This window comes from Pristiophorus japonicus, chromosome 16 (assembly GCF_044704955.1).
Source record: "Pristiophorus japonicus isolate sPriJap1 chromosome 16, sPriJap1.hap1, whole genome shotgun sequence".
In the NCBI taxonomy this organism is placed as follows: Eukaryota; Metazoa; Chordata; class Chondrichthyes; family Pristiophoridae; genus Pristiophorus; species Pristiophorus japonicus.
Window position 1 is genome coordinate 114,038,168 of NC_091992.1, and position 72,089 is coordinate 114,110,256.

General features: G+C 41.0%; 2 protein-coding genes across 2 annotated transcripts; one reads left to right on the plus strand and one right to left on the minus strand.

Moving 5' to 3' along the window:
- The first annotated feature begins 8,908 nt into the window (after nucleotides 1-8,908).
- cbx2 (chromobox homolog 2 (Drosophila Pc class)) lies at nucleotides 8,909-34,188 on the plus strand. The gene is made up of 5 exons (XM_070857705.1): nucleotides 8,909-9,001; nucleotides 9,149-9,192; nucleotides 17,184-17,249; nucleotides 17,627-17,696; nucleotides 30,319-34,188. Exons 1-5 carry the CDS (start codon nucleotides 8,930-8,932, stop codon nucleotides 31,810-31,812), a joined length of 1,746 nt encoding a protein of 581 aa, XP_070713806.1. The 5' UTR covers nucleotides 8,909-8,929; the 3' UTR covers nucleotides 31,813-34,188.
- A 34,067-nt stretch (nucleotides 34,189-68,255) lies between these two features.
- cbx8a (chromobox homolog 8a (Pc class homolog, Drosophila)) lies at nucleotides 68,256-70,540 on the minus strand. The gene is made up of 5 exons (XM_070857706.1): nucleotides 70,408-70,540; nucleotides 70,245-70,288; nucleotides 70,080-70,145; nucleotides 69,911-69,977; nucleotides 68,256-69,782 (listed from the first exon to the last, which is right to left on the minus strand). The coding sequence occupies exons 1-5, from the start codon at nucleotides 70,474-70,476 to the stop codon at nucleotides 68,883-68,885; spliced, it is 1,146 nt and encodes a 381-aa protein (XP_070713807.1). The 5' UTR covers nucleotides 70,477-70,540; the 3' UTR covers nucleotides 68,256-68,882.
- Nucleotides 70,541-72,089: the final 1,549 nt, after the last annotated feature.

The following is a 72,089-nucleotide window of genomic DNA, read 5'->3' on the forward strand; positions in this document are numbered from 1 at the left end:
GAGTCCCCCTCTGTCCAGACGACGTAGAACCTCTTCCAGGTTGTGCAGGTGTTCGGTGGCATTGTGACCGGTGATCAGGATGTCATCTTGGAACATGACGGTTCTCTACGTGTTTCTCTGAAATATGGCTGCCGCCGAGCAAATTCCGAAAGAGCACCTTTGCTATAAACAGTCCTTTGTGCGTGTTGATGCACGTCAGTTTTTTTGAAGGTTCGACCAGCTGCTGTATCATGTAAGCGGAGGTCAGGTCCAATTTGGTGAACGACTTCTCCCCCGCTAGCATTGCAAACAGGTCGTCAGCCTTGGGTAACGGGTACTGATCCTGTATCGAGACTCGGTTGATCGTTAATTTGTAGTCGCCACAGATCCTGACCGTGCCATCATTTTTCAACACCGGGATAATTGGACTGGCCCATTCGCTGAACTCGACTGGTGATATGATTCCTTCCCGTTGAAGTCTGCCCATTCGATCTCGACTTACTCCCTCATCATGTACGGAACCGCCCGAGCCTTGTGATGGACGGGTCTTGCGTCCGGGCTTAGGTGGATCTGCACCTTGGCTCCCGTGAATTTGCCGATGCCTGGTTCGAACAACGAGGGAAACTTGCTCAGCACTTGAGCACACGAAGCGTCATCCACTGATGATAAGGCTTTAATATCATTCCAGTTCCATTTAATTTTCTTAAGCCAACTCCTACCGAACAGCGTTGGGCCATTGCCTGGAACGATCCACAATGATAAATCATGCACAGCTCCATCGTACCATACCTTTACTGCCGCGCTGCCAGTGACTGGTATGAGCTCTTTGGTGTAGGTACACAGCTTCGCATTGATTGGGCTCAGTTTGGGTCTTTTTGCCTTAGTGTCCCACAGCTTTTCGAAAGCCCTCTGGCTCATTGACTGACTTGCACCCATGTCCAATTCCATGGACACTGGAACCCCATTTAATTTAACTTCCAGCATTATCGGAGGACTTTTGGTAAAAGAATGTACCCCATACACTTCTTCGTCCTGTACCTCGGGTTGAGTTGCCTGTGCCGCTTGATCCATGCTGGATCGATCATCCTCAGCCACGTGGTATGTCACAGCACGCTTGCTTAGTTGTGGACACATTCGCTGAAGGTGCCCCATTGTTGCACAGCCTTTGCACATGTATTGCTTGAATCGGCATTGATGGGCCCGATGATAGCCCCTGCAACACCAACAAGGCAAGATTTGATTCACCCCCGGTGGTGGACTTTGAGCAATTACAGGTCGTACAAACACGGATGAGTAGGCCCTGCCATGTGCAGTTCTGCCTGCCAACGATATTATTTTATGGACAGTACTTGCCGGTGAGTTTCGATGCTGGGAAGATATCTGTTTCGAGTTTTCGTCCGTGGACATGCAAGCCTGGAGCTTTCGAAGGATGACCTCGTGGCCACTGTCAAGCACGAAAAATTCCCACAGCATTTCCTCCAATGTAGCTCTGAAGTTGCACGGCCCAGTGAGACGTTTCAGGTCGGCGACAAATTCTGCCACGTCCTGGCCCTCGGAGCGATTGTGCGTATAGAAACGATATCTCGCCATGATAATGCTTTCCTTCGGTTTAAAATGGTTCCGAACCAGCACACACAATTCATCGTAAGTCTTACCTGTTGGTTGAGTTGGTGAGAGTAGATTCTTGATAAGGCCATAAGTTTTTGATCCACAAACGGTGAGGAGAACCGCCCTGTGCTTAATTGCGTTATCGGTTCCTTCCAATCCGTTGGCTACGAAGTACTGGTCGAGGTGATCAGTGAAATCCTCCCAGTCTTCCCCTTCCATGAATCTCTCCAAAATTCCAACAGACATGGTTGCGTGAAAGTTCGTATTTTTAACTCGTCGCCAATTGTTAAGTATCGGAAAAACTCCACGAGGCTAAGTACGGTGAGTTAGTTCAGGCATGACCTTATTCCAGTTTATTTATTCTCAAAGTGAGGATTCAACATGGCTGCCAACATTATATACCTGGCTTGCACGTGTCTGCCAGTGACCATTAGGACTCGGACAGTCGCGCCCTCCGGTGGCAGGTAAAACCCAGTTAACATACATAAAATCCTCCGCATCCTCAGCCATTGTGCTGAAAATCCATGGCACGTCTTCCAACACCTCATATAACTGCTTGTCTGAGGCCAGCAGCTTTCTTTTCATGACTGCTCCATGAAGGCCTCATCTCTATCCTCCTCAGCAGGGCTGGGAGAGGTCCTTTTACTGTCCCTGCCACCAGTAACTGCTGCTGCTCACTGCTGCTGGGTGTTTCACCAAGTGCAGACCCATCTGGCTCAGTATCAAACCCACATGGAGTGCCAATGTCTGAGCTGGTGCCTGGGAGGGATGGAGCAAGTGACGGTGCATCCACAGGAGGATGCTCCACCTCTTGTTATGCAGGAACCTAAAAGAGAAAAGGGACAAGAGTTAAGCTGGTAGATGGAAGTGAAATATTTGTAGCTGATGATCAAAAATAGAGTTTAAGTTATGTAGCTAGCACCATATTTGCTTAGGTGGATAAAGGGTTACAAGTAATGCCTCACCTCTGGTATGCCTCACCTTCCGTGATGTTCCTGGATCACCCTCGGCCACAAATCTCTACGGCGTCCTGCTCTGCTTGGGTGAGGGCAATATGTTGGCAACTCCTCCTCCATCTTGTTCCTCTCCATGGCACTATTGAGTGGCTGTTGAAAAGCTAAGTGGAGATGTGTAGGGCTTGTTCAGATAGTGCATGTGTTGAGAGGTGGAGAAGAAGCAAGAGGGAATGAGGATGGGGAGGTTATGAATGTAAAGGGGAAGTGTGTGGCATGTGAAGTGAGGAAGGAGTGCTGGGAGCAATTGGTGGTTCTGCAAGTGGTAGGATGTGAAAAGAGAATAATGTTAGTGTGTGGTGTGAAGAGAGCTAAGGAAAAGGTGAGTAGGTTTGGAATGATAAAGAGAGACATTGCGATGTGCCATTGTGATTGTATGCTGAAGGATGTGATGGAGGAGAGAGAATTGTTGACAGTGATTGGAGAGGGGTGACAGGAGTGTTGTCAGGTGCTGTGGAGAAAGATGGAGAAGTGAAGAACTGTACTCACCTTTTTTGCTCTTGTGAGGTAATTGAACCTCTTTCTGTATTGAACCCAGATCCTGGGGGGATGCTGGTGGCAATGACCCTTTCAGCCATCTCTATCCAGGCCAGTTTCATTGTGGTATTGGGAACACTCTTGTGGCTTCTGGGGGATAATTGCTTGCTCGTTGCCTTCACTTTTTCCGCTAGGACCTCCAAGGAAGCAGCAGAAAAAAGAAGGGCAATTTTTCTACTCACCTCTGCAAGAAAAATGTGTTCAAACAGTTGTCCAGTTAAAAATTCAAGCAGGAAATGCAACCTTGCTTTAAAAGATGCATCCCCGCTTTAAGTAGGCCTCAGGAGTCGCACTGGAAATTGTGCGTGTCTTGTGGGTAGGCTACTCACATTAAATTGAGACTAGAAAGTAAACATTTCCTGGGCATCATGTCGAAAACATTATGGGGGACTGCTGCCCGACTGATTCATGCCCCAAGTTAAAATCAGGGTTTAAATGTTAAATAATGTAAGATGCAGTCTGACATATGGGTATATGAGGCCAATTTGAAGAAAGTTGTGCAATGTGATACTCTATAAGAACAAATTCTGGTTTACTCACTACGATAAACAAAGGAAAAACTAATAGCTAAACTAGTAAATCAGACCATGAAAATTTAAATTAGATTTTGTTTAATTATATAAAGAACGCTATGATTATTATCAATTGAGGCCAATTCACTAAATATATTCAAAAAGGAGTTAGATGAGGTCCTTACTACTAGGGGGATCAAGGGGTATGGCGAGAAAGCAGGAATGGGGTACTGAAGTTGAATGTTCAGCCATGAACTCATTGAATGGCGGTGCAGGCTAGAAGGGCCGAATGGCCTACTCCTGCACCTATTTTCTATATTTCTATGTTTCTATGTTTCTATTAGCAGATCTAGTTGGATGAGACATTAATGTTCTACAAAGACCACATTACTCAAACACCCATATTCTACTTATGGCAATAATGATTATTGCACCATATTTTGCATGGGAATTAAACAAGCATTTGGCTGTCTGTGGTTTTAATTAGCTAACAACACTTCGTATCAGACAGGTTGCAACATTCATTATTATTATACCACAATGTATCATCAAACATTCCTGATAATCTCAAAATTCCCATAAATATACTCCGGTATAACATTTTAGATCAAAAATCTGAAATAGAATTTTTTAAAAGCCTATCATTTCAGATAAACCAAGGTTCAATGGTGTGATATTGTTAATAATAAAAAGCCTGATATTCATCTTTTAATAAAAATTTGGAAAAATGCCTATATTTCAACATAATTAACAATGTAGGCAGAAACTTGAATAACAGTTTCTGCAATTCCTGTGAAATAAATTTTGCTAGTGGCAATGAAAAACTAACAGCCAATCATGATGCTTCTATAATCCCAAAACATTTCTCAAGCAGCTAATGATCCACTTAACTGATATAAATCATCGAAGCACTGACCACACTCGACCAGCTCCACTGGGCGGGCCACATTGTTCACATGCCTGACACAAGACTCCCAAAGCAAGCGCTCTACTCGGAACTCCTACACGGCAAGCGAGCCCACGATGGGCAGAGGAAACATTTCAAGGACACCCTCAAAGCCCCCTTGATAAAATGCAACATCCCCACCGACACCTGGGAGTCCCTGGCCAAAGACAGCCCTAAGTGGAGGAGGTGCATCCGGGAGGCTGCTGAGCACCCCGATTCTCGTCGCCGAGAGCACGCAGAAAACAGGTGCAGGCAGCGGAAGGAGTGTGCGGCAAACTAATCCCACCTACCCTTTCCTTCAACATCTGTCTGTCCCACCTGTGACAGAGACTGTAATTCCTGTATTGGATTGTTCGGTCACCTAAGAACTCACTTTTAGAGTGGAAGCAAGTCTTCCTCGATTTTGAGGGACTAAATATGATGATGATGATAAGATATAAATATCAAAAAGAATGTCAATCCAGCTATGGAGTATACAATTTAGGGTGAAAATGTCAAATGAGAAGATTTAACAAGGCCTGGCAAGTGCTGATAGTAGCACAAACACATTTTATTCGGTGGTAGACAACCTTCAAATATGCTAAGGAGACACCAAGCATGGCAATATGTCACTGACAGAGTGGACTCTGTCTCACCTACTCAAAGGATCTGTCTAGTGGTCTGAAGGAGACTGCACACATTTAAAAAAGGACATAAAGGTAATAAATGAATATTACTGGAAACGCAGTCACCAGTAATTTCCAGACGGGTTCTTCCAATCTCACATTCTGTTTACACTGGGGTTTCCACCAATCTTCCACCAAAGTTATGGTGGGAAATCGGGACAGTCCCGCAGAAATTCTAACTCAGAATGTATATATATATTACTGGCATAGAAAAATGTTAGCAAGTATGTAACAAGTAAGATATTATACAGAGTGAAATGAGCAGAGGCATGCAGATATGGTGCATGCGATGATGGAAAAGAGAAGGAAGGAATTTCCATGGGTCAAACCACCATGTCTCAATTCCTACTGCTCCGATGTTTAAAAGTGAAACTCATACATAAAAGGGGTATCACAGCATGCAAGAGGATAGGTTCCATGATATTAAACAACTTGCTTCCTATTACTGATTTATTCAAGAGGAAGAGTTTATAAGGTATTGAGACAGTGCAGGAGTGTGCAGAACTATTGCTTTATACCATATTAACATATGATAAATCAATATCACAATCACATAATAATACGTATAATGACAATTCAGTTCCCAAATGGATACACTTAAAATGTATCATCTACATTCTTCACAGAGCAAGATAAATCCAACAGACCATCAGTCGCACCCAAGCAGCACCACATACCACATATCATTACCACCCTCACTTAAAGCAAGCACCAACACAGATATGTACACTATAGAAGAAGTACATAGTAATACGAATGAGGAAGTATAGAGTGAGACATTTACCAATAGTCAACAAGAGATAGCAGAGGTAATGGTTGTTCAGGGCCAACTGCTACACAGCAAGGTCTAGTATGCTGAGTTTTATGAGAAGCAGATCCAGGCAGTTTGTTTTCAAACACAAGTTATTACAGCAGCAGTACTTACCTCTGTGCACTTTACATTGAAAGGTGTCTAGTTAGTGGGAGGAGTCCAGCGACCAGGTACGCCCTGCAATCTCCCATATGAGTCATGTCATGCAACGCCGGTTGTTTCCATTGCAATCTGCTATCAAGCATGTCGCATAAATACTGACATCTGTAGTGAAGACCTCACTTACATAGACCAGATGCACAGAAGAAATCTTTCTCATCATCATGAATGTTCTCACGGGTGTTTTAGAGTCTTAGAGGGTCTAAACTCCAAGATGGAGTTATGCCATCTTCAACTTGCTTGGGGATCAGTTATGGGTAACCGAAACAGAGAAATTCCTAAACCTCAAATACCCATAGTTATATGCGCACACAGATTAGTGAGCATCATGAGGAGATCCCCTCCAGCAGTGGCTGAAGTAGAACACTGTGTTGAACAAAGCAGTTGAGGTCAGTTGGAACTTAAATCAGTAGCAATTCTGTGCCATCACACAGAACTGCATAAATGGCAATAGCTGTGGCCTCTGAAAGTATGAATCCGCAGCAACCAAAGCCAGTCCATTATGGTTACAAAAATAGCAAACTGAATTTGCATAGCATCTCTACATAAAAAAAATCCCAATGTGCATCACAAATAGATGTAACAAAAGCATGCTGAGCCAAGAAGGAAGAGATTAGGAGGGGAGGTCCAAAAGCTTGGTTGAAGAAATGGGTTTGAGAAGGTTTTTAAAGGCAGATAGAGAGAAGGAGACGGAAATATTTAGCGAGTGAGTTTTAAAGAGTATGGGCGAGGTGGCTAAAGGCTCTTGAGTTAGAGGAATTGGGTATTCAGGAGGCCATGTAATCCATTTATAGAGGATGGAAATTTTGAATTTAATGTGATGGCAGTCAGGAAGCCAGTGTAGGTAAGAGAGAAAAGGGTGGTAAGAAAACAGGATTTATTGCTAGAGAGAATATGTGCAGCAGAAGTTTGGACAAATTGAAATTTATGAAGGGTGAAGGATAAGAGACCAGCAAGATGAACATTGGAGTGATCAAGTCTGGAGCTGACAAAGATATGTATATGAGTTTCAGTGACTGAGAGCATCAGGAGGGGTGGAGGCAGGTCATTTTGGTTAGGTGAACGGAAGCAATCTTACTTTAATGTATCATCCAAAAGGTGGCATCACTAACAATGCTACAGTTTCTCAATATTGCACCGAAGTCAGTCTAGATTGTATGCTCCTGTAGTGTGCTTGAATGCACAAGAGTCAAACACATTACAGATGCACACAACCAGCAATGCACAACTGAATAATATTAGCTCACTTTTAATTTATCTTGCCTCCTGTCATTATTTAATTGTACAGAAAATGAAGAGTAATTGTCAAAAAGCCAAACAAATTTACAAAATAACTGATTCTTGATATGTCTCCTGTGGATTCCTGGAAAGTACCTGTAGCATTCAGGTTGAAGGCAGTCATGACATTCACTATCCCTGGTAGTGAATTTCGGTGACTGTCAGTGCAAATCTGTGTGGGCTAGGTGACCATCGTCATCATAGGCAGTCTAACTTTTGTGCCGAGAGAAATAAAATATAGAATTTTCTATTATGGATGTTTGAGTGGCCCAACAGTCTGAGCGGCCCCCGGCCTGCGAGCACCATCGGAACAGGCCGGGGAGCGGAAGGAGCAGCGTGACGGCATACCACTCCAGGGAGCAGCACGTGCTGGCGCAGGAGAGCAACGGCAGTGAAGAGGGATGTCACCAAGGTCTAGGTCGGTGATTGGAGCGTGGGCAGATACATCAGGAGTGGCGAGGTTGGAGCGAAAGAGTGGCGAGAGATTGTAGTGGGACTAGGTGACACACCTCAGCCAGCCTCCCTTGGTAGGGAAATTGAGGGACATTTTTGAGAATGTTAAAATGGTCGGATCCTTTTTATGTGAACAAAATAAACTTAGGAGTTACTTAAGCAATGAATATAGCCAATAAAAGGAGTCAGCCACCTGCTGGAAAGTGACAGTGCAATATTAGAATGTCTTTGTTCCCATGCTGGTTAACAGTATAACATTTTCCACAATTATGTCGGGTGAACTTCCACTTTAGTAAATAAGCATGTGCAACAACAATGTTTCATTTAACCTTGGTAGCTGAGAAAATTCTTACAGTAGTTAGTAAAATATTAAAAACTGCTTATTTTTAGGGGAAAAAAGCACAGACTCATACTTTATTATCAAAATTCAAGATATAAAAAACGATGGAGACAAATTGCAAACTTATTCAAAGAACATAAGAAAAGAGTGATTTTAACTGAAGCAAATCTATTGTTCTTTGGAAGTCAGAGAGATTTAACGGGCTGTCATTGTCAAGGGATGTTTTGCGTAAGTTAAAGAAGTTGGGTAAGTTTTTGGAAAAGCAACCAGAATAAAAAAAACTTGGCTGCATTTTATATCGAATGGCACTAAAGAACAGCTCTTTAAAGCAATCCTAACTATTTGTGGAAAGTTGTGCTACACAGTGTATTTTAGCGTGTTTATCCTTTGTCTGCTCGCTTTTTGATTGATTGCAGAGCTTGCAGCGCCGAGAGGGTTAATCCGATGACTCTGTGCTGAACGTTCTCCCTTCACTTGGCAACCGCTGACCCGTGCCTAGCAACGGTCAGACTCGGCGCCAGCCGATTGGCCGGTGGGCGATGGGGGTGACGTCACGGCTGGGAGGCCGGAGTGACGGAGCAGGAGGGGGGGAGGAGGGGAGTGGACAAAGTGGAGAAACGGCGCGAGGATGGAGGAGCTGAGCGCTGTGGGAGAGCAAGTTTTCGCAGCGGAATGCATTCTGAGGAAAAGACTGAGAAAGGTCGGGGAGGGGGTTGGTGGTGGGATTTTTTTGTGTTTTTTTTTAAATAACGAAAAAAAGGAGTTTGGAAAACCGCCTCACGATATTGCACAGGGTTTTCATTCGGGGTGATGTGCGTGAATTGATTTATTGTTGTTTATTTTCTAGGGGAAGCTGGAGTACTTGGTGAAGTGGAGAGGATGGTCTTCCAAGTGAGTGGCATCAGGTTTAACAATACAACAACAGGGGCAGCGTGCTCTCAACTCCAGCAACGGGCTGGGCTGAGAGCTTCATCCTTTGTTTGCCCTTTTTCCTCTCTTATTTCCCTGCATTTTATTTCTTCTTATCACTTCCATTAAAAAAAACACATGCTGTGTTCTGTTTCCCTGTACTTATATTTTACAAGCCCCCATAACTATACCTTTTTTGTTTTGCTGCCTTTCCACCCTTTGATCTTTAGTTGTTGATTTGTGCCATCTATTGTATAATATATCTGTAACCATTGAAATTAGTCAATTTTCCTCCGGTGATTTCTACCCGTGCTATATCTTGCTCAGGGATTTGAAACTTCATTCTCTTAACTTTTTTTTAAATTTCTGTTTTTATGCTCAAATTCTGACTTAGTTTCACTTTTGTTAAATGGTAATATATTTGTTTTTACAGATGCTTTTTAAAATTTTATAAGATTCCCCCTTTTTTTTTGCTTACCTCTCCAGCCGTGTTTGCTTTAATCACTTCAACGCAATACTTTTGTATCTTTCCAAAGGTGTTTGAGACGATGTGATAGTTGTAAATTAAGAAAATAGTTGCACTAAAATATAAAATTTTGGGATAGTAAACTTACCCTTTCTGAATGTTCATTATATTTTGAATAAGGTAGATTTTTTTAATGTTTGCTGGTTTATCATAAAGAATTAATCACACTGGTTGTGTTTTGTTGCATCTTAATGGCTTCAGGTTGCTTAATATTTATTTTCGTTTAGTTCCTGGAATTATTTTATACTTGTAGTCTTCTAACATGCATTGTGATTGCACGCACTCTTTGGGTGTGATAACTACTTTTGTTTTTTTTTAAATATGGCAGATAGTATGCTAATAAGAAGCTGCTTTTGTTTTGATGTGATCAGGTGGCTTCACAATAACAAGCTGTTCCCTGTTCCACAGTTTAATTCCTTTCCATCTGCCCCCTACAAAAGTACATCAGTTTTTCTGTATGGGACCAAGTGACAAGGTTATGATACCGTCTTCACTCAGTTTTTGTATAGCTGTTGGACTTACGTTTTTGTTAGTTGTAGGAGAAAGAATACAATATATTTGGCCTGAGCTTTTGCAAACTAACAAAATTGGTGTGTTATCCTTTTGCTTGATGTTTGTGGCAGTGAGGATGGGAGTTAGAAGTAAAATCAAGTTAGGAGACAAAAGTGGAGTTGGAAGAGGTATTATTGGCACGGGAGCCAAGATTGTGCTGCAACTGAACTTATGAGACTGCTTTTTACCGTCTAACCCAAAAGAACAATAATGGCTTAGTTTCAGAACTAGTGCAAACCATCGTATTTATGTTGCAGTGTTGTGAGGGGCACCACTTTCAGTTTTAAGATGCAACAGACATGGAATCTTGGCTGAAACATTCCACTTGCTAACTAACCTGGGGCTACTTTCTAGCAGCCACTTATCAACCTGTAAGTAACATTATCCCTCGTCTCCAATTCCTTACAGTTTATTTCTCTGCTTTCTTGCTCTGCATAATCCTTTGTGGCCTTTTGGATTCCTTTCCCGCTCAAATGATCAGCTCTGAATCTAAACCATTAAAGGCACTGTATTCCCGTTGGGCTTAGTTTCTTCTGCTTAAAGAATAAGTAATAGTTTTTTTTTTATGAGGGAAAATTTTCTTAAAACCCTACATTTGTGTAATGGTTCTCTAAGGTATTTGCTATGGGGCTATTACTTTCTTCTGAAGATGAGTGATTTTACAGTATAACTATTTAAAAGTCACAAAACTCAAATTAACTGCTACTTTTGCAATACATTCTATTACTTTTTAGTAATCTTGAGGTAGTAACTTGTTGAACAAAGAGCCTAATAGACCTTAATGTGTTCAGCATTGTACAAAAATGTAACATAATCTATTCTCTTTCTCCCCTTCCCCAACCTAATTAGGAACATTTTAGGATTCTTTTACTGTGAAAGTGACTTAAACAGGCAAATCACAATAGTATCATATAACTGCAATTTTTAAAAAAACTTTCATTAATGATGTACTACAACAAACAAAGCCACCCTCTACCTTGGCATTTCAATGTATAAATGCTTGTGTGTGTTGCAGAGGAAGGGAAGAAATGAGCTCCTTAAACTCTGCCAAATATTAACACCCTTAATAGCATAAATGAGATGCATGAACTAACTTTTTTTTAAAGTATGTTTTTATACTTGCTCAATTATAAGCATTTCATTTTTACTTCAAAACTGCTCCTGTGACTGGGAAATCTCGGGCACTTGCATATGTCAATTAAACCACAGCAAGGGCTTCACCCATTCGGGCTGTGCATGTGGTCGCCATTGTGTTTAATTCCACTGTTTTACAATTGTAGGGAAATGAAGTGTAGATCATCACATTTGGACTTGATTGTCAGAATTTCCTCTCAAATTGGTTCACAATATTTTGAATGAGACATTTGCATTTACAGGAAAGTCAACATCAGATCCGTCATAGGAAAGGGTCTACTTCAAAAATTCCATTTTTATCATCATCTAATCTTCTAGGGAAGCATTAAGATGTTTATGAGAAGAATAATGTTGTATAGCGCTTCTGAAAGGACTGCCAGGTATTAATTCTTTAGATGGAAACTGTACACCAATTAGAGATGGCACATGGATGCTTTATCCGCATGATTACTGTGGGGAGAGTTGTGCATTGCCAAGTGACGTGCTGCACCATTTTGCTACCAGCAGTAGGCTATTGACCATTGGGTTCTTTGCCCTGGCTGTGCAATATGAAGTTGCTTCAGGAATGGAGTTATATTTACAAGGATTGTGATTGACCATGAGGTGATTCATAACCTCAAATCATATGATTTTATAACACAGAAGGAGGCCAATTGTACCGTTGGAGCTCTGATAGCCTTATTGCCCTAACCTTTTCCTGCATCCTTTAAAAAATTTTCTTTTCCTTGGTTAGGTTTCCTGTCCTACAAGGGTCAAATTATGATCTTCTAGCAGCTGATCAGTTCCATCTTGCTCAGCTAACCTGTTTCACTATCTTCAAGACCAAGTGATATTCTATAAGCTCCAGTGCAAGCTTACTACTGGGAATACTGCTTCCACTGTTTGAAAAACCTTCACAAACTTGTGCACCATTTTCTCCTCTATACCTGCAGACAGCACAGGAAGTCTGCCATCAGTGGGAATGAAGCCTAGAAATCCCAGATATTGGAAAAAGTTAATAGAGGAAAGCCCAGAATATAAGGCCCTTATGGAATCAACTCAAAATCAGTACGAGAAAGTGCCACAGCCTACATAAATTCCACTTCTCTTAGGTGTGTGAAAAATAGCAGAACAATAGCCAGAACAAGAGACTTGTGCACACCTTTTTGGTTTGAATGCAATACTGAATGTTGAGGTTTTTTTAAGTTGAAACATTAAACCGTGGCTTTGTCTGCCTATAAAGGTTGATGCAAAAGATCCTATGGCACTATTCGAAGAAGAACAGTAGAATTCTCCCAGGATCCTGGCCAGCATTTATCCATCTGCGTAACATTTATTCCTCTGGCAGTATTTATCCCTCAACCAATACTTTCAAATCAGATTGACTGGTCATTTCTCATTTGCTATTTATGGGACCTTGTGTGTGCAAAATGAGAGTTGTGTTTGTCAACAGTAACTACATTGCAGAAATAATTCATTGGCTGTGAAATGCTTTGGGACGTCCTGAGGGCATGAAAGGTGCTACACACAACTTTTTACAATGATAAACTTCCATGTGGCACAATATATTTGTATGCTCATGATTCTCCTCACAGCAAGTTCCAACGTTGCCTGTGCCATCATAGGAAAATTGATAGGCAGATCACCCCAGCCTGTTCTCTTATACCTATCCGGGAACAATTTGTGCTGAGACCTGGGAAAGTAAATGGTGCACAGTGCGATATAATAAAAAAAATGTAAACATGAGAGTGGAAACATAATACAACATAAATCTCGAGTACACCTACCTTTTTTAAAAACAAAGTTAACATTTTTTTCTTTGTATTCTTTCATCTTTATTCCTTATTCTATTTGCTTTTATTACTTTGCTCTAGTTTAACATACTCTTTTTTTTTCTAGCTTCCGTATTTTCTAATCCATTTATCTGACATGCCGGTTTCTGCTTACTAACTCTGTTATTTCCTAGTACTCAACCTTCATTTCAGCTTGAATCTGCTATTTGTTTTTCCTTACCCAGACTGGTGCAGTGCTGAAGGTTACTTTGCTGCATGCTCCTGAAGCCGCCTCCTTCACCCTTCATTCCATTCCAGCAAAACAGGAAAGCAAAATGAATATTTCCCCCACACACTAAACAGTCACCTCATCAGGCCTGTCTGGCTTACCGCATCTCTAATAGTTGCTGGTATAGCTCTGCAGGAGAACGCTGAGACTTCAGTTGGGCAATTGTAATGGATGCAATACCTAGGACCCCAAGGTCCTAGTGCCTGCAGTTTGTTGAAAGAACTGACAACAGAGCGATTTTGCATTCTATTTTTACTTAAAGACATTTTAAAGTGATTGTGAATAAGACTGCATTCTGGGTAAACCTGTATTTATAATTCATAGATTTAAAGAGATTTATTGTTGCAATATGAATAGTAAATCATATTAAGGCATTTTTATTTTCCTGTCACATCTCTTCTGTGTTTCTGTCATTATTTGTTCTTTCATATTTATAGTATTCTACATTTTTGTTCTGATCTCACATTCTTTTTACAAGCAGTCTTTAAAGTCAATCTCAGGTTATCAGTCTGAGAAATTAATGTACAGTGTGGAATATTTGATAATTGGTTTTTAAAAAGTCGACCTATTTAAAATCTGTTATTTGTATTAAATTATTTTTGATCCAAATTTGGGATAAAACAGATATCCAGAAAATCCCAATGTTAAATTTTCATTAATTCTGTGAGCCTGACTACTGATGTACACAATCTTCTTATTTTTGACCCTAAGCTAAGCTTCTGACTCCAGATTCTCTCCATTGCAAAGATTGCCTACCTCCACCTCCGTAATATCACCGTTCTTCACACCCGTCTGATGCTGAAACCTTCCTTTGTGCCTGTGGTCCCTCCAGACTTTACTATTCCAATATCTTCCTAGCCGTCCTCCCATGAACATCAGATCACCCAAAACTCTGGTGCATGTATCCTATCCCACACTTAATCCATTGCCTGTCCTTGCTGATCTACATTGGCTCCCAGTACCCCAATTGCTCAAATTTATCATTATCATCCTTGTCCTTAAATCCTTCTACAGCCTTCCTCCGCCCTATCTCTAAACCCCGTCAAGTACTACAGCCCCCTCGGGACTCTACATTGTTCTGACTCCAGCTTCTTGTTTATCCCCCTCCTTTCATCCACCATTGGTGATCATGTCTATAGCCCACATGCCTCACGTTCTGGAATTCTCTCCCTAAACCCCTTAGCCTCTCTACCTCACTCTCTCCTGTAAGACTTTTCTTAAAACCCAGCTCATTGAGCAAGCTTTTGGTTACCCTTCCCAATCGCTCCTTGTTTGGTTCAGCAGCCATTTTTCCCTCTCCTTGAAGTGCCTTGCAGCATTTTAGTATGTTAAAGGCACTATTTAGGTGCAAATTGTTGTTGTTCTAGTTTCCGTACAGATTCTTTTCATTGCTGTCTTAATATTTTCACTTTCAGTGCAGGTACTAGTGGTTTACACAGACTGAAATGGATGGTGAACAGTATAAATGCAGGGAATATCCTACTCCATCGCACAATTGTACCACAAAATTGGTGCTTGTGCAATTCGTGTACAAAAGCTTATACAAAAGTTGCCTAACATATTCATATGACATGTGTCTGTCTGCTGCTTCAACCAATGTATTAAACTTTTAAATGGGCTAATTCCTGAATTGAAACTACTGGATAGAGGAATGTCGTATAAACCTGTTAAACATTTGCACACTAATATTAGAAACAGTTCTTAGCTTTATGCTGCATTTAGAACTACAAACCATTAAAAATGCATTCACGACTGCTCTGCGTGAAAATTAAGCTTTAGTTAATTTTTAGTTATGGCCCGGAATTTGCAGTTGTAGGATTTGCTGTCATTACTCTAAAACTAACAGCAACTTCTGGAGTCTGCACATGCACATTTAAACACAGAAATCCTGAAGTTGCTGTCAGTATGCCCTGCTCCTCCACAGGGTGCACTGTTGCAGTCCTCGTAGATGAAAATCAATTAGAAATCACTATATTAACGTAAACTTCTACTTTTTATGCTCTCTTCTCGCTGTAAAAACCCCTTGAAAAAGTTGATCCTTGTTGATTGAAGTAAAACTAGTTTTTTTAACGGCGTACTAAGTCATAATTACTGCTGAACAACCTCTCTGGCCCTGAAAAACTAATTCTATATTTGTGCAGTGTCATTTTCTCCATTCCTTGATTTAAAAAAAAAATGCATTTTTGATTTTTTTTTTTCAAGTTTGTTTAAGAAATTTCAGCTTCTATCATCTTTATTTCGCTTTCTGTAAAATTATAAAAAGTGAATGATAAAACCTGCTTATTACTTCCTGGTTTGCTGTCTGAGAATTCCTCAATGTGATTGGAAGCTTAGCCTGCTTGATGACATCACTGTTGCTGGATGCCAGAGATCCTCTATAGATGGGGTCAGAATGAAATTAACACTGGAAAAAGTGAAATTGACATTGCAGTGCTCGCTAAAAGTCTGTGGGCAGCTTTCTTCGAGGTCAGCGCCAAGCGCTGCCACTTCGCCGCTTAACGCAAAATCCGGGCGAATATCTTCCTTGTGCACAAAAGTCTTGGGTTTGGCCTTGGTGTACTGGTTCAGTTTTAATTAACAAAACTGACTTCACAGTAAATTGTTAGTTTGTTGGACACTGTTGTATCAGTGTAAAAGCTACAGCTCTTATCTCTTTTTCAATGTAATTCTCCAGTTTCAGAATAGGCAGGATTTTCGGCATGTTTGCGACCGGGTTTTCGCCACGATTTGACCCTCCGTGGTGAAAACCCGGTCGCAAAACCCGGGCGGGATCCTCGGGTACTTGTTTGCGGCGGCGCTATTAAGTACTGCCGGGGAGAGGTGCGCCGACGTGCAATGACTCCGATTGTGTTTGCGTCCGAGTTTTGGCACTCTCCCGACCCGTATGCTGCGCCCAGAATAGCGACAGGTCAAACCTGTTGGTGTAGCCCTGCCAGCAGCGGTAACTTTGAAAACCTGCAAAAAAGATAAGTTAAAAGTTTTCATTAATTTTTTTGCAGTGATTACATAGTTAAGGGTCTTGTAAATGTTTTTGGAATTTCTAAAAAAATGTTTTTCCCCCTCCCAAGGCCTCTCGCAGCGCTCCCGGCCCTGGACTAAAGTTGCCGAAACTTGCAGCAAATGCTTGTGTAACGCTTCCCTTATCGACACAAATGCCGAAAGTTCAGGCTAAAAACGGTAGCACAGCGAAAACAGTAAGTTTCACGTATCGCTACCGTTTTCGCCGAAAAACCCCAAAAGCCGAAAATAGACTCTAAATAGTGCCAATTCAATAATAAAATGTCAAACATTTATTTAAAAATAATCAGATATAATAAAACAGAAATTTAACAAGAAATATCTAAAATAAAAGAATTGTAGGATGGGGATTTGGCAAAGCTTTATATTTTTAATTTAGTTTGATCTAGTTCAAAAGTGCATTCAACAGTTTTACAATTAATTATGGAGGGTAATGTTACATTTCAACATTAGGAAGATTTATTTGATTAAAATAGCGGCTTGTCTACAGTCATAATTTTGACCGTTTTGCCAATTTTTAGCATAGGCTTAAACGAAAGTGTACTGCACTTAATACATAGGTAAATGGCAGAAATATCAGTAAATCAATAATTACATTTACAGGATTAAAATTAAACACGATGTTCAGTAGCGTAACAGAAGTACGACATCTAGATTATGCTTCGCCTTGTTAATGACGCATTGTGCTGTGTTCTTCTGATAGACATAATAGCTGGGAGCCAGAGGAAAATATTCTTGATCCACGACTCCTGCTAGCTTTTCAAAGGAGGTAAGAATGTTTGAATACCACTTTCTTCTTTTCCTTCTCCCCCCCCCCCCCCCCCCCCCCTTCATCCTATTTCCTGCTCTACATCCAAAACAAGAGGGTGAGCAGGTCACCTGTACCTTCTGCCAATCCTGGTGCTCATGCAAATACTTTGAAGCACAAAAGCTCAGCTGCCCCTCCCATGCTTCTATTTATTTAAATTTTCCTCCACTTCGTTTACTTGCTCCACGACAGTGCGGCTGAGATTGGGAACTCTCACCTTTTTGCTTTACGCTCCATGCTTGGGCGGCATGCTGGGAGTTATTAATAACCATGTAAATATTTGGTTCCATTGGGAGTAACTATGGAAACTTTTTTATTTTTACTTTTGTTTGTTGCAGCCAACAAGAGAAAGAACTGCAGAATCGGAAACGAGGCAAGAGGCCCAGGGGTAGACCACGAAAACATGTGGTACGATTGATTTTTTTGTTGTTGTTTTGTGTCAGGCTAATGGTGAAAAGTGTGCTTTGTGTTGATTTCAGTAGAACTGGTGCTTAAATTAGCTCAAGACACATTAGTATTGCAAGAAAAACATTGCTAGAGCACCACAGAAAAGCCGTGTTGTAAACTCGGATAACAAGCAGTTTTAACGTGAAGTTAATTTTGAAGGATTTGCACTACAATCAGTTAGTCAGGTAAATGATAAATGCGTAACAGCATCCAAAACCAATTTCAGATCCTGTCCTGATTTTATAAAGAGCATTATTATAAATATTTAATGACAATTTCCCCAGAGTTTTACTTTCAGATAATAACTAGAACCTGCTCCTGTTGGTTACGTTTTAGTTCAGTTAGCAGTCAGCCACATCTGTTCGGGCTTCAATGGAATCATTTCATGTGGAAAATAATAATGGCTCATTTATTTAAAATGCAAGTTCTCTCGCTTAACAGACAATACAATTCAAATTGTGACTCTTTCTAATGGACAAGTTAAAAACTCTTTTTGATGATCAGATATTACTTTACTATTGTGTAAAGTATCATAGATGTTTACAGCCCAGAAGGAGGCCATTCAGCTCAATTGTGTCTGTCGGCTGTAAAAGAGCTATCCTGCCTAATCCCACTTTCCAGCTCTTGGTCGGCAGTCTTGTAGGTTATGACACTTCAAGTGCATAACCACTTGTGTTTAAAGTGAACATTCCACTGTGATTGCTTGATCAACCATAACAAATCCTTTGATTGCTCATGTAGATTTTTTTCATCATTTTTGCAGTGAAATGGGCAGGCACATGGCGGACTAATTTCAATACAGAGAAGTGTGAAGTGATGTATTTTGGGAGGAACAATGAGGAGAGGCACTACAAGACAATTGGTACAATTTTAAATGGGGTGCAGGAACAGAGAACTGGGGGTTCACGTACACACAATTTTTAACGGTAGCAGGGCAAGTTGATAAAGCTGCTTTTTTTTTTAAAAAAAGCATCTGGGATTCTTGGCTTTATAAATCCAGGCAGAGTACAAAAGCAAGGAGGTTTTGTTAAACCTTTATAAATTACTGGTTAGGCCTCAGCTGGTGTATTGGTCCAATTCTGGGCACCACACTTTAGAAAGGATGTCAAGTCCTTTGGGAAGGTGCAGAGGAGATTTACAAGAATGATACCAGGGATAAGGAACTTCAGTTTTGTGGAGAAACTAGAGAAGCTGGAATTGTTCTCCTTTAGAGCAGAGAAGGTTGAGGTGAGTAGAGATGTTCAAAATTATGAGCAGTTTTAATAGAATAAATAAGGAGAAATTATTGCCACTGAGAGGAGGGTTGGTAACCAGAGGACACAGATTTAAGATAATTGGCAAAAGAACCAGAGGGCAGATGAGGAGATCTTTATTTTATGATCTGTCATGTACTGCCTGAAAGAGTGGTGGAAGCAGATTCAATAGTAACTTTCAAAAGGGAATTGGATATATACTTGGCGGGGGGGGGAGTTGCAGGGCTATATGGAAGGAGCAAAGGAGTGGGACTAATTGGATAGCTTTTTCAAAGATCTGAAATGAGCACGATGGGCTGAATGGCCTCCTGTGTTCTATTATCAGCTGCATCAGGTTAGACCAAAATTTTTATTTTTGATTTAACTTTCAGCACTCTTCTAAGTATTAAATCTAGAATAAACATAGGTCAATATTTTTATCTTTAATGATTGGAGAAAATGTGCCAAAATAAGCAACGTTACTGTATGATGTATATACTAACACACGAGGTTGGGATTTAAAAAAAAAAAAACATTTTTGTTTACACTTTAGTTGTGCATGAGCAGAATGGTAGATGTTTGTAAATACTCAGGAATCAATTGATGGGCCAGAATTTACTGTAAAATTAATGGTGATATATAACGGTGAACACCGTTAACATGTGCAAAGTGAACTGCAACTTCCGGCGAGCGCAGATGTGCCGTTAAACGTTAAAATCTGGAAGTTGCTGTCCGAGATGCATGAAAACGACATCTCGCTGTATTGCTCCCCATTCAAATGTATTGAACAGCATGAAGTTCCTGTAATGGCGTTGTAGATATGGACTAAACTCACCACAGAAAGTTAGGACTTGTCCATTTCAATCTAAAGTACCCTTTTGTAACAACATGATAAATGTTAATTACTGCCACATACGTTTTCACGTAGCTTAAGGTGCAGCTTTTAAAAGTGTGGAGTCTCATTCCTTCAGCTTTTAACTGTTGTTGGAGATTTTTCTTTCTCTTGAGCCACTCTTTCTTTCCCTCTCTATTTTTCTTTCTGTACCTGATTTGACATTGAATTCACTATTCTAACTTACACTTCCTGATTCAGATTCTGCGCTGTTGATTAATAATTCTTCAATCTGACTGGTTAAGGCAATACACAATTGCTTGTCCTGTTCACACAGGTCCCAGTGCACTGTAGAGAGCACCGCACCGCACCATTCAATGCAGCAACTTGACCTGCAAAAAATCATGGAAACTAAATGCCATTTGTTTGCTGGTTACAGTAAATTCTGATCCTTGTCTTAACTGCCCGAGCGTAAAGAATCATCTGGACCGAGCACTTAAAGTGTAATCGCAGGTCCGTAACAGAACCCATTCAATTTTCCTTCCATTTGTATTAATGGAAGAAAATCGACAGACTGTAATCCTCTCTGTCCAGTTTTCCTCTTTATCCTCTGTGCAGGGGATGCTTGATGCCTAGGTGCTAAAGATGAAGAGTTACTACCAAAACTCATTCAGTATAAGAGATGAAATCTGGGTCCCTCAGATTAAAGTCTCTTCCGTTTGAAGGAATGGTATTAATTGTGAGAAAATAAAATCTGTCGCACTTAATTTTGAAACTTTACACGTTTTAAAAAAAAAAAATCGAAGTTGGTGCTCTGTTACAGTCTCTGTCCATCCTTTTGGTTCATCTACAAGCAACTCTTCAGTTAAGTAAAATTCACTGTCTATCTGTCTGAACATCTTATATTAAACTTATCCAATATTTCTTTTAATGCTGTGGAATTTGTCAAAGAGTTGAATAAATATATCGCTGTTCCTTCATTGTCGCTGGGTCAAAATTCTGGAACTCCATTCCTAATAGCACTGTGGGAGTACCTTCACCACACGGACTGCAGCAGTTCAAGAAGGCAGCTCACCACCACATTCTCAAGGCAGTTAGGGATGGGCAATAAATGCTGGCCTTGCTAGCGATGCCCTCCATCCTGTGAATGAATAAAAACATTTTTTTTAATGATTCCGGTTCAGACTACCAAAGTATCTGGAGGCAGGCACAATAAGAGGGTGCATCTCTTGCTAGTGTTGAGAATGTCATGGAACTAACAGTATGAGGAGAATTATTTCACTACCCTCTCGCTCTCCAATCCCACCTTAATTCCACTGCTTAAAAAAAAGCAGTACATTTGGTTCAGGAGAAAAATCCAGACCCAATAACCTGATGGATTCCAAAAGGTTTGGACTCCAGGTGGAATCAGAATATATGGACAAGGGAACAATGTATATTTTCACATCACTTTAACCGACAGCAGAAACATATGGTTCACGTAATAAATGTCACTAAAGGTGTGGGGTAATGCCTATTACGCAATGTAATAGGTGTAATATTTTTAGATTTACTACAAATCCAGGCAGTGTGCACTATAAGCTCTCGCCTCCTTAAAATAAACCTAATTAAATCCCTCACTCACTGCTTTCTGGTTGAAGAGTTACCACTTTGTATACTAAGTGCAATGCGATTTGCTTCCAAGAGCATCTTTAGGTGGCAATTGTCTGTTTTAGGAAGATGTTGGTCAACTAATCTAGACTGACACTCCCATTTCAATACTAAGGAAGTGCTGCATTGTCAAAGGTGCCATCCTTCAGATGAGAAGTCCCTGTTCTGGTGGTACCAGAATGTTCTGCAGTGACCTGGTCAATATTTGTCCCTCAACCAATAACTTTAAAAAAAAAACAGACCGATATGACATTGGACTCATTATTGTTTTGGGACTGTGCGAGTGTAGAATGGCTGCTGATTTTGTCTACATAGCAAACACTGCACTTCACAAAGTAATTTATTGTGTAAATTGCTTTGCACTGTTTCAGTATGAAAGGTACTTGTATAAATGTAAGTATTATGATTTATTAATTACTGTGGTGTTTTAGAGGCTGCCAAGTGTCTCATCTGTTAGTTTTGCAGATAAAATATGATTTTTACAAAACGAGTACAGCTTAAAAAAAAAGGAATAAACAACTCCATAATGAAGCCAACTGCTGAATGAAGAGTGGAAAACGAGTTATATTGGTGCAGGAATGTTTGCAAAGTATGGAAAGTTTTTGTGGGAATATCTGGAAATGTTTCTTATAAATCTCCTGCGCATTTGGGGAAAATGTAATCCTGGTTGTGCATGTATTTAAAGGATTGTCATTTTCAAGAAAAATTGTTTGGCAAATCTTTTTTACGGGTAAGGGCATTGTCTTTCAAGTATTTTAACCACTGAAGAGAGAAAGTTGGACAGACTATTTCCTGGGAGTTCTCGTTGGATAGAGCTCCCACTTGTTCTGATAAAGTGTCGCCCCCACAGTGACATATCTGACGGAGGGGATCTCCAATTATGTAGTGAATTAGATATGCAAGTCTGCATCATAGCACAAGTTGAATGTGCCATTGGGTGTTGGAGATCCTTTGTACAAATATATCTTTTTTTTTTTAAATAGATTTGCCATTCCAGAAATATATACTGTGTGTTGTACTTTACTCTGCTTTGAGTTTTCTGTAAGTTAAGCTTTTTAAATTGAGTATTGGAAGTGATTAGTTTTATCAGTCTGGAGCAAGGGGACTCAAAGAACACAAAAATTTAAGAAATAGGAGCAGGAGTAGGCCATTTGGCTCCACCATTCAATAAGATTATAGTTGATCTGAACATGGACTCAGCTCCACTTTCCTGCCCGCACCCCATAACCCTTTACTCCCTTATCGCTCAAAAATATGTCTATCTCCGCCTTAAATATATTCAGTGACCCAGCCTCCACAGCTCTCTTGGGCAGAGATTCCATAGATTTACAATCCTCGGAGAAGAAATTCCTCCTCACCTCAGTTTTAAATGGGCAGCCTCATATTCTGAGATTATGTCCCCTAGTTTTAGTTTCCCCTATGAGTGGAAATATCCTCTCTGCATTTACCTTGTCGAGCCCCCTCATTATTTTATATGTTTCGATAAGATCACACCTCATTCTTCTGAACTCCATTGAGTATAGGCCCAACCTACCTTCATAAGTCAATTGGGCTAACCTAACTGGTAGCAATGCGGTGGAGGAGGATTTCCTGGAATGTAGTAGGGATGGTTTTCTAGATCAATATGTCGAGGAACCAACCAGAGAGCTGGCCATCCTAGACTTGGTGATGTGTAATGAGAAGGGACTAATTAGCAATCTTGTTGTGCGAGGCCCCTTGGGGAAAAGTGACCATAACATGGTAGAATTCTTTATTAGGATGGAGAGTGACAAAGTTAATTCAGAAACCAAGGTCCAGAACTTAAGGAAAGGTAACTTTGACGGTATGAGGCGCAAATTGGCTAGATTAGACTGGCAAATGATACTTAAAGGATTGACGGTGGATAGGCAATGGCAAACCTTTAAAGATCATATGGATGAACTTCAACAATTGTACATCCCTGTCTGGAATAAAAATAAAATGGGGAAGGTGGCTCAACCGTGGCTAACAAGGGAAATTAAGGACAGTGTTAAATCCAAGGAAGAGGCATATAAATTGGCCAGAAAAAGCAGCAAACCTGAGGACTGGGAGAAATTTAGAATTCAGCAGAGGAAGACAAAAGGGTTTAATTAAGAGGGGGGAAATAGAGGAAGTTTGCTGGGAACATAAAAACTGACCGCAAAAGCTTCTATAGATATGTGAAGAGAAAAAGATTAGTGAAGACAAACGTAGGTCCCTTGCAGTCGGATTCAGGTGAATTTATAATGGGGAACAAAGAAATGGCAGACCAATTGAACAAATACTTTGGTTCTGTCTTCACGAAGGAAGACCCAAATAACCTACCGGATGTACTAGAGGACCGAGGGTCTAGTGAGAAGGAGGAACTGAAGGATATCCTTTATTAAGTGGGAAATTGATGGGATTGAAGGCTGATAAATCCCCAGGGCCTGATAGTCTACATCCCAGAGTACTTAAAGAAGTGGCCCTAGAAATAGTGGATGTGTTGGTGATCATTTTCCAACAGTCTATCGACTCTGGATCAGTCCCTATGGACTGGAGGGTAGCTAACGTAACACCACTTTTTTAAAAATAGGAGGGAGAGAGAAAACAGGTAATTATAGACCGGTTAGCCTGACATCAGTAGTGGGGAAAATGTTGGAATCAATCATTAAGGATGAAATAGCAGCGCATTTGGAAAGCAGTGACAGGATTGATCCAAGTCAGCATGGATTTATGAAAGGGAAATCATGCTTGATAAAACTTCTGGAATTATTTGAGGCTGTTTCCAGTAGAGTGGACAAGGGAGAACCAGTGGATGTGGTGTATTTGGACTTTCAAAAGGCTTTTGACAAGGTCCCACACAAGGGATTGGTGTGCAAAATCAAAGCACATGGTATTGGAGATAATGTACTGACGTGCATAGAGAACTGGTTGGCAGACAGGAAGCAGAGAGTCGGGATAAACGGGCCTTTTCAGAATGGCAGGAAGTGACTAGTGGAGTGCCGCAGGGCTCAGTGCTGGGACCCCAGCTCTTTACAATATATATTAATGATCTAGAGGATGGAATTGAGTGTAATATCTCCAAGTTTGCAGATGACACTAAACTGGGTGGCAGTGTGAACTGTGAGGAGGACGCTAAGAGGCTGCAGGGTGACTTGGACAGGTTAGGCGCGTGGGCATATGCATGGCAGATGCAGTATAATGTGGATAAATGTGAGGTTATCCACTTTGGGGGTAAAAACACGAAGGCAGAATATTATCTGAATGGCGGCAGATTAGGAAAAGGGGAGGTGCAGCGAGACCTGGGTGTCATGGTTCATCAGTCATTGAAAGTTGGCATGCAGGTACAGCAGGCGGTGAAGAAGACAAATGGTATGTTGGCCTTCATAGCTAGGGGATTTGAGTACAGGAGCAGGGAAGTCTTACTGCAGTTGTACTGGGCCTTGGTGAGGCCTCACCTGGAATATTGTGTTCAGTAATCTGAGGAAGGACATTCTTGCTATTGAGGGAGTGCAGCGAAGGTTCACCAGAATGATTCCAGGGATGGCTGGACTGACATATGAGGAGAGACTGGATCAACTGGGACTTTATACACTGGAGTTTAGAAAGATGAAAGGGGATCTCATAGAAACATATAAGATTCTGACAGGACTGGACAGGTTTGATGCGGGAAGAGTGTTCCTGATGTTGGGGAAGTCCAGAACCAGGGGACAGTCTTAGGATAAGGGGCAGGCCATTTAGGACTGAGATGAGGAGAAACTTCTTCACTCAGAGTTGTTAACCTGTGGAATTCTCTACCGCAGAGAGTTATTGGTGCTAGTTCATTGGATATATTCAAGAGGGAGTTAGATATGGCCCTTACGGCTAAAGGAATCAAGGAGAGAAAGCAGGAAAGGGGTACTGAAGGAATGATCAGCCATGATCTTATTGAATGGTGGTGCAGGCTCGAAGGGCCGAATGGCCTACTCCTGCACCTATTTTCTATGTTAACCCCTTCATCTCCAGAATCAACTAGTGAACCTTCTCTGAACAGCCTCCAATGCAAGTATATCCTTCCTTATAGACAGAGACCAAAACTGGATGCTGTACACCAGGTGTGGCCTCACCAATACCCTGTACAGTTGTAGCAGGACTTCTCTGCTTTTATACTCTATCCCCTTCAATAAAAGCCAACATTCCATTTGCCTTCCTGATTACTTGCTGTACCTGCATAATAACTTTTTATGTTTCATGCACGAGCACCCCCAGGTCCCTCTGTATTGCAGGACTTTGCAATTTTTCTCCATTTAAATTATAATTTGCTTTTCTATTTTTTTTTTCTGCCAAAGTGGATAACCTCACATTTTCTCACATTATACTCCATCTGCCAAGTTTTTGCCCACTCACTTTGCCTGTCTATCGATTTGCAGATTTTTTGTGGCCTCCTCACAATTTGCTTTCCCACCCATCTTGGTATCATCTGCAAACTTGGCTATATTAGACTCTGTCCCTTCATCCAAGTCATTAATATAGATTGTAAATAGTTGAGAACCCAGCACCGATCCCTGCAGCACCCCACTAGTTACTGTTTGCCAACCGGAAAATTACCCATTTATCCCGACTCTCTGTTTTCTGTTAGTTAGCCAATCCTCTATCCATGCTAATATATTACCCCCAAACGCTGTGAATTTTTATCTTGTGCAGTAACCTCTAATGTGGCACGTTATCGAATGTCTTCTGGAAATCCAAATGCACCACATCCACTGGTTCCCCTTTATCCATCCTGCTCATTACATCCTCAAAGAACTCCAGCAAATTTGTCAAACATGATTTCCCTTTCATAAGACCATGCTGACTCTGCTTGATTGAATTATGCTTTTCCAAATGTCCTGCTGTTGCTTCCTTAATAATGGACTCCAGCATTTTCCCAACAACAAATCTATAGTTTCCTGCTTTTTGTCTGCCTCCTTTTTTAAATAGGGGCGTTACATTTGCGGTTTTCCAATCTGCTGGGGCCGCCACAGAATCCAGGGAATTTTAATAGATTACAACCAATGCATCTATTATCTCCTGCAGCCACCTCTTTTAAGACCATAGGATGTAAGCCATCAGGTCCAGGGGATTTGTCCACCTTTAGTCCCATTATTTTACCGAGTACTACTTCATTAGTGATTGTATTAAGTTCCTCCCTCCCTATATAGCCCTTTGATTATTTACTATTGGGATGTTTTTAGTGTCTTCTACTGTGAAGACTGATACAAAATATTTGTTCAATGTCTCTGCCATTTCTCTGTTCTCCATTATTAATTCCACAATCTCATCCTCTTGGGGACCACCATTTACTTTAGCCACTTTTTTTTCCTTTTTATGTACCTGTAGAAACTCTTACTATCTGTTTTTATATTTTGTGCTAGTTTACTTTCATAATCTATCTTCCCTTGCTATTATTTTTTTAAGTCATTCTTTGCTGGCTTTTAAAAGCTTCCCAATCCTCTGGCCTCCTACTAGTCTTGGCCACAGTGTATTCCCTTGTTTTCAATTTGATACTTTCCCTTATTTCCTTAGTTAGCCATGGATGGTTATCCCTTCTCTTAGTCTTTCCTTCTCATTGGGATATATTTTTGTTGTGAGTTATGAAATATCTCCTTAAATGTCTGCCACTGCTCATCAACAGTCCTATACTTTAATCTTTTGTCCCAGTCCACTTTAGCCAACTCTGCCCTCATACCTTTGTAGTCTCCTTTATTTAAGCTTAGGACACTGGTTTGAGAACCAACTTTCTCACCCTCCAACTGAATTTGAAACACTCATTCCTAGAGTATCCTTTACTCAGAGATTGTTTATTAATTCTGTCTCATTACACAGTATCAGATCTAAGATAGCCTGCTCCCTGGTTGGTTCTGCAACATACTGCTCAAGGAGATTATCCCGGATACACTATGAATTCTTCCTCAAGGCTCCCCTAGCCAATTTGCTTGGTCCGATCAATATGAAGGTTAAAATCGTCCATGATTATTGCCGTTCCTTTATTACAAGCCTCCATTATTTCTTGACTTATACTCTGTCCAACAGTGTAGCTACTGTTAGAAATGGAATTAAAAGTTTTAAGCAAGAAATACGAGAAAGGAGAAAGTGTTGCAGTGTTCACAGCTTTGGCAGATGGATCGTGATTGCAGTAATTATGCTTTCTATCTCTAGTGTAAAAATAACAGACTACTACATCTATGTTCTACTAACACCAAAGTAGTGTTAACCACCTCCAAAAATTCTACTCACACAAAAACAATAAAGGAAATGTCAAAATTATTGGGTTTCAGGAATGTGACAGCAAGAATTTAAAACCTGGCCATTCCATCAGAAAGCCTGTTTTATTGTATTATTACAGTGCTTGATTTAACACAGCTGGTACCTTACGGGAATCGGCGACATCTAGTGCATAATCTAGATGACTGATCGCATTAGCTGCTTGGTTTTACAAGAAAATTGAATCATTTGTGAACAAAACTACATGTTAAAACTCATCCCCTCGCTCTCTAAAGTATGATTTTTCTTTAAAAAAAGACAGACAAGTATTTTCTCAGTTTGATAGTTGTGCTATCATTGTAGGCATGATTCCATAATTCTTCATTGGGAATGTTTAGTTGTTGAATTTGAAAGAATAAAATGCTAGTTGACAAAAGCGATTATGGGAAGAGAGTTGTAAAATGAGTTTCTCTTTAAATTTACATTTTTGCTCTCCCCTACTGCCAGTGCCCTACATCATCTCCCAGCGGAGTAACTAGACAGGAAACCTGCTTGTTCACTGCTGCCTCTCTGTAACTAATTACTAGAGGTACTCCTAGACAGCGACCTCAGGTGACTTGACATTGTTTTTCCTCCTTCGCCCTGGTAACCCAGACAAGATGATGAGCTGAGGCTGTATATAATTGTGATCACAGACCGACCGATCTTTTACAGCTGTATGGCACAGTACGTTGTAAACGACAAAACATTTTACGGCGGATTTTAGCTCTTGGATAACTGGCCAGCGGAGTGGCTGGGCTGACCTCCCCGTGTCTCCAGTGGGAGGCCAGGACCTCATTAACTTGCATCTGGTGAGCTGCACGCCCTGAACCGGTGTCTCGGTGCAGCTCTGAGCCAGCGCAATATCGGGCGGCCACGAGTTTGACCTGGCCCTTCAGTTAGGTAGGTCTGGAGGTGGGTACAAATGCAAAGGTGGGGGGAGGGGGGTGAAGCTTAGTGGAGCCTTCCTGACCAATGTACCCATTAATTTTTTTGGGGTGTGCGACCTCTTTAAGGGGCTAAGTGGCCCTTTCAAAATACTATGTACGTACGGTTTTCCTCATTGAAAAACCGACGAGCCAGCTGTACAGGAGGCTCAGAGAACCACACGGCTTAAAAGGAACATTGCTCCTGACCCCACAAAAATAATTTCAACCCTTGCCTTATCTGGCCTCTTCCTCCAGCTGCCAGGTTTTACTGAGCAGAGCGTCCATGGCTCATGCTCACCCAGTAGGCAGTTAATATTGCATCAGGGTCCTATGTATGTCATAGGACCCTGATTTACATCAATTAAGGAGGCTTCCACTTGATTCAGGTGGACATTTGGCTCACCCAACGGAAGGCCCTGGGAAAAATGGCAGTAGAATAGGGCGGTAAGTCTGCTATCACCTCGTTTCCACTGAGCAGAAGTTAAATTCCCCCTTTCTAAGCGCTTCTGCTTATTGCTTTTTTTCTCCATTTTCAGTTGTCTTATTCTTATTTTAACTTAATTTTTCTTCATTTCCATATATCAACTTTTACAGTTACTGTACCATTTTTTTAAAAATCCATATGGCAGTATATGGTGTAATCTTCCAGGTATATGCCCATGACAAGGAATCTCGAATGTTGGCAGTGTATTTTGGAAAAATGATTTTCTGTCCATTGAAATCTACGTGTTGTGCCCGTGCATGCTTGGAAAATACCCCAATAGCTTTACCTGGCAACTGGCATATGGTCTTGTCACTGGATGCAAAGAGAGGAAAAAACACTTCCTGTCTTCAGAATTGACATCCTTAGCTTTCGACACAAAATGAATTCTCGTTCTCGTGTAATAATCTATGGTTTTAATTGGGGACTAGATCATTAATGGTGCAGATTTGCAAGACTCTCTTGATTTCATGTCAGTGGTGCTGTCTTTCGGATGAGACGTTAAACCGCGGCCCCGTCTGCCCCCTCAGGTGGACGTAAAAGATCCCATGGCACTATTTAGAAGAAGAACAGGGGAGTTATTCCCGGTGTCCTGGCCAATATTTAGCACTCAATCAACATAACAAAAAAACAGATTATCTGGTCATTATCACATTGCTGTTTGTGGGAGTTTGCTGTGCACAAATTGGCGGCAGTATTTCCTTCATTACAACAGTGACTCCACTCAAAAGTACTTCATTGGCTGTAAAGCGCTTTGAGACGTTGAGTGGTGGTGAAAGGCACTATATAAATGAAAGTCTGTCTTTTTTCTAATGTGATGTTTATTGGATGAATAAACTTTGTTATAAATTGCCTTTGCCATAGATTGATTTTGAAAATAAGACTAAGATCTATATATTGATTACACTTGCTCTTGCAGCAATAACAGCTATGTATCTTTAAAGAAAGAGAAACAGAAAATGCTGGATATGTTCAGCAGGTCATGCACCGTCTGCAGTGAACAGACAAGTTGATGTTTCAGGTGTGAGTCCTTCATCAGAATGTTCCATGAAGAGCCCAATATGTCTATTCTCCCCATACCACAATGCTGTCTGATCTTTTTCTGAGTGTTTGCAGTATTTCCTGTTTTTGTATCTGATTTCCAGCATCTGTAATTTTGTTAATTGTAGAATTTTCCAGGGCCAGACTTAGTTTTTTTTTCCTTTTTTGTTTTGCGTAGGAACAAGAAACCCCTCTTTCTTCAAAATCGAGCAGTTCTTCTGACGAGGATGAGGATGATGACGACGATGACGACGACGAGGAGGAAGAAGAGGACAGTGATGATCAGCTCCAGTCGACATCCCGGAGCAATGAACGACGGGAAGAATCGGACCGTATCCCTCAGAAACGGACACAAACTGAAATCAGCCAAACTAAAACCGACCTGAAGGACACTGGCAAAAAGAAGCGCACCAGCACCAGCAAAGCCACTCGCAGTGACCTTCGGAAGAATGTCAAAATTAAACCAGGAAAAGCTTTAAAAACATCTGGAAATGATACCAGTGGTGACTCTGGAACAGATGAATCGTCAAAAGAGAAACTGGGAAAACCAGAGGGATCTGTGAGCGAGAATAACGGGGGATCAGAAAAAAGCACTTTGGAATCTCTGAGTGTAACTAGTGCAATGTTAAATTCAAGCATGTTCAATTCAGCAAAACCCATTAATCCCAGGTCAGGCTTGCAAACAGCAAATCGTACAGGATTAGGCCAGCACTCTTCCAGCATTCATCCTGCCAGTCCAATGACATTGAATAAATCTGCCTCTGAAATGCAGCCTGTGAACACGCCGGTGTTAAATCCACAAGGAGTGAATGAGAAAAATAAGGTTGGATTAATCAAGAATCCTGGAAATGCTAAAAACTCGATTGAGTTGTGCAAATCTGACTCTGACTCAAAGAATTTGAATATTCCTGGACCAATGAAGAACAATTCCAGTGTTTGTAGTTCAGCTAATCCAGGATCAAATTCCCAGGGTCTGAGCAGTCAAAGTGCAAGCGCCCTAGGTCGGAATTTACCAGCTTCAAACTCTCAGAACACTAACAATTCAGGATTAAATTTACATGCCTTAAACCTGCAGAGAACCAACAAGATGGGACTGAGTTCAAAGAGTGTGACTGGTTCAGGAGTCAATTCATCGGGTTTGACTTCAAAGAACAACATCAACAATATGTCATTTGTGATTTCCAGGAGTGTTGGGACTCCGGGGCTGAATTCGACTGAATTGAACTCGCATGTTGTTTCTAATAAAGTATTAAGTTCACAGACTGCCAATAGCCAGGCAATCTGTGAGAGCAGTGGGAAAGATGGTGTTGAGAAGGAGAATCAGATGAAAGTAGATAAGGAGGCTACAAACACTGCAATCCATCATTCCGACAACCAAATCAGGGACAGCGACAAAAAGGACATTTCATCTGAGACATCCAAGCAGAACAGCAACGTGCCAACAGAACTGAGCACAGGTGAGGAGACCATGAGTTCGGACTCAGATCACGACTCTTCATTTTCGAGCGTGGTTCCAAACCCATCCATTTCGATCCAGACAAACCAAGACTGGAAACCCACTCGCAGCCTGATCGAACACGTGTTTGTCACTGATGTAACTGCCAACCTGGTCACAGTGACAGTGAAGGAGAGTCCGACCAGCGTGGGCTTTTTCAACCTCCGACATTATTAGTTATTAGTTGAAAAGCAAACTCAAGTAATCGAATGTTAGTCTTCCACTAGAAATCAGTTTTTAATCTTGGCCTTTATGACCTCTTGACTTGTACTTTACAGCTGTAAGCACCATTTACAATGATGCACAAATCACAGTTTCTTCCACTTTGTCCGAACGAAAATAGTGTGTTTAAATAGAAAGTAGCCACTTTTTTGAAATGGCTAATTTTTTTTATCGGATTTATTCTGTCGATCAGTAGTCCAAGCCACAAAACGTATTGTTGTACATAGGATGTCTTTATGTAACTTGAGCCAGATTTGAGTATCTGCAAAGTCACATCCAGATTTGACTATCCATTTCAGTTTTTTATAAAATGAAGGTTGAAAAATGAAAAACACGAACAAATAAATGATTTGTATTGATGCCAGGAGCGGTAAAGCCTGGGGAGATCAGCCGTGAAGAAAGGCTACGTTTTAGTGACATATTCTAGGCGTTTAGTCAGTGCATGAAACTTTATAAATATAGAATGGAAGGGTGAACAGGGAGGAATAGTATAACTTGTTGCTGAAACAACTTAGGACTTTGATTTATATTTGTTAGGAAATGCAAGAAAGTTACTACGCAGCAACAAGTGTACATGCCCTTATCAGCAGAGAAAGGACGAGTATTGACCAAGTTATGGACAGTCAGGCCAGCTGGGAGTTAAAACGATAACCTACTACCAGAAAGACAGAACATCAACCATAATTGTTTGGGTTAATAAAATGAGTTTTCTGCAGACACAATTTGGGAAGTGAACAAATTAATGGGATTTGATAATTAGCTGTGCAATTTTAGTCTAATCCTTGTAGAGTAGAAGCTTCTTATTGAAATGCTTCTACAGTGGCCAAAATGTTTTGTTCAATGATCTGATCAAGAAAACTACAGAATGTACATGAGGTTTTTGGTTAACAGTGCCTATTAACCAGCGTTATGGACTCTGTCTAAGCCATGCTGATAAGATGTTAGAATCAAAATGACATTGAGGCCACCAGCAGTGTATCAAATGATGAGATGTGATTTTAAGCTGGTTTCATTGGGCAGTTTAGTTTAGGAACTAGATTATAGGGTGGGATAAAATACTAGTCTTTAATCTTTTGAGCAGATGTTTAATCCGTCTTGGTTGGATTCAAAGTATCTTTTCAAATTCTGAATTGAAATCTTCAGATTTTTTTAAAACATATTCAATCACTACTTCCTATTTACCTCAATCTGCATTTTTTATTCTTTTCAAGCATGCGGGTATCACGCACTAGGCGTTGGACCTTCACCGTGGAATCTCAATTTAAGTAACAACTGGAGTTTTGGCCACCAAGGCTTGAACCCATGAGTCCGATGATATGATGCAGAGTACATGGGAACAGGAATAGGCCATTCAGCCATTCGAGCCTGTTCCGCCATTCAATTAAATTATGGCTTGTCTGTACCATAACTCTTGTCACTGGAGACTCTTGCCTAATCTGTCCTTCTCAGTCTTTAAAAATTTCAATTGACTCAGCATCCACAGTCTTTTGGGGAGAGAATTCCACACTTCCACTACCCTTTGTGTGGTAAAAGTGCTTCCTGATTTCACTCTTGAATGGCCAAGCTCCAATTTTAAGATTGTGCCCCCTTGTTCTAGATTTCCGCACCAAAGAAAGTAGCTTCTCTGTATCTACTCTATATTAAATCCTATTCTAATTTTAAACATCTCAAATTGGATCACCCCTCAACCTTCTAAACTCAATATAACCCAGGATTATGCAACCTGTCCTCGTAATTTAACTCTAAGCCCCGTTATCATTCTAGTGAGTCTACGCTGTTGTGTTTCCCCCAAACCTCTCCCCAGTGTCTTTCCTGAGATGCGGTGCCCAGAACTGAACGCAATATTCCAGATGTGATCTGACCAAGTCTCTACAACTGAAGCATAACTTTCTCCCCTTTGTATTCCAACCCTCTTGAGATAAAGGTTAGTGTTCCATTAGCCTTTTTGATTAATATTTGTATCTACATGAGCTAAGTTTTAAACCTAATTAACAACCTTGCTGGTGGCTTTAAAATTAAATAGCTCACTGTCTAGCTGATAGATAAATGGCCATATGGATGATGCATTGGATAGTGACTGATGGTCATGAAACCAGACCTGAACGAGGAATTAATACCTTCAGGGGAGAGGAGAAAGAAGGGGGAAAAACTAACTTTTTATTATTATTGAGGTTTTGGATAGCTGTAGACTTAACCTTTTAGGCTAACTCTCAGCAGTAGGTTCAGCATTAACTTAATTTTTATAAAATTAAAATGTGTATCAAAGTGCTACTGTGAAATTGTTTTTGTACTCCAGTTTTCTCAAAGGAGCAGAAAGTAGGTGAATAAAAAAAAAAATAATAAAAAATCAATTCAAACAGCAAAGAAGTCATTATTTTGGTATTCAGCCTCTACTGCTGAAAGGATTAGACACTGTGGGCTGTCTTTCTCCACAGGTGTTACCCATGCTGTTCTTTGGTTAGTGAGAGGTGCAGTTTTCACTCGAGCCCCTGCATCCAGCAGCTCATCCATACATCAGTGGCTAGCATGTGTGTGTAATCTTCTGCCTCTCTCTCTCTCTCTCTCTCTCTCTCTCTAAGGTGTTAAGCATTTCTAGAGCAAGTAACCACTCTGTTTATAAACCAGCAATTATTACGAAACCAACCAGTTTTATTCAAGTTCATCGTGCATTCATTATTTCTTCATTTTATATAAAATTATAAATAAAAATTATGGAAAAAAAACACAACCCACCCATAAAGTTAGCCACTGTATGCAACAAATGCTTCCAAGAACTTTTCCTCATTCTCTAGAGCCAGGAGTTTTGAGCTTCGTCAAATGAAGCATGGAAGTTTAAAACTTGTTGCGATGTATTCATCAGAGTTTAATTTTCACTCTCTCCTAATGAAGCTACCATACTCTTGAGTGCACTGCGATAATCCATGTTGCAAAGCAGCTGGGCAGAAAATTTATAAATAATAAACATAAGATGAAAGGCAGTTTTTTTAAAATGAAGGTATTTTTTCGCCAATTTACACAGTTTAAGCTGCTAAAACAACTGTGCTGAAAAGGTGGTGTTTGGGATAACGTTTTTTTGTGTTGCTGTGGGATACCAGACCCACAGAATGTTTATAGAACCATAGAAATTAGGTGCAAGAGCAGGCCATTCGGCCCTTCGAGCCTGCACCGCCATTCAATAAGATTATGGCTGATCATTCAACCTGAGTACCCTTTTCCTGCCTTCTCTCCATATCCCTTTGGCCGTAAGGGCCACATCTAACACCCCTTTGAATATGTCTAACGAACTGGCCTCAACAACTTTCTGCGGTAGAGAATTCCACAGGTTAACCACTCTCTCTGAAGAAGTTTCTCCTCATCTCCGTCCTAAATGGCTTACCCCTTATTCTTAGACTGTGACCCCTGGCTCTGGAGCACCCCAGCAACGGGGACATTCTTCCTGCCTCTAAACTGTCCAATTCTGTCAATTTTATATGTTTCTATGAGATTCCCTCTCATTCTTTTAAACTCCAGTGGATACAAGCCCAGTTGATCCAGTCTCTCCTCATATGACAGTCCTGCCATCCCAAGAATCAATCTAGTAAACCTTCAGTGTACTCCCTCAATAGCAAGAACGTCCTTCCTCAGATTAGGAGACCAAAACTGAACACACTTCCAGGTGTGGCCTCACCAAGGCTCTACAACTGCAGCAAGACCTCCCTGCTCCCATACTCAAATCCTCTAGCTATGAAGGCCAACATGCCATTTGCCGCCTTCACTGCCTGCTGTACCTGCATGTCAAACTTCAATGACTGATGTACCATGACACCCAGGTCTTGTTGCACCTCCCCTTTTCCTAATCTGTCACTATTCAGATAATCTGTCTTCCAGTTTTTGCCACCAAAGTGGATAACCTCATGTTTATCCACATTATACTGCATCTGCCATGCATTTGCCCACTCACCTAACCTGTCCAAGTCACCCTGCAGCCTCTTAGCATCCTCCTCACAGCTCACACTGCCACCCAGCTTAGTGTCATCTGCAAACTTGAAGATATTACATTCAATTCCTTCATCTAAATCATTGATGTATATTGTAAATAGCTGGGGTCCCAACACTGAACCCTGCGGCACCCCACTGGTCACTGCCTGCCATTCTAAAAAGGACCCATTTATTCCGACTCTCTGCTTCCTGTCTGCCAACCAGTTCTCTAACCACATCAATACATTATCCCCAATACCATGAGCTTTAATTTTGCACACTAATCTCTTGTGTGGGACTTTGTCAAAAGTCTTTTGAAACTCCAAATACACCACATCTACTCTACTAGTTACATCCTCAAAAAATTCTAGAAGATTTGTCAAGCATGATTTCTCTTTCATAAATCCATGCTGACTTGGACCGATCCTGTCACTGCTTTCCAAATGCGCTGCTATTTCATCTTTAATAATTGATTCCAACATTCCCCACCACTGATGTCAGGCTAACCAGTCTATAATTACCTGTTTTCTCTCTTTTTAAAAAGTGGTGTTACATTAGCTACCCTCCAGTCCATAGGAACTGATCCAGAGTCAATAGAATATTGGAAAATGATCACCAATGCATCCATTATTTCTTGGGCCACTTCCTTAAGTACTCTGGGATGCAGCCTATCAGGCCCTGGGGATTTATTGGCCTTCAATCCCATCAATTTCCCTAACACAATTTCCTGACTAATAAGGATTTCCTTCAGTTCCTCCTTTTTGCTAGACCCTCGATGTGCTTTGCTGCTGAGCTTGGTGATTGCCATCAGATATAGTGGGGGCAGTTTTAACTTGAGAGGCACAAAGGGATAGAAATTCATTGCCGCCGGTTTTGGGCGCAAAGGCGGCAACACAGTCACAACGTGCACCTGAACTGGGAGACTTGCGGTCTGGCCTCATTAAATGTAATTGGGCGAGTTGCATCTCCACAGTCAGCCCCTCCATTTGAAGAACATGAATATCCGGCTGCTTGCCTGTCCAGCAGCGGCCTGAATACAGGTCCATGGCGGGGTGTAGGTTGATTGGGATACTGTGGAGTCGGGGCGGTACTCCTGTCCTTCTGGCAGCTGCTAAAAATCTGGAACAGATCAAGTCTGGCAATATCCAGTTTTCCCACAGAGTGCCTAAAACCAATGTTATGCCGTTTATATATGTAAATGAAGGACAACAGCAACCTGTATTTATATAGCGCCTTTAAGGTAGCAAAATATCCCAAACCGCTTCACAGGAGCGCTAGCAAGCAAAATTTGACATGGAGCCACACGAGGAGCGATCAGGGCAGATGACGGTAGCTTTTGAGGTGCGTCTTAAGGGAGAAAAAAGGTGGAGAGGTTTAGGGAGGGAATTCCAGAGCTTGGGGCCTTGGCAACTGAAGGCACGACCACCAATGGTTGAGTGATTTTATATAAGGGATGCGCAGACAACTTGGAGGTTTGTAGGGCTGGAAGAGGTTACAGAAATAATAACTTATTTATATAGCGCCTTTAACGTGGTAAAATGTCCCAAAGCGCTTCACAACATGTTAGATATTGACCAATGAGGGAAAGAGAGAAAAAACGTGAGAAGGAAGTATAAATGGCTCGGGTCCAAAGCAGCAGCCAAAATGTGCACGCAGATAGACACAGGCGGAAATTTTTTTTTTAAAGAAATTCAAATTACATTGTAAAAAATACAATAAGGAGTATACAATAGTAAAATCAGTATAATGAAGATTAATTATAATTAAACAAAATTAAATAATATATACCATAATTATAAATTAAGTGAATTGCTGATTCTCATTTTAAATCAAATTAAATCAGTTATTAGCTTTCTTTAAGATTCATTCCCTGTCCAGTGATTCAATTAATCTGGAAGAACCAATCACTGTCCTCCATCCTTGTGATGCCGTAATTTTATTACTTTTTATTTCTCATCTTGTCCTCTTGATAGGACCTGCAATAACTCCAGGCTCAAGCTGCCTGACAATGATGTTTAAATCTCCCTCCAGCTGCTCCAGGCTTGCGTTGCCTCCGTTGTTAGGGAGAGACGAGGCCATGGAGGGATTTGAAAACAAAGATGAGAATTTTTAAATCAAGGCTTTGCTCAACCGGGAGCCAATATAGGTCAGCGAGCACATGGGTGAACGAGTTAGGGCACTGGCAACAGAGTTTTGGATATTGTTTCGCATGATGGGAAACGCTTATAATGGGGTGTTGAGTTTGGCTATTCATTCGATGGCCTCCTGAGATGCCGAGTGGAGAAATGAGGTGCCTCCTGCAGCAGATCTCAGTGGGCAGGTTGATGTGATGTGTTCCATGGTCTGAGACTCATGGCCACAGTCACACTTTGGGTCGTCCCTCATCTTCCACTTGTGGAGCAGGTGTCTGCACTGTCTCTGCGGATTCAGTTGAGCTCTGTCCACTATCTTTGAGGGAGGTGAAAGCCAGGGACCTCTGCTGTTGGGTCAGTGATGAGATGTTGGTTCTTCCTGTTGCATGCATTCCACGATTCCGTCCATCTGGATTGTGGATTGAGTTTTGGATGCGCTTAAGTTTATGAAGGGCGGAAGATGGGAGGCTGGCCAGGTGTGCATTGAAATAGTCAAGTTTCAAGGTAACAAAGGAATGGATGAGGGTTTCAGCAGCAGATGAGCTGAGGCAGAGGTGGAGTCGGGCAATGTTACGAAGGTGGAAGTAAGCTGTCTTGGTGATGGTGCAGCTATGTGGTCGGAAGCTCATCTCCAGGTCAAATACAACACCAAGGTTGCGAACGATCTGGTTCAGCCTCAGATAGTTGCCAGGGAGAAGGATGGAATGGGTAGCAAGGGAATGGAGTTTGTGGCAGGGTCCAAAGACAATGGCTTCGGTCTTCCCAATATTTAGTTGGCGGAAATTTATGCTCATCTAAAACTGGATGTCAGACAAGCAGTCCGATAATTTAGAGACAGCGCGGGGGTCGAGAGAGGTGATGGTGAGGTAGAGCTGTGTGCCGTCATCGTACATGTGGAACCTGACATGTTTTCGGATGATATCGTCGAGGGGCAGCTTGTAGGTGAGCAATAGGAGGGGTCCAAGGAAAGATCCTCTAGAACTTGCTGTCAGTTTCAGAGGGATAATGATGGCAACACTGACAGTTTTGCTGTCATTACCACCGCAAATTCCGGGCCAATGTGTGTCATCCATTAGGGTTGATTTTAACACGTGTGCTACCAGCAGGAAGCTTCGCTAACTGATTGTTGAAATCGTATGCATATCAGGAAATTGTGAACAGTGCACCCATGATTTCCAGATATGCATTACTGATGGGTGAGGCTTCCCAACAGTACTACATGTCTGTAAAATCAGCCTTTATATCCGCTCAGCAACCTGCCACAAGGTGCCCCAAAGCAATGCAGGATAGGATCTGTCTGTGGCAAGTACTGCATTTCTTTTCCATCTGCTTGTTGTATGTCTTAAGAAATCAATGGAGTTCAATGTGGGGAAATGTGAGATAATCCACTTTGGATCCAAGAAAGGCAAATTGGAATATTTTCTAAATGGCGAGAAACTAGAAACTGTGGTGGAATAAAGGGATTTTGTTGTGTCAAAGTTTATTGCAATGGTATTCTTCCAAATCTGAGGGAAGAGCCATGCCTGTGGTGCAAACTAGTTGCTGGCCAAGCTCCAAACTCTGGCAGAGCTATGTGACAGTCCCTTTTAACTAAAGTATCAAATACATGTCTTCTTTGAGATGCCCATAAAATAGCGTACATAAACATAAGAACATAAGAAATAGGAATAGGCTATATGGCCCCTCGAGCCTGCTCCGCCATATAATAAGATCATGGCTGATCTGACCATGGATTCGCTCCACTTCCCCGCCCGTTCCCCTTATCCGCTTATCGTTTAAGAAACTGTCTATTTCTGTCTTAAATTTATTCAATGTCCCAGCTTCCACAGCTCTCTGAGGCAACAAATTCCACAGATTAACAACCCTCTGAGAGAAGAAATTTCTCCTCATCTCTGTTTTAAATGGGCGGCCCCTTATCCTAAGATCATGCCCTCTAGTTCTAGTCTCCCCATCAGTGGAAACATCCTCCCTGCATCCACCCTGTTAAGCCCCCTCATAATCTTATACATTTCGATAAGATCACCTCTCATTCTTATGAATTCCAATGAGTAGAGGCCCAACCTACTCAGCCTTTCCTCATAAGTCAACCCCCTCATCCCCGGAATCAACCGAGTGAACCTTCTCTGAACTGCCTCCAAAGCAAATATATCCTTTCATAAATATGGAAACCAAAACTGCAGGCAGTATTCCAGGTGTGGCCTCACCAATACCTTATATAGCTGTAACAAGACTTCCCTGCCATTATACTCCATCCCTTTTGCAATGAAGGCCAAGATACCAATGGACTTCCTGATCACTTGCTGTACCTGCATACTATCCTTTTGTGTTTCATGCACAAGTACCCCCAGATCCCACTGTACTGTGGCACTTTGCAATCTTTCTCCATTTAAATAATAACTTGCTCTTTGATTTTTTTCTGCCAAAGTGCATGACCTCACACTTTCCAACATTATACTCCATCTGCCAAATTTTTGCCCACTCACTTAGTCTATCTATATCCTTTTGCAGTTTTTTGTGTCCTCCTCATTGCTTTTCCTCCCATCTTTGTATCGTCAGCAAACTTGGCTACGTTACACTCAGTCCCTTCTTCCAAGTTGTTTTTTATAGATTAGCTTGGTCAGTAAATGCAGGTCCTGGATTTAGGACAGGCACACATGTACTGTGAGGGATATAATCACACACCTACCTTTCTTGCCCTCTCAAGAATTTTGCCTCCATCTAATCCCGGCCATTTTGGTTGCCGCAAGTGAAATAGCAGCTGGAAACATGGCAGTTCTAAGGAATGCAAATGAAAATACAAATCTTGCAATGGAAAGCATCAGACCTACACAGCAACAAAAAACTTAATATGCAAATAAAAATGTAGACTAAACAGTAGAATAACAAAAAATAAGTCAAAAAAAATGCTACTCGCGTTTAAAGAACGCATTCGTACGGACCAGACTAACCACAAGCTTCTGTGACCATTTCAAAAGGGCAAGCACCGCTGCCAGTAAGAGAGCTCCATAATCCAGCGTAGGGCTTATTTAAATCAAATGTAAATGGCTAATAAATCTTCCGCTGGTCACCCGTGCAGCTTTGAAAATTGTAACATTTGTCTTTGCCACAACATGTGACACACTGAGAATCAGTCATGTCTTACGATGTAACCCACACTCCACTCCAGTGAGAAGCCTCAATATTTCTGAGCTTATATTAAGCAGTGAGTATTACTGAGTAGCCTGAAAATTAATATATTAACTTAATACATTTATATTAAATTATTTTGCCTGCTTCTTTAATTAAGGTGTTAGCCTGATTATTTTAAATGGATTAACACCTCCTTTACAATAGTGGACAAAGTAATTTCCTACAAACGTATCAGGTGTTCATATCCTGAAATTGCACACTAATTTCTAGGCTATAATTTATTCGAGGAAATAAAAAATTCTAATGCTTTAGACTCAGAACCGTTTGAAGTTATCTTACCCTTTGAGAAATGTTTCTATCTTCTAAAATAATACTAGATTGCTTTGAAAACCACTTCAGCGGCTTTGATAATTGTGGCCTAGGAAAACACCCATCAATAAATCTACTGATCTATATTTTTGACAAGTTCTTTGCTATTAGGTAACATCCTCAAGTCCAGATCTGTACCTGTCGCCCTGACAGTTCACTGGGATTAAATGAGCGCAATGAAAACTGGAAATTGCTGTTTCAGTTGAAGAACTGCAAGTTATTTTCCAAGCCAATAGTGCTTTAATAGGAACATAAATAGGCCATTCAGCTATTGAACCAGCCATGTCATTTTGTTAGCCAGGTTGGCTCTGTCTTTCAAATCCCAATTCCCTGCTTAATGATCAATTATTAATCCGCTGGTGTCAATGTGGTCAGGCACATAGAGCGAATTGAACAGAGCCAGAATAGCATCATTGCTTAAAAGCTGCAGTGCTGTATGTTCCAAACAATTGATACCTTACGGTGATCTCAATTCTGTCATTTAATTGCAGATTTAGATGAATGATGTTGACTGCTTAAACCCGATTTTACAGTCTGACATTTCCAGAGCTGGCCTCATTAGATTTCTGCTTTTTAATTATTTCAACAATCAATTTTTCAAAGTACAAACTTTATACTGAATTTTAATGTCTTCTTCTCCTGGAGCAATATTATAAATGTACTTGTAAATAGTAACGGTTTAAGTTTTCACACTGTCCTGGTGTTTTACCTAATTTTAACATGCAAGCCAATTTGCAAGTTAATTTAATTGTCATGGATGAGGTTTCAAATTAATAGCTGTTCATATCACAAATATTAAATCAACATACAAAACTCAGGGTACAGATTTTAGTGCCATCTCCAGATAGATAACATTTGTTTATTGGTACAAAAACAGTAGATAATGCAGAAATGTGTGGGCTTTGTTCAGATGTCAAGAGCAGTAAATGCTTGAGTGCTCACAGGTGAAACAAAAGTGAAAATGCACGTTTATTCGGCTGATAAATGCCCATCCAGATTTCCAATGGGAAGATAGGGATTGTAATCACTTTTTCACAGCAGCCTGAAGGCCAAAAATAAGCAGTCTCAAGGAGCGCAAAATTGCGTGCCGCCCGGTTGGGGGCAGTAACAGCTGAGAGGCGGTACTTCCAGCACCAGGCGCAGAAATCCCACCCCACCAGCTAAATTGGGCTTACCGCCCCGAGAGCAAGTGGAGCGCAAAGTCTCATGCTCCACTTCCTCTCTGGGCGGGTACGAGACGCTAACCAACGCGAATTTTCCACAGCTACGCGGAGAGGCGGGTAGCGCTCTACATCCGGGAGATGTGGCCACCGCTAGATTATCGGGGAGCGGGGTGCCGTGGCAACAGCCCGGCACAGAAGCGGAGTGCCAGACTGCAACATCGCGGCACAGATCCCGCGATATGAAGATGAGAAGGCCGCGACTGGTAAGTCTGCCATTTTTTAAATTCTCAGTGTCGCACCTCCCCTTTAATTTTCACTCGGCAAGTGACCTAAAGACCGGTATGTGCCCTACGAAGCTGTAGCGGGCATTGCCCATGGCAGCCTCACAGAGCGATACAGAATTTTCGCTCCGGGGCGAAAATGGGTCGCTGTGCATGGTTATGATATCGTTATTGCCGGCGCAGCAGCCTGGGGCGTTACTGGCAGGAGCGGGACACTACCGGTTAGTGCCGCTGCTAAACCCCCACGGAATCTCGCAGTAGGCGGTAGTGGTACCGTATCCGGGTGAAAAGTCGTTTGCGCTAACAGGAGGCGCAAAGAATCCAAATTTTTCCGCCAGAATCTTTGTCGCAATCCATAAAGTGTGTGTGCTTTAAATTGGTGCACAGAATTGGCATACAAATATCAAAATATGGCTTCTCATTTTCTTCATGTTGTATTTTGCTAGAGCATACTCTAATTGGCCTAATGGTAAAACTTCAAGCTTCTAAGTCACTTCTGATTTGTTCTCTCCTGTCTTTCTGATCCAGGCATAACATTTCCTCAAATATTTTGGACATTGAATACTCAGCCAACTGAATATCATCAGCCTGTTGCCTAAAGGAGAAGTAGTCTACAGGGAAAAGTGCTTTCAGTATACTTTCACTCCCCTTCCACTTATCTATTCCCTGCCATTGCTTTTAAAAACATCCTTTCTTTTTGAACTAATTCTTAATTGAAGGGCTTTCCCATAGAGCTCAGAAGATAGCTGTCTCAATCAAGCAGAAGTGAATCAGCCAGTCTGCTATCACCACATAGGATGTATATTACTCGCCAACAACATGGAGATTGACGTCTGATTATAGAGGTGCTCTATGAGAATTTGCATCCCTGCCAGACACCAGCAGAGTGCACCTGCTTCAATTCCATTTGATTGAAATGTCGGACTTTTGTGCTGTACAGGTAGAAATGGTTACAAGATGAAAACTTAAGTGAGATGTTAAATTATGAGAGCAAGGCTTACTACAATGGTAGAGGGCTTTGGTGAGACCACAGCTGGAATACTGTGCAGGGTTTTGGTCTCCTTATCTGAGAAAGGACATATATGGCTTGGTGGTGGTGCAACAAAGGTTCACTAGATAGATCCCTGGGTTAAGAGGGTCATCCTATGAGGAGAGTTTGAGTAGATTGGGTCTATACTCTCTGGAGTTTAGAAGAATGAGAGGCGATATCATTAAAACATATAAGATTCTGAGGGGTTTGATGTGGTAGATGCTGTGAGATTGTTTCCCCTGGCTGGAGAGTCTAGAACTAGGGGGCATAAGGGCCAAATTTTCCCCTTTGCACAGGACTAGTTAGCGCGCGGGCACGGAGGCACATTGACCCATGTGGAATTGCTCCCTGGGCTCCGCCAGCAAAAAGTGGTTTGTGCTGTGCCCCGCGATTAGAGCACGGGCGTGGTGCACACACGGCAATGACATCATTGCCGTGCACGCTAACCCCTTATCACCCCATATCGACCCCTTTGCACCCCTTGGGGAAGTTGCCCCATGGGACACGAGGTCGAAGTGGGTCGATGCCATCGACAACTTCACCGTGCGAGAAGCTGTGGTGGTTGTGGTGCCCCGGCTGACCTTAAAGGGAAGGTGTCCGTGCAGCATCTGCCATCTTTTTACTGTTGGCTGACTTTTAAATCAGCCCGACAATGACGGTCGCTAGTGTGGCCTGGTGCCAACATGCAGACCAGCGCCCCCTCTTGGGTGCCAGGCCGACATCCTCCCTGGTGGCCTAGTAGGCCCACTAAAGAGGCTGCAGAGTTCGCAGCAGCCCTCCCCTTTAAAAGAAGGGGAGGGACATTGTGATGCGTCAGTGTGACGCGGTACGTTCACGTCATGCTGATGTCATCAGCGCAGTGCTGATGTGCTCAGTGCGCCGCAGGGCGTTGCGCCCTGGGAGTGCCGCGCGAACGCCATGCAAATGCCATGGGAACGCTCCGTTACCGCAGGCAACATTTTTTCAAATCAAAGAGCCCAAATCCACACCAGCGCAAAAAAAAAATCACTTTTAGTGAAATGACCGGCCCCAAACCCAGTGCAGGGCAATTTCAGTCCCATAGTCCCAAGGTTGTCCATTTAAGACGGAGATGAGGAGGAATTTCTTCACTCAGAGGATTGTGAATCTTTGGAATTCTCTACCCCAAAGAGCTGTGCAAGCTGAGTCATTGAGTATATTGTATATTCAAGGCTGAGATAGATAGATTTTTCGACTCTAGGAGAGTCAAGGAATATGCGGATCAGGCAGGAAAGTAGAGTTGAGGTAATAGATCAGCCACGACCTTATTGAATGGCGGAACAGGCTTGAAGGGCCATAAAGCCTATTCCTGCTCCTAGTTCTTATGTTCTTATGTACTCGCACATTTTACAGATCTCCTTTGGTGTTTCTCAGAAGAAATTCAGCATCTAGTGTGTGGTTTCCGATTTTTAACACATCTTCACTCTGAGGTCCTGGAACTATTCTGGAACAGCACCCTGCTGTGGCCCCGACATTGGTCATTGGTAATTCTACCTGACTGATCCCTGGAGTTTTATTCAATGAGGAGGAAGAAAGGACCAGTAACCAATTAGGAAGAGGAAAACTTGAGAAATGTTCAAGAAGGTGGATATTCAGAACAGAAACTACAGTTGTGGGCTGGTGTTACTCAGCACCTAGTGCCAGTCTAAGTGGGGTGAGATCAAGACCTGATTCTGGAGTTATACTGGCACTTTCACTTTGATTCACACTCAAATTCAATTTGTATCGATAGAAATGTGGCCATCTAAAAGCAACCTTCTATGTGGTTTCTGAGTCTACTGATCAATGCTCTTAACTCCTTAACGCTTTTTTATCATTTGTTCAGTTTTCCCCTATGTATTTTCAGCACTATATTTCTCACCATTGTTCATGTCATTTTTCTCCTTTAAATCTTTTCAAGCCTTTTGACCATATTCACTGAATTCTTTCTCACTTCTATTTACTCTTTCCCTTCACTTTCTTTTTGTTCTTTTTTCGCTGTGTATTTGTGAATGTTTATGTATTTTTTTGAGCAGTTGCACTGTAGTGAGTATAAATTTGAATCAATCAGCATGCTTCATGTCAGACAGACATATCGAATACTTTCCGAAACACTATGGACATAGGTATGCTCTGACACAAACCTTTAATTGTATAAATAGATACTTCTTAAAATAATATTTACTATTTCTGGTATCATCACTTGAAAATGACATAAATTAACCTGCAGTGAACTGAGCTGCTCACAAAATGACATTTTACATGTTAGCTTTATATATAAGAAAGACAGTGATACACGGAGCCATTCAGATCACAACATAAATTGCATCAATTAATGGCATTTGAATCCCAAGAAATTAAAACAACTCATACATATTTGATACTCTCTACAATAATTGCTACATTACTGATAGATACATTACTGAATTCCAGCGGTCCTATTAGCATTAAGAATGAAGAATATTGGATTGTAATTGCCTACATTGTCAAAACTGGTGGCCTTGCGTCAGTTCATAAAGAAAGAACACGGTATTCTAACTGGAGAACATTTAGCAATATTAATATACTTGCTGAAAACTTCCAGTGCACTGTTAGCACAGCATTAAATAAAGCATTTAAAATCAAATCATTCATCTTAAGAATCTGCTTTTAATTCTTTAGAGATCTTGGGGGCGAGTTTGAACCTCATTGTGCCTGTTTTCCAGGTGGTGGAAAACAGGTGCAAAGATATCCAATTTAGGGGCCAACCTCCCACCCTCGATTCTGACAAGATCCAAATTCTAGGCCCTTGCTTTTTTTTAATTAATTTAGCATAACACATTATAACCTGCAGAGAAAAGGTCTTGATTGGATTGTCATACATTTAAACTGACAAATCACAAAATAAATACATCACAAGAATGAAAACTAGGATTCCATGGTTGATGGGTATAATCTGCTTCACTTATATAAAAAGAAATTGAGTACTGGACCAGTAATTATTAAGCACACCATTTTTATGAAGTGAAAACATTCAAATAATTAACATAACATTAATTATTAATCGTGACAAGGAACATTCTATTGTGTTTTATTTTGGGATAGGAAATGCTAATCAAATTAACCAGCTCTTTATTCCCTTATCACAAAACATCATAAAATGTGGCATTATGACCATGCACTATAAACTTGTCTAGCTTAAAGAAGAAATTTAAATGTGAAGTGGAAGAATAGGAAGTAAAAGGTTGAGCGGAAAAATTACTTGCATCACATGGCCAAAAATATGGTAATCTAATTAACACGGGTCAAATAAAACTTAATTTTATTACCTCAGTTTAACACTAAGAAAAGCAATGGCAAATATGTATTACAAAGCACATGGGCCTATCCTCCAGCATGCATGCATCTATAGAGAGAGATTCATTGTATTGGTCAATAACTGCAATAATTAGCAATCCTGTTTAATTAGCTTATGTTGTTCAGTGCTGAGAAAGGCAAGCCAATAACACCGTTGAAAAGATTGACCATTACTTTGCCCATCCGTCTTTGCCTTTTCTAATTACTGCAGGCTCTCCTCAGTTACAAACATCCAGCCTCTTGTTTGGGGATAATTACATTTGATTTACTCGGGGGCAAAAGATGAAGATGAATGGAAAAGCTGATTGAAAAACTGGGTGTATTCAAGAAAGCACCACCCTTGTCACCTTTGGCAACGTCAGTATTGTAAAACCTTATATCTGCCATCTGATGTAGTATTTTAGCCAGCCTGCCAAGAAAACCCATTACAATAACATGAGGGCACAAATACCACAAAAAGAGAAAGTTGGAACAAGATATTTTGTACAAACTGTTGCTGTACATAAATTCTTTTAAAATGGCTTTAGATATTTTCTTACAACATTAAAGAGCAGGAGACTGTGATCAGATGATTCATGTGGAGAAAATCACCAGCGGATACTTTCTGTGCTGTAATATTAATTTTCAGATATATAACTAACGGAGCATACGACCCTACCAGGAGGCCTGAGGCTCATCTCGAATTGGAACGCGGGCCTCACTTGCTTAATTTGGTTGAGCTGCCAGACCTGTCGCATTTCCGTGTGCAGCTCGCCCAACTTCGGGCTGTATCCAATTTTGGACTGCCCAACTCGGCGGCAGCAACCTTGGGGTAATTACTGGGAAGGGCGGGAGGAGAACAGGAGTGGGGCTGATTGCGGGCCGGCTGCATCCTTCAGGAGCGCTGCAGAGCTGAGAGAAACACTCCTGCTTCTCCTGGCTCCGCAGGAAGGTGTTAAAAAACAAAAAAATAGTTATCCTTTGGTGGCAGTCGCTGCTTGGGTCACAGCAGCCACTGAAAAATCCACTCCTTGCAAGCCAATTTAGGAGACGGGTCCTAAAACAGACATTAGACCTCTCATTTACATAGATACTGGATCAAATGCCTGTTTTAGGTGACTGCCAGTTGCGCCTGAAAAATGGCCTGACCCAAAATCAGGTCAGTGGTTTTTCAAGCATGCTTGGGTCACAGGACATTGCCCATAAAATGGTCGTAAAGAACAACAACAACTTTTATTTATAGAGCACCTTTAACGTAGTAAAACGTCCCAGGACGCTTCACAGGAGTGTTATCAAACAAAATTTGACACCGAGCCACATGAGATGTTAGGGCAGATGAGAGGTAAGTTTTATGGAACGTCTTAAAAGAGGAAAGAGAGGTAGTGAGGCGGAAAGGATTTGGGAGGGAATTCCAGAGCTTAGGGCCTTGGCAGCTGGAGGAACGGCCAGCAATGATGGAGTGATTAAATTCGGGGATGTACAAGAGGCCAGAATTGGAGGAGCGCAGATATTTCAGAGGGTTGTAGGGTTGCAGACGATTATAGAGATAGAGAGGGACGAGGCCATGGAGGGATTTGAAAATAAGGATGAGAATTTTAAAATTGAGGCGTTGCTTAACCGGAAGCCAATGTAGATCAGCGAGCACAGGGGGGTGATGGGTGAATGGGACTTGGTGTGAGTTACGACATTGGCAGCAGAGTTTTGGATGACCTCAAGTTTACGGAGGGTAGAAAATGGGAGGCAGGCCAGGAGTGCGTTGGACTAGTCAAGTCTAGAGGTAACAAAGGCAAGGATAAGGGTTTCAGGAGCAGATGATCTGAGACAGGGGCATAGTTTGGTGATTTTATGGAGGTGGTCCAATTTCTACCACATTCAGCACAGTCTAATGCCATACAGACCAGTGGACAAGATGAGGGTGGCTTATGCCATGCTCCAGCCACACTGGACAATTTTAAAGAGTCGCATCCAGGCTTTTAGTCGTCTACATAATTATGATTGGAGCACACTTAAGCCAGGCCTCCATGTACATGCCAGGAAAACAGGAAGTGCTGCAGCTGCACCAGTGATACACAGCTCACTTTCAACAAGCCTTTGTTTGCTCCCAACAGCCACCAGGCTCAAGTTTATGAGATATGTTTCCTTCTTAAATTTGTCTCCAGCAGCACCCTGTTGTTATGCCATATAGAACACACAAAAAACACACTCATCAAACTTTCCGTGAGCCGTGCTGTACAATACATGGAGGCAAACTTCAATTCGAAGGCTACTATATGTATGGTGAGTAATCTATATCTTAATTGTAAGGAAGGCATTCGGCCTTCCTCAGCATTTGACAATTAAAGCATTATAATATTATAGTGTGTTATCTCACACACCTCTTCTCAGCACTGTGAGGTAACAGATTATTTTAGAATTTAGAGATCAATCTCTAAATGTAATACAACTTTATATAATTAAAATATTATTTTTTTCAGAAACAGCCATCAGATGCCCTCTGTATAGTCAGTATTGTTAGATATTTACAGCAACATTGGTGGCAGACCCTGAAATATATTACCTAAGTGGAGATTGTCTTGAAAAGTAAAAATATTGAGTAGTCTAAGAATGTATTTGAAATACTGTTAACTCCTTTACATTCAATAAACCATTTCTGATACAATCTAGTGAGCCACACAATATTGAAATACGAATGGTTTGAGCACACATCTCACAGCAAAAATAGGCTGCTTTCCATTAATGTAACAACATGAACAACTAAAATTAGCAGGGGTCTTGCCTGATGTAAAAAAGAAGGAAGAAAAATGAGAAAGAAAAACATACATCGCTGCATGGACAGATGTAGAATTTGAATTGTTTTCACTCAAAGATGGGGGAGGAGTGGAGCACAGAAAAATACTGGTGTTGTTTGAACCTTTAGAACACCACTTCAGCATGGCATAATCCAATGGCTCAGGCCAATTTTTGTATAATACATGCATTTTACACAGGAATACACTCTCTCACACTTACCAGAATACAACAACAAATGCCAAAACGTAGCATTATTTTTATTGATTTATCTTTGTTAAGATTTAAGCAATGTAGACAAGGAGGATAAAGAGACTTATTTTTAAAAAGCATTTATACATTTAGTAAACATATATTAAGCTGAAGTTTAATCACTATGTTTAAAATGATTGAACCCTTGAGCTGGCCAAGTAACAGAAACAGCTAAGTGTTGCATCATGCCAGGAGATGCTAAATTCAAACCTCAGCTGTACCTCTTAATGAATATTGTATATTCTATGCTGGACTATTAAACAATGGAGAAAGGCTACTGTGCAGTACCTTCTGCCTGGCTCCTATGTATATCCAGACCATTGGAAAAGTATGTGAAGGCAAGGAGCTTGCATGAGACAGAGGAGAACAAGCAACTTTAAAAAAGTGAACTAAAACTGCAAAATCTGGTATATAAGTCATGTTTTACGATATGGTTTTTATATAATCTCTAAATACAGGGGAGCAACTTATAAGTGTAAAATATACAAGAAAATGTAAGTAACTTACTAGGTTTTGCGGTAAACTAAATTTGAGTTTTCCTCTTCAGCTCTTCTGTTTATAGGTTGTTTTTAAAACAAAACGGCAATCATAGAAATATGAGGTGAATTATGCATGGATGTGATTTTTAATCTAATGTTTACCATCCCAAAGTTCTCCATTCTGTAGATTACTTATAAAGATACTACAAATAGAACCTTTCTCTGCTGCTGTACTATTGGCATTGATTGTAAACATCTGCAATTCTCATCCTGTGTTAAAATGGCTGTACTTGTGAAAGGTAAATAAGTGATTACACCATTGGCAAAGATTGCTGCTGCATTCTGAAATTACTATTAGGAAGAAGCATCTCACATATCACTCGTCTGACATGTTGTTAATGAAGGAACTAAATGTGTCACATAGCAACATTCTTAACAAAAACAAGTCATCATTTTTGTTTTCTGTCTTATGCGTTACAGTACTGTGAATGTTCTGTTCTTATATTGTGTACAGTTTCACATAACAAATCCTTGTCTGATTCGGCCACTGTTTTCACGCTGAATGCTTTTGTATAAGGGCACTGTGTCAGCATTCAGTAACTCAATCCATTTACTATGCTAAACAGCAGAACAAAATTTGTGCAGACTCCAAATTTAGAAACAAAGGTAGAACAACTAGGTTTTTACTCAGTGGTCTGTACAGTTTAGTACAGTACATCAGTTATTACTCTAACCCAATTGACTCATTTATACAGTATAGTACCTTAAAATAGACTGGTGCAGTTATGACACAAGTGCAAAAAATAGGCTTACATGTCGAACCTTTAGGGATCTACATTATTGCAAAATGTAACTGACACAGTACAAATGAGTTGTATTAGAGGAGATGACAGGAGTATTCTCTTCCTACTCATGTTAATAGATATCTATACTGATCAATTTTCATGAAATATTTGCTCCAAATTTTTTTTAAATGCATGCGCATCCTTTATTTGGTCTTGTTATATTCTGCTTTAAAATCTATTGCAAATCTTGCTATAATACAGCTATCACAAAGGTCCATTCTAATTTCCTCATGCAGTCAACATAATGGACAATTGTAAATCTTCTAAAAAATGTTTGCATGCACAACATAGTGAGTAACTAATGTTTATAAAAATAATTCCTTACCCGAGCCATTCTGTAGTGTTTTAATCATCTTTTGTACTGTTATGGATTAATGTACAACTTTCGACCTTGACTTTGAGTACTGTGTTGTACTCTTAACTGGCTAAACTGGAAACAGACAATAACAAAAGCACAGGTATGCTGGTATTCTGATTTAATATTACATTATCTAATCAATTAAAAATAAATAAAAATGTAATTATCATTTGAGCTCTTAAAATAGTTCATTAGCCTTAAGGTATATTAGCTATAGCTATGATATGAATAAAGGGATATTATTCATGGGTATAGAATAGAAGAGCAAAATATTATCTATCCATATCTGATTAAAAATCTTATGACTTCATGCACTTCCTATCTGCACACCTCAACTTCCTATTGTAATGTTTTTGCCATACATTTTGCGTCAACTTTTTCACACTATAAATTTCTATATCCACCCTTATTATGAGTTTCATCCATGCAAACTTGTCACTGTGATTGCACAATCCGGCACTGGATTCCCATAAATCACTCAAAGTGCTTTCTGAAAATTATCGCTGCTATGTTTTTCTTAGTTACTGAAATTGCTAGAGTCCAAAATAAGGGTTTAAACAAAATAAAAAATGCATATTTCATAGTAATAGGATTACATTTATCTGTTGAATAGTCTTGCATCCTTTGATGTCCTAAAGTTTCTACTTGAAGGCCTCAGCCTTTTCCAAAAGCCTGACTTGAATGTGATATTATTGTTCAGAATCATCACTCTGTAAACTGAATTTGGATTGTACAGTGTACTTAATTTCCCAGGATGTATTAGTACCATTCAGTCAGCTGCATTGATGGAATATTTTGCTTTCACTTCTATCAGTTTCTGTTTAAACAAAATTCAAATTATTTGAAGCAAAGCTGGAGGGTAAATTTCAAAATCTTTATCCTGGTTACAGCTATTTGGGGTTTTTTGACTAGCAAAGCTGTGTGTGTGTTTTTGTGTCAGAGAGAGAAGATACTATTGATCACACACTTATAACTTTTGTTCTGTGTTCTATAAATGTTGGAGTTCATTAAGGTCAGAGACTGTCTTTCCTCTGCAAAAAATATTAGTTGAATTTTGAAGCAAGCAGTTTCTAATGATCTCATCTGATCATCTCCTGTTATGGTGACGGGTGGAAAATGTGAATATTATAATTGCTAACAGCTTTCCGAGATAGAGAGATACATGCAGTGTTGTTTCTCGTTTAATTGTTTCTTTCAACTAAAGGTGAATTACTTACATTTTGAAATTTACCACATGTTTTGTTGAAAGCTGTTAATTAGAATGTTCACATGTTTAATAGCCATGGGACAGAGAAACAGCAAATCCTCTGACTCACCGTGAGCAATGCCATGGAAGATCTACTAGTAGTATATTAAACTTCTCGTGACTGTGCACACTTCCTTTTATCACACTTCTCACTTCCTATGCATCATGTTTCTTGTTGCTCCTTGTGCCACTTATCAATGCCTGGAATGTAATGCCTGAGTTGCAATGGCAAAGATAACACCTGGGTGTATCTTTTCAAAGCTAAAATCACTTACCTTGCAGTGCAGGCCTCCCAACAGAGGATGGCACTATTCCAGATCCATTTTTGCCATTTCCCAGCTGACTCAGCCCGAACTAGACCTGTCACATTTTGGCGGTCTTGTTGCTTATTCTGCGCCTCTATCTCACTCATCTTCCTCACTCCTCCTTTGTTCTCGGACCTGTGCCTCCTCTTTATTCAACTCTACCAGCCATTTACATTTTTTCTTGCAGTTGCTTTTGCTATCCTGGCCTGTTCTCACACTAACCTCACATTCCCCTATGTAATGCTGTCTGTGACCAGCCATTTAAAATCCTACTGCCTTGACAGTCGTGGCCTGCCCCCACTCAACACTACCTTGAGATGTTTTTCTATGTTAAAAGCGCTACATAAATGCGAGTTGTTCTTGTTGTTGCCCTTCCATTCCCATGTCTTCTATTTTCCTCAGCCTTACCAGCTACTTAATTGTTTTCCCACCCATTACCTTGGCACCCAGATTGTCTCTCATGGCCTGGCCTCCCACTCCCCCTACCATCTAATTTTTTACAACTGTACTGTCTATTTAAATATTCTCCGCACTGGATGTGCTGCCATGGTCAGCAACTCCCTTGCCTGCTACTTTCTTTGGCTGTACCAGCCACTTAAATGCTTTTCTCAACCACTGCCTCCGCCACCCCATCCTGCCTGGTCCCAACGCTGGTCTCCCACTCCCGTACAGGCCATATACATTACTGGAGCCAATTGTTCAGTGATATAGTGTCCACATTCTTGTTTCTTCAAGCGTTATTATATAATATTCAGGCATTGAATGTGGATTGTCAAAACTGAATTTTCAGCTGAGTCAGTTGATAGTTCAAGCTGGATAGTGACATGCTGGACTTCTGGGTGGGGTGGAGTGTGAAATGTTGCGATACATGGGGTATCACAATTGTGTGGGGCGGACTGGTTGAGCTGAATGCTCTTTACCTGTCTGCCATTGTTCGTTGTCCATAGGTTTATATGTAACCTTCAGGGCTGCTGACCGAGGGCCGTGCGGCTCTTTGTCAGCCGGCGTGGACACGATGGGCCGAAATGGTCTCCTTCTGCACTGTAAGTTTCTATGTTTCTATGTTTCCAAAGACTGGCTTGAATCCCAGGGTCAATTTTGACACTTCGTTCACACATGTTATCAACTATCAGCCAGGCTGCTAAATTAAATTGAGCATTGTATCTTAGCGAGGTTAGGAAAAAAAACTTAGCACAGAGATCAATTGCATGAAAAAAATACACTGCTCCAGAAATTTGGCCACGCAGTGCCTGTTTTTTGAGCATTAAACGGCCTCCTAAGCCTGCCACATGACAGGCAGGAAGCAGACGTTCATTATGAGCCAGAAGTGTGCCGCCCACCATGTTGGTAAAGGGCAAAATATCAGCATGCAATCTCCACACCTGAAACAATCCTGAAATCAACCCCCTTCTTGGTCGCTACACTTTCCGGTTGCCCTTCTTCCCAGTCCTCTTTCGCCACTTGCCTGAGTACCGCTGTTGGCATTGAGGTGGCCCGATCTTCCATTCTGCTTTGCTGGTGAACTGCCTGTTAGTATCCATAGCTCACAGGCTTGATGGTAATGAGACCCAAGGTCTGATATCGGGTGCGCCTCTGGCCTCACCATTCAGGCATATGGATTTTTGGCTGCGCACCACCCTGCTCCCCACCGCCCCTTGCTCCAAAAAAATGGGCTGCTCAAATTTCTAGGCCAGTGGCCTAGTTAGTTAGTGCTGAACTGGTTTACATAAGAACATAAGAACAGAAGAAATAGGAGCAGAAGTAGGCCATACGGCCCCTCGAGCCTGCTCCGCCATTTAATATGATCATGGCTGATCAGATCATGCACTCAGCTCCCCATAACGCCTTATTCCCTTATCTTTTAAGAAACTCTCTCTTTCTGTCATAAATTTATTCAATGTCCCAGCTTCCACAGCCCTCTGAGGCAGCGAATTTCATAGATCCACAACCCTCTGAGAGAAGAAATTTCTCCTCATCTCAGTTTGAAATGGGCGGCCCCTTGTTCTAAGATTATGCCCCTTAGTTCTTGTCTCCCTTATCAGTGGAAACATCCTCTCTGCATCCACCTTGTCAAGCCCCCCTTAATCTTATATGTTTCGATAAGATCACCTCTCATTCTTTTGAATTCCAATGAGTACAGGCCCAAACTACTCAATCTTTCCTCATAAGTCAACCCCCTCATCTCTGGAATCAACCTCGTGAACCTTCTCTGAACTGCCTCCAAAGCAAGCATATCCTTTCGTAAATATGGAAAGCAAAACTGCATGCAGTATTCCAGGTGTGGTCTCACCAATACCCTGTACAACTGTAGCAAAGCTTCCCTGCTTTTATACGCCATCCCCTTTGCAATAAAGGCCAAGATTCCATTGGCCTTCCTGATCACTTGCTGTACCTGCATACTAACCTTTTGTGTTTCATGCACAAGTACCCCCAGGTCCTGCTGTACTGCAGCACTTTGCAATCTTTCTCCATTTAAATAATAACTTGCTCTTTGATTTTTGTTCTGCCAAAGTGCATGACCTCACACTTTCCAACATTATACTCCACCTGCCACATTTTTTCCCATTCACTTAGTTTGATGGTGCCAGTGCAGATGTCTGAAACCTGGACCTGATATCCCAATTGGAAGCATAGAGACAAAGACAGGAAGGCAACAGGAATAAAATATAAACAGCGACTAGATAAACAATTAAAGTCCATAACATTTAAAGTAATTATAACAAAAAGCATGAAACAATTGTAAGTTTACATAGTGACTCTTCCACATGTTGCTCCATGATCTCAGAATGGACACAAATTTTAAAGTTTACAAAAGATCGAGAGACTTGTACTTATATAGCACCTTTCATATCCTCAAAACATTCCAAACCACTTCACAGCCAATGAATGATCTTTTTGAAGAGCAGTTACTGTTGTTTTATAAGCCAATACTGCAGCCAATCTTATACTTACTCCATGTGTTCTTTCAGATGTTTGAGCAGTGTATATCAGTACTTGGTCATAAACAAACTTATATGAACCTAAGTTAAGAAGAAATAATATGAAAGGGCCATTAATCACCTCTAACTTACTTATCGTTGAGGTTAACGTTCAGAGTTGTACAAACTGTTAGTCTTCTCTCTTCTGCTTCAGCACCTCCTACTTCCTGTTCAACTAGAGTTCATCAACTTGCTTTCTGGGTTTTACAATCAAATTACCATTCCAGGTACTAGCATATTCCATAAATTAGCAACAATAAGTGCTAAGTTGTGTTTAATCCATGGTTTGCTTGTCTTGTAACCATGTTCCCTGATTTAGAAACATCGAAAATAGGTGCAGGAGTAGGCCATTCGAGCCTGCACCACCATTCAATAAGATCATGGCTGATCATTCCCTCAGTACCCCGTTCTTGCTTTCTCTCCATACCCCTTGATCCCTTTAGCCGCAAGGGCCGTGTCTAGCTCCCTCTTGAATATATCCAATGAACTGGCATCAACAACTCTCTGTGGTAGGGAATTCCATAGGTTAACAACTCTCTGAGTGAAGAAGTTTCTCCTCATCTCAGTCCTAAATGGCTTACCCCTTATCCTAAGACTATGTCCCCTGGTTCTGGACTTCCCCAACATCGGGAAAATCCTTCCTGCATCTAACCTGTCCAGTCCTGTCAGAATCTTATATATTTCTATGAGATCCCCTCTCATCCTTCTAAACTCCAGTTTCCTTTTACTGATTCCAAATGAAACATCTATCCAATTGATTCTCTTCATTATTTTTCAAATTTGGATTATTTCCCCAAGAATTTCTTTTTTCTAATGAGAATTAGTTGAGTTTTTGCAAATTTAAAGATCCACTCCCCCCCCCCCCCCCACACACACACACACACACGCAAATCAAAATTATAGGCAAGAATGATTTTGCAGCAAGCAATTTTGTTGAAAGAATGTCATTAACAAAGATGCTTCATGATGCATCAAATACAATGCCTTCCCACTCAGCTATATAGTCACAACTGACACAGAAAGTTTGCATGGGGAAGCCCATACAGGGTTGAAAGTGTTATATATTGTTGGTGTGCATATTTAATTATTACAACAACAGACAACAGCTCTGAAAGCTTCAAGAATGTTTAGCAGTGAGATTAATGGCTGCATCATGGAATTACAAATAGTTTCTCATATTCATAACACTTTACCTACCCCAATAATCAGATAGGTGGCAGAGGTAATGTGATAAAGTTATTAATTTATCATGCACACCTCTCCAGCATTCTTTGCACACTTAATTCTCAAAGTTGCACCTATTATAATTTAAATGGCATGCTGGTGGAACCTGTAGCAGGATTAAAAGTAACCAAACCATCAGCCTGATTTTAATTATTACTGATATCATTATGCTAATATAATATTTAAAGATACCAGGGATGGCATAAAACCTGTTTCAGGAATGCACCAATGATATAAAAGTGGTTTGGGAACCTGCCCGCTTTAATTATCTAGTACAAATAAGAACAACACCCAACCTGAATCCTGGACCTGAATTCAGGTGAGTACCAGAAAGAGGATTTGTATATCTTTAATCAATGTTATGTACTGTAAACCTGGCATCATCTTTTTACTTTCCTCAAGTTAATTTTTACCAATTGTTTCTACTTTCCTTTTCAATTCCATCAAACCTCTGATATGTCATCGATCTGACTTTCTGAAACAATTATTTTCTAATCCTTGCCTACACTACAAAATTTGATCTAGGTGCACAATCTCTTTCTCCCTAATGTCTGAGCTGGTATTTAACCAGATAGCTAGTACGAACGTATTTTGATGTTCAAGTTCAAACACTTCTGTAATTGTAAAATCTTTTTACATGTGTCATGTGAAAACATGCTAAAATTAATTAAACCACACCTCATTATAATGTTATTTCAATAGGTGTTTTATTTAATTATATTCAAGTATTAAATCTATGTCAGAGTTCACAGCTGCAATGTAACAAATAATGTAGAAAAAAATCAAATTGACATAATTAAAATGTTCGGTTTAGTTTGTAGTTGGAAGTGAAAATATTGATTCACGATCAAGTTTTGACACATTCTTAGATTAAATTATGTGATGCGTATGATATCTACTGGTTATGCTAGCAGACTAGCAAAGTTGTGCCCGAACACTGGTAGTACTGTGTCCAATTCTGGGCACCGCACTTTAGGAAGGATGTGAAGGCCTTAGAGAGGGTGCAGAAAACATTTATGAGATTGATTCCAGAGATAAGAGACTTCAGTTAGGTGGTTAAACTGGAGAAACTGGGATTGTTCTCCTGAGAGCAGAGAAAGTTGAGAGGAGATTTGATAGAGGTGTTCAAAATCATGAGGAGTCTAGACAGAGTAGATAGAGAGAGACTATTCCCATTGGCAGAAGGGTCGAGAACCAGAGGGCACAGATTTAAGGTGAATGACAGAAGGTCCAAAGGCGACATGAGAAAAAAATATTTTATGCAGCGAGTGGTTAGGATCTGGAATGCACTGCCTGAAAGGGTGGTGGAGGCAGATTCAACCGTGGCTTTCAAAAGGGAATTAGCTAAGTACCTGGAAGGAAAAAAATTGGAGGGCTACAGGGAAAGAGTGGGGGAGTGGGACCAGCTAAGAGCCAGCATGGGCTTGATGGGACGAACGGCCTCCTACTGTGCTGTGACCATTCTATGATTCTACTAGTAATCCAGCGGCCTGGAGTAATAATCCTGAAAACGTGGGTTCAAATCCTACAGAGCAGTTTGAGAATTTGGGAATAAAAAGCTGGTATCAGGAAAAAGTGACCATGAAGCTGTTGGATAAAACTCTGCTCCACGGTAGGTTTCTGTCCTTCCTGAGCAGAGGAAACCTGCAGTCCTTACCAGGTCTGGTTTATATCTCACTCTGGCCCCACCCCAAACCCGTTGTCTAAATCCCTCCAGTTGTATCAAACCTTTACCAAGAATAAAAAGCGTACTGGGACAACCTTCACCACAGGGGCTGCAATGGTTCAGGAAGAAGGCTCGCCACCACTTTCTCAGGGCAACTATGGAAGGGCAATAAGTGCTGGTCTTGAGAGTAGCTCCCACATCCCCAGTATGATTATTTTTAAACGATCCCATGGGAACAGATTGAGCAAGGGCACCTATATTCAGCGGATTGTTCTGCTGTTTCTATTAGTTTGAACAGAAAGAACAATGTCGCCATGATTGTGTTTTAATTGGATTTATTTCCCACAACTTTTGGATTTAAAATGTTGGTCGAGCGGACGTTCCGATCGGCCTTCGCTTCATTCATTCGTTCCTTCCACCACTCCAGTAAAGATCACTCAATGATTTGTGTTTTGTAGGATTCCATTCAAGCAGAAACCTGCAACCCTGGAATGCGTGAAGAATTATAATTCGGGCAGAATTGTGCCCAACAAACCCACTAAAGGCTAATTTTACGGCGCTCCGACCGAAACTGGCGATGCCACTTATAGCGGTGCTTTACTCGCCTTGTTTAGCGATAAACTCACGTCTTCAGGTAACTATGTTCATGTAGCCATGAATGAGAGCCCAAAGCTGGATACAAATATAACTGCTATCGGTCGTCAGTTGCAATTGAAGCACCACTGCAGGTGAAATCCAATGGAATTCTGAGAGGAGAAACACATTCATGCATTCCTGGGTTGCTGTATAATTGGGTCTCTAAACCTCGGGAATGACTGCACAATGCGTCTGCTAACAGTGAACGAGCGACAAAAGAAATTCGGCATGTGCTTAATGGCCTAAACTCCTGACGCTGTGATAGTTCATAAATAGCAGCTCCAGTCCCGGCAATAAATTTGGGATAAGTTGAGAACTGGGAAATATGTGACTGTAATACCAGGAATGTTGTGACATTGTGTGCAGCTTTGTGTGTGCCTCCCATTGCAGCGTTGTTCTAGCAATAGGCAAACATGCATTATGGAATGTAGGCCAGTCACATGGGAAATCGAGCAATGAGTGTTTTCTGAACAGACTCTGTAAACTTTCTAACTCTGATGTCTGCCTGTGTTGTGCCTTATTCCTTGCATAATAAATCGAGATGGCCGCCGTTTCCATGACGTTCAACATCTCCGCTGCTTCTTATTCGTGTTCTTCTCCCTTTCATTTACACCACGGTTTGGTGACACGATGTGATAGGAAAGACAGTCAGTAAAGAAAAATAGCGTGAATGTGTATACCGAATGAAAGAAACAAGATACGGTTTTCTTTTTGAAAATGTCCAGCTTCAGGTCTAAGTTGTGTTTTTATTACAAATGAAATGCTTCATGCACATTGATTTAAAAGGTCAAAAAACAAAATACTGTAGATGCTGGAATCTGAAATAAAAACAGAAAATGCTGGAAATCTCAGCGGGCCAGGCAGCATCTGTGGAGAGAAACAGAGTTAACGTTTCAGGTTTGTGACCCTTCGTCAGAAGAAAAGGTGCTTGATCAGTTCCGCACAGCTGCCTAGATGTTAGGAAGTCAAGATAAATAATACAAATCGCCAAACTGGGATACCGGAGGTAGGCGATCTATATCAATAATTGTTATCTTATTCATGCAGATAAGCCCGAGGCGTCTTTGCTTGATATGTAAAATTGCATTTTCAACCCCGAGATAAAACACTGCAAGAAACTATGCAGCCAGGACCAACGTGTCTCAGTGAAAGCTCGGTGCAGACTGATGTCTCAGCGTTTTCCATTGAAGTCCTTCGAAAGGAACCGCCATTGTTACCACAAGAGTCCAAAGACCATTCGAGGGGGGTTTCGATGGCATTCGGTACTTTCCTTTAAAAGATGACTGGATGTAGCCTCTGAAGGAACAAGTGGCCATTGCACATTCTAACAGATTGGACTTTCTTACAAGATGATGACTAAAAGTAAAGATTGTTTTGGTTTCACTTTGAATCACTCATAGCTGGAACCGTGACAGGAATAAAGATTCACTCTGTATCCCTCGGCGATATCAACATGCAATGATCATTTGCGAGCATTTTCTGATGTTTCTTCTCTATTGCTTTTACATGCCAGTTTCATTAGTTGTTTATCTATATTTGTAAGATCGAAAAGTGATGGCCTTTAAAAATGTTACGTGACCTGCTGACGCACAGTTGGAAACTTTGGTTTCGCTTGTGCAATAGACGGAGGCCTTTTTTGTTGCTTTTTTTATGCCTGAACCAGAGTGTCTTTTAGAAGTTGCATAAAGTTCCTATCTTAAAATATATTTTTTCCATTCATCACAATGACACTGGAGCTCCATTTCATGAACATAGAATTGTACAAACACATTTTCATGAACATTTACTGTGCATATTGAGGCTGCAGACAGATTGTGCTGCAAAGAAAGTACATTTTAATTGGCCCATAACAGGCTAGTTAAAAATAACGTTAAAGAAAGACTTGCATTTATATATCGCCTTTCACGACCTCAGGACGTCCCAAGGTGCTTTATAATCAATGAAGTACTTTTTGAGGAGTAATCACTGTTGGAATGTAAGAAACACTGCAGCTACTTTGCGCACAGCAAGCTCCCACAAACAGCAATGTGATAATGACCAGATAATCTGGTTTTAGTGATGTTGCTTGAGGGATAAACATTGGCAAGTGCACCAGAGAGAACTTCCCTGCTCTTGGAATTAGCGCCATGGGATATTTTGCTCCGGCTGAGTTTAACGTGTGATGGAATGAGACTTCACACTTGTAAAAGTTAATTTTCAGTGCTAGAGAGGTTGTTCCGCAATAATTAAGACTTAGCACAGGGTACTTACACTGAAATGGACAATCCCTAACTTTTTATGGCGAGTTTACTTCATATCTATGAGGCAAGTGAAGCAAGTTCATGTAATTCAATGTATTTTAATGGGAAGCCAGGCGACCAGATAACATTACTGCACAGCTTTTGGGGGAGCATGGCATCGTGGACAGTGAAATCCGGATTTCCATGTATAACTGCGCATGTGTGGTCACTGGAAGTTGCTGTCCGATTTCCACGTAACTAACGGTTAGCCTCACCGTTATATCTGCTGCAAAATTAGACCCATTGTGTAATACAAGTTCGGCAAATGGGCAATGAAAGAGTAGAAATACTGGTGATTGATAAAGTTTGTGAGAGAGAAGTTCTAGCCATTGAAAGAGCCCTAAGACGATTGTAAGTTTAAAAAAGCCTGTTGTCTACACCTAATGAAAACAATCCCTTCATTAGAAAAACATCAATATAGCAATGTGGGATAAATATCCATTGTTAGATTCTCGAGAGTTAAGTTATCCACTTAATAGTTCCATTCACAACGATTTGAAGTCTAGGCTACACTATTGTCGTTTCAGTCCAATGTTCCTCTGGCTCCTGATTCTACTCAGCAAGCATGATTCGAGCGCGAGGATATTGAACAAGGTCCACTCCAAACTGATGATACCATTCGCTAAATTGGTGTGGCCAATTCAACAATCTGCTGTTTGGTTCTGGGAGCTAATGATTATTCAGACTGAAATGCAAACTGGATCTATTGTTCTGGTTTAATCCATCTCAGATATTACAATAGCTGACGGCCTATCTCCAAATCAAGCACAATAGTCTGAAATCGAGCTGGCTGGCTTTAAATTTCTAAAACTGATCGTTCTCTCTGTATTACATCATTCACTATTCTCGTTAGAAGACGAGTATAGAGGTTTGAATATGACGCTCAGTTACCATTGTTCTTCCATCGCTCGGATCTAATTTGGAATCTAATCCAGACGGATGGGATGGAAATTTTCTCTCCCTCTCTATGACTCTTGATGTTTTGGCTACAAGAACAGTACATGAAATGAATTTTAACGGATTCAACCCAACCCTAGTACAATGATCCATAGCACGTAAAACACTGAAATTCAACACATATAACCATGTTTTGAGATGTTCTAAAAATTACGATTCTGATGAAAGGAAGAATCCAGAGCCGTGTAGCGGCCAGCACCTTTCCAGATATTACGGCATATTGTGAGGAGGAATGGAAAGGTTGAATTGGCAGTGATTGATGTTGGCCCTGGGTGCCAACAGCGGGGAAATGTTTTTTTTTGCTGGCGTCGCTGCCCTTCACCTTGATAAGGACGTAGCTTACCTCAAATATATAACCGTAAATGCATTGAAACGACAAATCGCATCCTTTATGCTGTCTGTTTTTTTTCATTTACCAAACCAGGTTTCACATTGGAGAATAATCCTATGAATCAGCACATTTAAATGTGAAAGCTCGGCTTTTAGCCATATGCTTAACTACATAGCATCCGAAAATACGCCACTTTTGCGGGGAAATAACCAACACCAGAGATATTGAACCTGGATGTCCACAGTTAATTATTGTTGCTAAAGAGATGCTAAAGGAACGTCTAGAATTCGCCAAGTTCATTTATACTTTATTATGATTGACATTGTTAATCACAACTCAGAAATCTAAATGAAAGTGAAATCTTCAATTTGTTAAATTGAAACTGATTCTGCAATTCTTTATCTTCCTCTTTATTCCGTCACTCCCCACATATTTCTCGCCATTATTGCCCTTGAATGTGTATTCATAGTAGTCGTTGGCTTTTTATGCAGCCCTCTCCCCAATAACTGCGTTTTGGAGGACCATATAAGCCAACTCCATCTCTGTATGTATGTTATTCAGGAGAGGGGTTGTCAGTAATTAGATTTCCGTAATAACATAAATTCATAACATTGAAATATAAAATCTGGAAAAATGTTACTAAAAGAAACTCAGAGTGTTGTGCATTTTCATTTGGTAAACTTCCATAACAGAGTCAGAAATGGCCCCAAAGGGAATCTGCGTATTCCCAGTTTTTGAGTGATGTTTTACTAATTTTGGGAATTATTGGAATTTTTCTTCTTGACAATCCTCTAGTTATCTTCGACCCCAGAAATTTAGTGTTTCAATCAAGGCGACATTAATTCTACTCTAATAATACGACCATACTCTGAAGGGATCCAGAATCAGCTGATGGAATTTGCCTACAATACCTAAAATGGCGACAGTTTTCCTGCCCGTGGCAGTCACAACATTTGAGTGAGGAAAAAGCTTGGCACCGTTCTCATTCTGATAGTTAGGCAGTTTTTCAGTTGTCTAAGTGTTGAGTGTTGAGCACCAGGGATGAATATAGAAAGACGACACTTCTATGCACCATTTCCAGCATGCATTTTCCTCTTCCAGTTGGAAGGAAATGTCGGTCATTTTAATTTGGCGTGATGCGAAAACTTGTGTCTTCATTGTCGATTGCAAGGTAACTAAACACAGAGGACTTATGCTAGGTCTTGGCTTGGAGTAGTAGAGATACATATTCACTCACACGAGACCACTAACCAATTCATGCAAAGTTAAAATACCGGAACGTACTCAGTTAAAGTAATATTACTATTTATTATTATTGGAAAGTTTCGCGTGTGCAAGTTGCAGCCTGCAAATGCTTAGCGGTGAAACTAGACTTCAGAGATAATAGCCACAACCAATTCTTTCCTAAACAGTACTGCAAATATTTGCTTTCAGTCTCTGGGACACACAAGAGCCATTATGATAACGTATGTGGACTTCATCTAAAAGTGCTTACAGGAGTGGATGCTACTGTCAATGGAGAAGGGTCTATTGCTGCCAGGCAAACGTTGTATCTGCCCCAAATAAAGCCTGCTAAGGAGTTGCATTTGACAATGTTACCGCTATACATACCTATGGATTTATTTATAATCTGTCTTTCTCATATATAAATTTATTTCACTTTATTTAAATTTATAACTCCATAGAGTACGACAACACTTCAAATGTTAGAAAGGTTTTTAAAACAAACAGTTATTATTTCATTTTAATCACCATCATTCGCAAAGTACATTTATAGTCAAATATCGAAACAATAGATATAGTTTTAAGTGCAATGTATTAAACGCTGTCCATTATACAGAAGAAATACATAAAATAGTTTATACAGTTATATCCCCCATACATTCTTTTTCAAATCTAAAGAAATTGTTAGACATCTGAATAATCTTTAAAGAAAATAATTACATTTCACAAACAAACTTTGTGGATGCATAACATGGGGGATGAAGTTTGATTCGGGCCAATGTGGTTCTTTTTGATACGGTTGATCATTTTCCCAAGCGCCAACAGTCTTGCTCAAAGAAAAAAAACTTTAAAATGCCACCTGTAAATTGCATTTGATTTTTGTTTCACTTCGTAGGACGAACCTCCTAAGTTCGACTAAAACCTTTGTGGCAACATTCCCTTGAAAACTTAACATATATTGTACAAGTTCTGCAACATTATCATCCGATAGTAGTGAGAACCCCAGTGACACGGCCTGCACACACTAATTTACATTACATTCAGCAACAGGCACTGCATCTTCAAGTTTTAATAGTCCAAAACATTCAAAGTGCAATAGATCGGTTTAACACGGATCTAATGTACTCTCATTTCAAATGTAAAGCGTCCTTTGAGTCACATCAGTATAAGTGCACCAAGGGATTTTATTCTACGCGACTGCACTTTCAGATGTGTGTATCGTCTTCCTTTGATCATTCTCCAATGATAGAAAAGCATAGATGGCAAATGTTCATTCATAAACATCAACCACTTTGAATAATTAAACCGCCTCCATTGATTTTGTGCATTAGTCGCAATTGCGGGCCCATTCCCATCATTAGGACTAACACGTTTCCTTTGGTAAATCATTTTGGCAAATGTGTGTATCTTATCAGACAGTTTTCTAACGGCTGTGTCTGCCCCTCAGCAATCATCCTGAAGGTAAATATATGCATATGGTAGCGAACTCCTCGGGTGAAACCCATGAACACTGTATATACAAAAAGTCAATACTTTAAAGTGATGCTCCTGAATCTACAGAGAATGGCCTTAAAGCACGAATGCCCGTTTCTTTTCTCATGATTATATTTCAATCACTTAATGAATCGAGCATCGTCGTTGTATCCCTCTGTGAAGAACTATTCCAAGTCATGTGATCCAGAAATGGTAACGCATTTGGATTGTGTAAAAGTGAGGTACCCTTCATGTAAGCGTTTGACTAGATCAACTTTATGGAAATACTGGTGTCACGAAACTCGGTCGTGGAATTGTGTTGCTAATTGGTAAGTCTATTGGTAAGTCTAAACAAAAATGTCAAAAGTTGAAATAAAGGTTACATTCTGACAACGGGACCACTCTTCTTCCCCATCTCTGTTGCATTCACCCAACTCAGCTTTCAGGCTCTCTGTTGGCCCACAACATTAGACCATTCATTTAGAAAATGATGTCTGCGGTGCATAGACAAGATCATGGTTACAATGGGAAACCAGTGAAAGGATTCAATCAGATTGTTGGAAACAAAGTTCAATTTGGAAACGTGCTGCTGTCCATTCCGAGCTCCTGGGAGTTTGTTCTCTCCCACTGTAAAGCACACCTTTACGTGGGAGCCAGTTTAGGAGAGTCGAATTAGTAATTAAGTGGTTTCCATGGGCAGCTGAAGTGCAATTCCTATTATAACAACAGGAGGTAGGTGGGGTGGCTTGACCCATCCACCTCCACGGAGGTGTGTGGGGGACCTGACCCATCCACCTCCATGGCACGAACCTGGTATTGCAGTACTTCCAGGAACGGTGCAGTGGCTCTAGGCCTTTTGGCTAAGAGCATTGGCGCAGAGTGATCCTTGGCGTGTGCAAGGTGACCTCTGGCGTTTGTGATTTGACAAAGAATTGGAACGATTGGCTACGAATTTCAAAAAAAAACAACAGGAACCAATAATACACTTTCATTTGGGCGTTCTATTTTGTTTTACACTGTTGGAAAATATTGTGGTTTTCTGGTTAAAAGAACATATTGCAGCCGTCACTCAATATGGCTTAACCCCTGTAAACCATCATTCATAATGTGGTGACAGGGCTATAAATAAGAGCATCATTAGATTATCACAACCGTTTTTTTTTCCTAAGGAATTCATTTGAATGTTATTTCCTCTTTTTCTGACTTCCCTATTTAAAATAAACTAGTGATCTCACCTCAATAGTTTACAATGAATACATGCCAACGTTAACCTGAAGAGATATTATCTCTGCTTTCAATTGTAAAGTCAAATAGGTCAAGGGGAATATCTACTGTGGTGATCTCCTTTAGTAATCTAAAAGGTAGAACCCCATCAGAAATGAAGAAACCAACCAAGGGGGGAGGAGGGTGGAGGAGGAGGGGAGAGGGAGAGAGACTGAGTCATATCAGCGATTAACAATTGTTTGAATGTTCTGGTACGGATATGCAAATTGACTGGTTGTTTAGCAAATATAAAGTACACCCATACCTCCCCCCTCCCCCTCCCCCCCCATAAAATGTCTGGTACCAATCCTTGGGTGTTTGTAAGGCATTTGGCTTGACTAATGCCAAATATGTTAGATATATACCACATATATAAACTATACTTAAGAGCTGTTCCACGGAAAGAGATCCCTCCCTAATAAGAGAGGCAGCACTGGAGAGCAATTCCTTCCAGTCAACATTCCTTCCGGAAGTAGTCAGAGTTTGGGGGATTGGGTGAAAGTGTCTGGGAATGTTTTTCCTCACTTTCTAAACATTACTATTAGCCTCGCAACATATAGGAAAATCTGTGTCATGGAGGAATTCCTGTGCACACATGGATAAATAATTTACCTATATACAAACCGACATATAGAAGAGGAAACACGAAACACAGCATCTCGCTCAGTAACAACTATTTTGATTATATTTTACAGAAATAATGGAAAGTGCAATTGGTAGCATTGTATATTCAAAACACAAATTGTATTTAGATTTTAAAAGAAACATGTTGGAATTTGATCTTCTAGCAATAAAGGAGGCAAGTGTCCCGGGCACTGAAAACAAAAGGCAACTTAATCACTGCAGTCAATTCTGAAGCTATTTACTGTTAAATTAGTACAACTTTAGCCATAATCTAAATCGTGTGGCGGGACTAAGCATCTTCTAAGTCCAATTATATCTACAAATGAAATGAACCAAATTATTAACAATAATGGCATCATGTACATTGGTGGGTTAGGTTGACTGGCAGTTTGGTCAGGCGGGCAATGTCGCACTCCCCCACCCACCCTGGCAAAAGCAAGTGTAAAACATAGCGACTATTTGGCTTTAACCCCCACAATTTTACTGAACTGCCATCTGAAGTACAGCCCATAGCACAGGCCTAAGAAAATGGGCATTTCGTTTTTAAACATGACGGTTGCTGATCCATTATTAGCTTTATCTGCTAATAGGAAACCATATACAACCCAGAAAACACACACACACACACACACAATCTCGCCAGCAATAATTCGGTGACGGTGTGACTGACAGGTGCTCCTGCCGATCAACGTGCTCCCAAGCAGGATTGTCAAACAAGTTGGTTTTTAAACTTTCTCTTTGAAGAACCCTTCGTCTGTGCTGCTTTCTTTAATGGTGACAGTCAGAAAGTTTGACGTGACGTCCGTCACCACCACTTTCTCCAGATTGTTCAACGATGGGCTCCAGGACTCTTCCGGCTCGGACAGAAAGCGGGTGACTTGGTGCTTGGCCAGCAAAGGCGACTTAGAAACAGACCTGTCACTACTCACACACACACTATTCCTGGGCACCGTGCCCTCCGGCGCCTGCTTACTCTTGAGCGCAGGGGCGTCTGTCCCTGGTTCGCTCTTGGAGACGGCGCTGTCCATGCCCTGCTTAGTCCGTAGGCTATGCGAGTCTGCCCCGTATTTATTTTCCCCGTAACCCAGTGAAGCGCGATTGAGGTGCGTTCTGGCGGCGGCGTGGCTTGGCACACCACCGCCCAGCTTTGCTTCCTGTCTCCCAGTCAAGTGCATCAGTCCGCTTTCCACCTTCTCCTCCAGCTCGTCACTGCCCGAGTCAAGCTCCTCGGATTTCCGACGTTTAAAATGGGGATAGGTCGGTGTCCTTCCCTCAACACCATCGGCGGCACTCCTTGTGGGGGAGCCTGCGCGCAGGGCTTGGCCGTCCTTGTAGTCCGTTTTGCTGGGCTTGCAGCCTTTTTTCCTGGGACCAGTTTCTCCTCGGTGTTTGTGGGAGCCCGTTTTCTGGTGGGCTCTGGGGATCTCCTCCACCCGGGCGCTCCTATCTTTGGACGTCTCGCCTCTCGAAAGGCTGCCGGCCTGCAAAGCTCCCGCAGGATCTCTCCGGAGTCCTTCTCGGGACCTGGTGGAGGAAAAGCTGGATTCTTGACCAGATCTGCCCGGGTAGGACATCCTCAGTCCCCTCGCTACATCACTGCGGAAGGTATATGTCTTTGCTTTCGCCTGCAGAATGAAACAAAGTGACTGCCAATGTTATATTTAAAGGGACTAGAATATGTATTAATAAAAGAGTTAACCCCCATAAAAATAAATCAACCACATTTTAAACCATTGAAGAGTAGCCTATTTACCTTTAGCAAGAACGTTTTAGGTTTCGGTCCACGCTTTTTTGGCCCATACATTTCTCTTTCTCGTTCCCTGTAAGTCAAACAAGAAAACTTGGCTGTTATAGCTTTCTTTAAAAAAATTACAGAACTAATTATGAGATCTTTATGTTTAATGTCGCTCAAAGGCCTTCACCTCTCGTCAAAGGCTGATATCAGACGGGCGTCCAGGATATTTTCTTCTGGCTCCCACGTACTGTACCTTAAAAGGCGATTAAAAAAAATAAAAATAAATATCGATTCATGTGAAGGCAACGCGCGGGCTCTGCGAGTTGTAATCACTGCAATGCTGAATACTTACTTCGGAGACCAGCCCTTCCATTTCACCAGGTATTCGACTCGACCCTAGGAGGAGGAGAGAGAGAGAGAGGAAAAAAAACACAAACCTGTAAAACAAAAATATCGCCTGAAAGCTGCCTGGGTTGCAAATGGCAGAGAGCAGAGTTAGTCGTGGGCTCACGTACTTTCCTGATGCGTCGTTTGAGGAGCGATTCGGCCGCGAAAACCCTCTCCCCCACGGCGGAGAGCTCCATGGTGTTGGCTCGCTGGCTCCCGGACGCGGCTTGAGCTTCCCTTCAGCTGGTGCCTCACTGCCAGCCCATAATACTCCCACCCGCTGCGACTTCCTAGCAACCCTCCCCCCTTCTCCTAGCAACGGAATAGTTGCTAGGCGCGGGTGGAATGGTTACAGGGGAGGCTGACGGATGCGACGTTGCGCCGGCAGCTGATTGGCGGATCCGCGCTGGGGGGGGGCGGGGATTGCTCAGCAGGAAGTGATGTGCTGGAGGTGAATGGCCATCAGGATCCATTTTGTTGGAGCTGTCATTGAACTCGCAGTGCAGTTTGGCAAATGGAAATTTATTGCCAGGCGCCCTTGATCATTAAAGTTGCTGGTGATGTTAATGTTAATGGCGAAACTCAGCAGCATTTTGATAATATTCCACGTTATTAAAACACGGCTTCATCAAGCCTTCCGTCTATAATAGTGTTATTATGGTAGAATATTTTGCACCTCACTTAACGATATAATCTACACAAAATATTGGATATTGCTGCTTCAAATAGCCGTCTTTGCATTAATACAATATTGATTATAAACGCATATAATCAAAATAGTTGCTCTCAATTAACGAGTCATTCAATTGTTTATCTAGGTGTAGTCTGTGTATGTAATACCCCAAAACGGTACTGGTAAAAGCACTATTGATATGTCATTAGACCGTAAAACATGTCAACGCGATGTACTTAATAGTGTTCGTATTATAATACTGTTGACTGGACATTTCTAACCTGCAGTGGATAATGTTCCTCTACAATATAATATAAATAACGATCAATAGTCTCCTCATTATGCAGTCATGTTAAAACGTTTACAAAGACAACGTGACTAGTGTAACTGATTAATTACTAGATACATGACAATTTGTAATATCAGCAGATCCAACAATAAACAAAGCCGTGGAAAGTAGGTTCGTGTAAAGAGGAAGCAGTTTCTGTAAAATATGATGCATAAATATCTGTTAACTTCTGGTTGATGTTTACATAATTACACATGGAAGTAGTTGGTTGGTGCCATCACAGTTCAAATCAGAAACATTCCTGTGGATACAGCAATACAGCATTATCTAACGAGAAATCGTGGCTATGGCGGATATTGGTTCTGAATGAAGTGTAAATGGAAAATAAAGTTGAATTATATAAACGTTGCAATACTATTTATTTCTATCAGTATTATTCGAAGTAACAGTGGTTTGTTGAATTTTTGCCACCGCTCGTCTAATCATTTATTCTGTAATTAATCTCAATCAAAACAGCACAGGTTACTTTATAAATACACATTTAAAACTATTTTCCACAGAAAGAGTGTAATGCGGGAAAGGTTGAATCTGTATCTCTGTCATGAGATGAAATGAAGGAATGGACACACAATATTGGGCAATGTTGCATTATGCTGGATGATGCTTTCTGTTTTGCCGAAGTAATGGAAACTGATTCGATGTATTGATGTTACTCATGGATAAGATTTACGCTTACTTCAGGAACTCTTAGCTGAGCCGTCTACAATAACATGAATTTCTCCGCATTTAAACTTTCAGCCGTTGTAATAGATGGCGCTATGTGTGAGGGAAGACAAGCGTTTAAAACC

Excerpts from the sequence above, each read along its gene's own strand:
- cbx2 (XM_070857705.1), top strand. The coding sequence starts at position 8,930 with ATGGAGGAGCTGAGCGCTGTGGGAGAGCAAGTTTTCGCAGCGGAATGC. Across the intron at positions 9,193-17,183 it reads TGGAGAGGATGGTCTTCCAA|ACATAATAGCTGGGAGCCAG; the intron begins GTGAGTGGCATC and ends TTCTTCTGATAG. Across the intron at positions 17,250-17,626 it reads CTGCTAGCTTTTCAAAGGAG|CCAACAAGAGAAAGAACTGC; the intron begins GTAAGAATGTTT and ends TGTTTGTTGCAG.
- cbx8a (XM_070857706.1), bottom strand. The coding sequence starts at position 70,476 with ATGGAGCTCTCCGCCGTGGGGGAGAGGGTTTTCGCGGCCGAATCGCTC. Across the intron at positions 70,146-70,244 it reads TGGAAGGGCTGGTCTCCGAA|GTACAGTACGTGGGAGCCAG; the intron begins GTAAGTATTCAG and ends TCGCCTTTTAAG. Across the intron at positions 69,978-70,079 it reads ATATCAGCCTTTGACGAGAG|GGAACGAGAAAGAGAAATGT; the intron begins GTGAAGGCCTTT and ends TTTGACTTACAG.